This window comes from Glycine max, chromosome 3 (genome assembly GCF_000004515.6).
Source record: "Glycine max cultivar Williams 82 chromosome 3, Glycine_max_v4.0, whole genome shotgun sequence".
NCBI classification, from domain to species: domain Eukaryota; kingdom Viridiplantae; phylum Streptophyta; class Magnoliopsida; order Fabales; family Fabaceae; genus Glycine; species Glycine max.
The window spans coordinates 42,040,003-42,096,547 of NC_016090.4; the positions used below are offsets into that span (position 1 = coordinate 42,040,003).

Below are 56,545 nucleotides of genomic sequence, written 5' to 3' on the forward strand. Positions count from 1 at the left end.
TTAGTCCACGGAAAAACCCTCAGGAACTCAGAACATGAGAAATTCTCTAGCAGAAGAATCATGATTCCTTCCATCGCTGGCCTTAGCCACAAGCCCACAACAACGTTTAAAGGAAAGGACCCCATACAAAAATCATTCCGTAACAACTCTATCCAAAAAATAAACATTTTAATTTTGATTTCCTTCGTGAAGATCATATTCAGATAAAGGGGTGCTGAAAGACCTAAATGGTAGACACGCATGCATTTTCTTCGAACATAAAAACTAGTATGAGGCTTGCTTTTGTATTCATTTCAGCTTGTGAGGGTGTCGTGCTGTCATTCAGATGAGATCCCATTGAACATTGTCATTTCATTTAATTTGCTTTCCTTTTCTCGGGGGGCACTGTTGAAGTATTTAAATTTGGGGCAAGGCTGTTACACTTGGTTTTAGTTTCATTGCTACGATTTAATAAATAAAATGGGGCTTATAATTACTACTACGTGATATTAAATTTTGTTGGTGAGGGGTTGGATTTTTAAATAAGGGGGGTTTAGCTTTAACAGTTGTTGGATTTTCTCTTGCGATTTGTTGCTCCAAGACTTAAAACACCGACTATCCCTTAAGCAATGAATGAAGAAAGACCATCCTTCTGCACTTTGTAATTGCAGTATTTACTCCAAATTTCCCCTTCCTGCATACTCCTTGGGATTTTTCCATTCAATTAATACATTTCCTGGCCTCAATTTACAATCTCCTTCTACCCAATACTTCAATTCAATTCAATCCCATCACTCTTTTTTTTTTCTCTCTCCTTCCACCCAATGGCTTCAATTTATACAATCTCCTTCTACCCAATATTTAAAATTGAGGCATGGCTGTTGCACACAGTGACACACTTGGTTTTAATTCCATTGTTACAGTACGATTTAATTAAACAAAAAGAAGAAGAAAAAAATAAATGGGACTTACTACTAGGTGTTATTAAATTTTGTTGGTGAGGGGTTGGATATTTAAAAAAGGGGTTTAGCTTTAAATTTCTCTTGCGCTGTGTTGCTCCGAGAGTCTTAAAACACCGACTCTCCTCCCTTAAGGCAATGAATGAAGAAAGGTCCTCCTTCTGCATTTTGTAATTGCGATATTTACTCCAAATTTCCCCTTCCTGCATACTTCTTGGGATTTTTCCAAACAATTAATACATTTCCTGGCCTCAATTTACACTCTCCTTCTACCCAATACTTCAATTCAATTCAATTCAATCTCTTTCTCTCTCTCCTCTCTCCTCTCTCTCTCTCTCTCTACACCCTACCCCCCTCCACCTCTCTCTCACAATTAATTTAAGCCTTAAATCACTCCCTTCGTTTTCCTTATATAAAATGGCCCTGATCCTTCACCAATTCTCGCAACAACAAAGATCACCAACACTTTGCTGGTGCCATTCTTTCTGACCTCTCTTCCAAAAACACTTCCTCCACCCACCTTAAAGTGAGTGATCAAAATCACCACCACCTCCTTCTTCTTCCAATTTTCTTTCTTTTTGATCATATGATTAGACCTTTTTGTTTATTATTTATATTTGCGTGCCTTATATATATTTTTTTTGTTGTTTTGTTTTTCTTGTGTGGTTGCAGAAAACAGAGGACAGCCATGAGTCGCAGAAACGAAAGTGGTCCAAAGCTTGACTTGAAGCTGAACCTGTCCCCACCGAGGGCTGATCGGAGACTGGATTCGCCGACACGATCGGCGACGGCGTCTCCGACGTCACCGCCGAGCTCGTGCGTGTCTTCGGAGCTGAACCAAGAGGACAAGAGTTACTCTAACAGCCCTGAAGCCACTTCCATGGTTCTTGTGGGTTGCCCTCGCTGCCTCATGTATGTGATGCTCTCTGAGGATGATCCAAAGTGCCCCAAATGCAAAAGCACCGTTTTGCTTGATTTCCTCCATGACACCAAAAACCCCACCATAAGGAGGAGTTAGAGTAATAGAGTTAGGGTCCTCTGTTTGTAGCTCCGTTTTCATCTGTTCCTAATAGTAGGACATATTATATTAGCTTGCAATGCTTAGGAATTAATCTCCTTTTACTGTTTTTAACTATTCCCCCCTTTTATGAGTAGTGCTATGTGCGCTCCACTTTTACGCTCTTTCCCAACAATTTTGTCAAAGCAGGGGATGCAGAGATTGCAGAGACAGAAAGAGGCAGAGTGGAGCGTGAATAGCACTATTTTCAATCACCTATAGAAAGTTACTGGGAAATTCGGAAATGTTAGGTATCTATTATATAGGAGCTGGGTGCTCTTTAGCGGTTAAAAAAAAAAGTGTAATAGGGGGCTTATAATCTCAGGTGCCCTCCCTCTTAGCTTGCTTGTTGAAATTTAAGGTGAAATCATCAAACCTTAGTTTCCCTTGACTCTCTTTTGCTCTGCATCAATGATGTTATGTTAATGTTACTGTTTCATTCAACGTGGCGCACATGCTGTTATTTTGTTAACGTTAGCCACCATAAAAAGTAAATATAGGCCAATTAAAATTATAAAAAAAGTTAGATGCAACAAAAGCAAAATTGTATGACAGAATGTAGATCCTCTGTACTTTGTAACAGTTGGAATGGTTTGAAACTTAAGAAGGCCCACCAAACCGGTGTTAACTGCAGCATCTACTGCACTTTGTGAACTTGAACCACTCATGTGCACATCAGCATGCTTGAAAAAAAATTAATTAAAAAAGGTTCAATTAGGTTGGCATCTAATTGAATTAGTTTAATATGCTAGTTGACTTTATTTTAGATTGCCTTCTAAAAATTGGGGATATGGTAGTACTAGTATCTAATATCAAATGGCTAGTAATAACAATATTTACATCATTGAAAATCTAGTTTTCTAATTTCATTCAGATCCCCTGACACGATCCAAGGTAGTAGTAGTCAATGGAAAGTTTTGCATGCGATAATGACTTTATTTTATTTTATTTTTTTTAAAAAAAAAGAAGGGATAGTTCCAACTTGCATGCTACAAATTTCAAGTGTCCACGAGCATAATGAGAGCAATGGCGTGAAAGTCGTATGTCGTGTAGTATAAGAAAATTATGTTGTGCTGTGGGTTAGGACGAGAAAGGATGAGTGAATCAAGGGATGGTGGAGGGTGGGTTGGGTAGTTCCGAGCATTGAAAAAAAAAGGCCATTCTATTAAGGCCATTTAAATCACATAAATGCAAGAGTAATTGAGACGGTTGAGAATAATGTGGGAGATATTACGTCAGATGATAAATGCTGAATTTTTATTTTATTTTTTTCCACCTATTTTTATCAATACTTGCTTCTAATCTGCTCATGATCTTTATCTTTGTTGCATTTCGCCTTACCTATTTCTCAACGAAAATTCCTTGTTCACACCTATCTGCAATTTTGCATCCATTTGTGTTTATATCTATTTTCCTACATAGTATATGCAGAGACCATTATTGCACCAATTAAGGCTCTCCTATTGTCAGCTTTGTTAGTAAATTGACCGTGAAGGTATGGCAGAGTATTAATCAGTAGTAGTAATTTATAACTATTAGATTGAAAACTTCAAAACAAAAATCAGAATCATTATTATTCAAATATGTAAATTTATAGGTTAAATCAGGTGAAAACATCGTGAGAAATGACAATAAATCGTGTGTATGTGTCATCAATAAAATATGGGCAAGTTGAACAAGGTACACAGCTCATGGATAGAGAGGGATTGATCATCAAAATGAGAGGCCAAATCAAAACCGTGGAAAAAGAACAAAATAAAGCAAAAAATAAGAAACGTTGAGTAAATTCGATTATCTTAAAATCAGGCCTAAGGAATATCCTGAAAGAAGGTTAGGCATTAGTGCATATCATCTCTCTCTTCTTTTTTTTTTTTCCTATTACATTATAGATATCTAAGGAATATTTATCAATTTTGTTGATGATTAATTTCTTTTAAAAAAATTAACCAACAATCTTTAGTGAAATTTTCTCATCTCAATCATGTTTTTTCATCAACAAAACTTAAATTCAAGACCTTACTTAACATTAAGTCTAATACCATTTGAACTAACAACTCATTCATAATCTCTGGGTTATACTCCATACATAATATAACTAATATCTTTATATTTTAAACAAATTGTAATTAAAATATAAAATTTAAATTTTGCATTTGAGTGTACTTATCCTTTTTACATAGTAGTGATTCTCCATTACTTGAACACCTAGACTTTTAGTGTGTATGTGTATTTGAATTTATGTTGGACCATAAAAAATGTATTAAAATATTTGTTAACATAATTTTAGATAAATATTTATCTTTTTAGTTTTACATTGAGAATTGAGTTTAGGTCTAATGTTGATTATAAGTTGAAGTAATTTCAAGTATTGTATTTTTTAAAAAATTGAATAAAATATTTAGACTTTTAAGTTTTACCACTAACTTTTTTAAAGAGAAATATTTAAATATAAATTGTTTCATTTCAAAATTGTCTTTAATTAAAATAATTAAAATCAATTTTAACAACATTTATCCAAACAGATAAAATAATTGTGAGACAAAATCAAGAATATTATTCTTAGGCTTGCAACAATAAAATGTTTTATTGATGTATGATACAACATTTATTATGATTATCACTTATCTTTTTGTTGTCTATCAATGCGATCCATATCTTCGCGTCATGTATTGCATTACATTGATCAAAGTAATCAATTAGCCATTATATCTATTTCTATTTTTCATTGTAGTTGACTATGTCCTCATCATATGGGATATGTATGCATTACATGTGTGCACACACTAAGTGTGTTTCAATCCAACCCTTGCCCTTCTAAAATAACCTAGGAGAGAAAAAAAGAAAAGAACAAAAAAATGATAGTCTATTTGCTACAAGTCAACCAAATAACCTAACTTGATGATTGATGAGTGAATCCTCCTATACTTTTGTTGGTCATATTATGATTTGGGTCGAGTATAAAATAGGATAGACTTAAACTTACATAAACCATCTGATTTGATATGAACTGGTTTAACTATAAGTCATTATTGATTAGTGATTATCTTAAATACAACTTGTTATTTTTGTAGTAAAAAATGGATAAAAAATTTAAAGTCACTTAAACATTATTGATATAACAGTTGACCACATTTATATTAATAATGTTTTTTTTATCGGTCAATGTTGATGGAGTGATGCAAAAAGATTTTTTTTCATTAGTTCATGCATATTCCGCACAGTATGTGTTTATTAGTCCATTTTGAACGAATCACAATATCTCTTTATTCGTAATTAGATACTAATATTTTAAGGTACTAACATTTATCTAAAAAATTAATTTTTTCTAACAATACTCTTATATACAAAGAGATCTAAAGATCAAATCTCAGTCGCATGCTTTAAAAAATATGATTATTTGTCAACTATACAACATGTTAATTATAAATAAACGTGACAATAGTCAACATCACTATTAATTTGTTTTAAAGCTAAAAAGATGAAAACTTAGATAAAAGTTAATAGTATGTATTTTCTTCCACAGGGCCAACAATTATCCCACTTACAAATTATTTGAACAAAAGTCAAGCATGTAACACCCATTTATACAAAATATTCCAATGAAAAGTTATTTTTCATGTTCTCGTCAATTTGAAAGCGTCAAACTAAATTAGAAGCACACCAAGCAAAGGGGATAAGATAGAAAGGAAAATTCGAGGCTATGTAGTGCTCTTTTTCAATTTATTGAAAGAGGAATTTTGCCAAACACGTAAAACACGTGTAGAGCCAACAATCTAAATCTAATGGAAAGCGTGATGCAACGCAGAGTTGAGATGTCTGTGTGATTTTTTTTATTAAACACAAATAATTAATCAATATCATATGGTGGAAGAACAAAAAATATTGATTTTAGATTAAAAAAAGATGAAAACAAAAAAAAAATAAAGATTAAAACCAAGACTTACTTATTCTACAAATACTAAATACATATTTAACCTAGAGATTAAAGTGTCATTGCATTTATTTTTACAAATAATTAAAATGACGATAAAAAATATAAATCATTTTGTATTTTTATATACTGATCAAGTGATCGGTAAAAAAGAAAAAAAAACATCAAATGACTGATGTAATAATAATTTGTGAGAGTTTGAATTGGTGTAGGGGTTCGCTATTGGTCCAATTGTCTTTGCCTTTTCTTTAACTTGTTTTGATCCCTTGTCTAAAATAGGTAATTAATGAAATGAACCAAGTCATTATAAATGGAAATTAACTTTCCGGCAAAATGTTATAGTTCACAATAAAATGAATTGTCAAAAGAATCAACATCAAGCCTTGCATTAATTAAGGTATTTTGTCTGAGTACATTTCAGTTTTGAACTTAATGTAATAAAAAAAAATACAAATACAAATTCCTATTATTGAGAAATTGACTAAGAAACTAAAATAATAAAAAAAATTAAAATGTATAAAGTTGTATTGTTCATAATTTTTTTTATGTTCTCTAGTAATTTTTACAATAATATTATTTTAATTTTTTTAACCAATATCTTCACTCTTAAGGGCATGTATCAGAAAATCCTAAAAAAACCATCATATTAATTTTTTTAAAACATCACGGCCTTCATATTAGTCTTTAAAATTTAAAAAATAAACAAACAATCAAACAAAATTTCACTTTTAGTAACATTACAATTAAATTTAATCGTGTAAATCTCATGGGTACTTGTCTGACTTGACTTTAATGTTTGAATTTTTTCATCATAAAAGGAAAATTCATTAATATCATATTTAATTTTTATGGATAAAAAAATTTGAAAGTTAAGGTTGAGTTGAATTGAGTTTAATCATCCCCAAAATTTTTAAAAGTGAGATTAAACTTTAAAAAACAACTTTTAACTCATAGAATTATATAAGATCTTATTATATTTATACGTGGGAGAACAATCTATTTAATAAAAAAATTTATATTTAATTTTTTTTGTTTACAATTTTTTTTTGAACTAGTAATAGACATACGCCATAAACGAGATTAATCTCTAACTTAATAGGTTGAGAAACCTATGATATTTTTATCATAAACAAAACTTAAAAAGTAACTTATGTTAAATCAAACTCAAACTTTAAATAATTCAAGATAAAGTCTTATGGGAGTTTATGTTAACTTAGTGAATATAAATAAGAAATAGTAGAGATAGAGATTTACTAAATTGAATTGTCTTCATAGTATGAATAGAGTGAAAATTTTAGTGACATTCACAATAGATCACATGACAAAGGATTTATATGGGGTTCTATTTCTGCAAGAAAATAGTGATTTATCGCATGATGAGTAATAAAAATCTTAGCACAATGCTTTACATCTATATCAAGAATAATGTCACTACTCACTACCATTCGAAATTAAGGTCACTCATTCAACCATGCAAATTGTGGCAAACTTAAAAACACCAACCTACTTTTTTCGTTTATGAATGACAATACAAATAGAATTAGGTATATATATTAGTCTAGTTTCCATAAACTCAATTTGCATATAAGTCTACAAATAAACGAGCTTGCTACTTTTGGGCCCACATCTACACCATAGGCTTGTAAACTGGATTGTAGACCAGCATGTAATCCTTTTATTTTTTTAATTACTTTTTTCCCATTATTTATTTATTTTATTCAATTTTATCTCATTATTAATTTAAGGTTTAACATACAATTTTTAAAACCAAGTCATTTTACCCTTTGTTAGTTCAATTAGGTCCGTAATTTTTAAAATATGGTTACTTCGACGGAAAGAGTAACATTGACTTAATTTTAAAAATTATGACACCTATTTTTTTTTTAAGGAAATTATGATACCTAATTGAAGTAACAAAGGGTAATATTAAATCGGGTTTAAAAAAATTGGGCATAAATAAAGCCTAGTTATATATAGAGTGACATTAAAGTCCTAGTTTAATAATAAATTATAAAAAAAAGGTTAACTACATTTTATCTTCATAATTTCACATTTTCATAATATGTTTCATAGTATTTTTTGTCATCAAATTGTTTACCATTTGGATTAAAGTAAAAATATATTATAATTAATTTTTCAATTATAATTAAATTAAGAAAATGTAAAAATTATTATTTTTTATTTTATCCTAAACATCAGGAAATCTCACCTAGAACTATTAAAAGAAATTAAAACTATGACATTTTTTAAGGGAAAAATTTCAATTTTTATTTAATCCTTACACTCATACAATATTTAGATTTTAGTTTTTATATTTTTATTTTGATTCTTATAGATATTTTTTTAATCTGTTCTAGTTTCACTAAAATATATTAAAAAACATATATGGATCGAGAGACTCAGGTAAGTAATTTCTAAGTATAAAAAGTATAATATAAAAACTATACAATCAAACTCGTATCTCAACTGATATAAAATTATTTTATTTAATCAGTAATTTTATGTTAGAAATCTGAATATATAATTACAGAAAATATTTAGAGAGAATAATTTATTATCTATAATAATCTTATGTTGTTGAAATAGGATTTTCTCTGGTAGATAATACTACCATAGTACATGTGCTCTAATCCAAAGAAACATGGAAATTGTGATGAATAATTAAAATTTCACCAAAAAATAATAATAATTAAAGTTAAAAGCATTTTTTTTTCCACAGAAATGCGAAAGGACGTATCGATGCGTTTGGTCCTCATAGAAGAAGCGTCGACCGACGACCGAGACCGAGAGAACATGTGTGATTACGGTAATACCCTTCCCTATTACAGCAAATCGCTGTTGTGCCATTTTCTTTTTCTTGGTTATTCCAACATTAATTTTTGCAAACACACAGCGATTCCCCTCTTTCTGAGATATTTCGAATTTCGATACTTTGATCAGATCCACAACACTCCTTCATCCATGACGCTTGGCTCTTCAGGATCCAGTGTCGTGGGTTAGTCTCTCACCTATCACCGTCCTCTTCTAACATTTTTTTCAAAAACCGAAAATCATGCACATTTTTCTGTTACTTACTTGTTGCCTTGATCTATAGCACCGATGAGGTTAATAATCGTTTGTTTGCTTCGTTTTACCGTCGTATATTTTTTGTTGTGATTTTGATGATGGAAACGGCGTGGGGGTTTTCAACCCATAGCTGCGGTTTCGGATGATGAATTTTGCGTAAATGCTGTTTTTTTTTTGTTTTTGTTTTTTTAATACCCTAATTATAATTTAAATCACTTTGGCTTGCTTTCACCTGTGTTTAACTGTTTATCATTGTATTGTATGCTTCTTTGAAATTCGTATTTCATTTCTACTGCTGTTTGAATATGAAAGCCCAGGTGAGTTGTTTTAATCGTCTCTGTTTGGTACCTTTAGCTATGTCCTCTGCTATTTCTTGTTGTATTGGAGCTTAATCCAACATGTGGGTGGGTAAGCGTGTTCACTGTTCACGATAATTTCATAACACATTTTTGTTCCTAAGCATGGTTATCATATGACAAACCATGAAAGAACTAAGACTCTTTTTGACAATTCTAGGTTTAATATTCAAGTAAAAGTTTTGACATTCACAGTCTTGGTTTTGGCTTTTGAAATGTAAGCTAAGACCTTTCAGATTACATCTCTCCCTTCTTAGGGAATTCGGATAATAATTACCATTAGTAGTCTTTGGGACTTACAAATATGACACTAGAACTCTTTAACTAGTAGCATTAATCTGACATAACATACTGCTTATAAACAGAAGCTACAAAAATCAGATAAAATATCTTAAAATTATGAAGCTATAAGCCAACTAATTATTATTTTCTTTGGTACTGCTCATGCATGAAGATGCTCTGTGAACAAAGAAATGTGCCTTGCCATCTACTGGATAAAGTAATGTGGAACACTTTTGCTGGCTCTGGTCATAAAGTTGTGTTATGAAGCTAAAATAGAAAAGAAGTATTTTAGACAGAACTAAAGAGAGGAACATCTCCTTTAATGGTTTCCCCTTTCACACACAGCTAATACTAATGTTTACATTTGATACCTAACAGAATGATCCCCTTTCCCTTGCATCCTCTTATTTATATCAAATTAAGTGATTAACCCCTTTAATTAACTAACTATCAGTTCTAACTATTGCTAACTAATTTTTCCTTCCCTCCTAACTCCTAATATCATGACTAAAATTTGGTTGAAGGATTACATATGTAGCCATTCTTGATATTTATTGAAGATACAATGTTAGCATGAGTATGTAGTTAAAGGCATTTGTACTTTAATGCAGTTCCAAGGAACTTCAGATTGCTGGAGGAGCTTGAGAAGGGAGAAAAAGGAATCGGAGATGGAACAGTTAGCTATGGAATGGATGATGGTGACGACATTTACATGCGCTCTTGGACTGGAACCATTATTGGCCCCTATAATGTAAATATTTATCTATTACTGCCTTGATTTTTTTTTTCTATCAAATATGTGCATGCTAAATGAGCTGTATTTTATTTGAACCAGCGAATTTTCATGTATCGATGGAAGTTATGCATTCTAAAATGAAGTTTTTACTTTCTGGGTAATAGCAACTGAGCATGTTAATCTTTAAACAAACTTCTGTGTCTCTGTATGTACACCATCACCATCATAGTGTCCAAGTTCATGTCCAGACAGTTCAGTTTCAAGAATTAAGTTATATAACATAGCACAAACTTCCATATATTTATAAATGTACACTTATATTATTATACAACTTTACTGAGCATAGTATTGACAGCTATTAGAAATATAATTGGAAATGTTATTATGCTTCTGTGATTTATCTTGTGGTTATAATAATGGAAGCAATTTTGGCTTTTTTTTTATGTCCGTCCAATAGTCTGCTGAATCTTTACTTGACTTGATTTATGTAGCGTCTTTGCATCATTTTTGAAAAAATCTGAACTCTGAAGTATGAATTGCTCTACTTAAAACTGAAAGTTTAGACTTATTATCTCTTTTCCAGATAATGTGCTTGTTTTTTTATATGCTGCATGAATAACAGGCTATATGCAGGTTCAGTAATTTATGCTTTTTGTGTTTTTCTACCAGACTGTACATGAAGGAAGAATTTATCAATTGAAGTTGTTTTGTGATAAAGACTACCCAGAAAAGCCCCCAAGTGTTCGGTTTCATTCACGAATCAATATGACTTGTGTTAATCATGAAACTGGAGTGGTATGATTCTTAGTTTTTAACACGCTTTCAGCTATTTACATGTTTCAATTCATTGGGTGCTGTGGTAGGAGCCATGAGGGGGTATACACAATGCTAACTGCTGTGTTTTTCATTTTGCTTTCTCAATTGATGTGGGAAATAAATATGAGATGTATGCAAGAGTGTGTTGGGAACTCACGTTGACTTGTAATGTGGCCTAAATAGTGTATATAAGTAGGGAGTAACTGATTCGGGTTAGAATGAAGCTCCTTTCAAGTAGGAGTGAACTCCAGAAAAATAAGAGAGAAAAGGTAAATTAGAAGGCTAACTTTGCATGTAAATTCATTGCTCCCTTTCTATCATTCATTACAAGAGTATATATAACAGTATGCCACACCGTAGAACAAAAATGCAATAACAGAAAGCATATCAGAATGCTCAAATGCTTTCTAGAACCCTACTGACTTATATACTTGTGCCTAACAATAGACACAACTATTATAATACTCTATTGGGCCTAACAATAGAACTTGGGTCGTAACAGTAACTCTTACCCCGATGAACTAACTTTTGAAGATTAGTAACTCTCACCCCCATGAGTCTATCCTAGTGATTGTTGTTGGATGTAATGATCTATCAAGTCACTTGTAATCAGTTGTTATTGGACAACCTGCAGTGGCAGATGTTTAATCTTGCAAACTTCACGTTGCCCAGTTTTGACATGAGGAGTGTGTGTTGGAGATTCTACATTGATTAGTGATATGTCAAAATAATATATATAACCTTGTGAGCTAGTTTTTGGAATTGAGTTAGGCTCAAACCCTAATTCTAAGGGAGTAATTTGAACTCTAAGAAGGGAATAATATGTAGAGGGGTTTGAGGAACACTCTCTTGTTGGTTAAAATTATTGAAAACTTGGTTGATACACTCTTCCATGTTGGTTAAAATTTATTGAAAACTACAAAATCAAGAGAGGTTATTATCATTTCTCATGTATGTGTTGATTTCATCATGCCCTGATGAAAAAAAATACAGGTTGCTTCATCTACATACCATTGCCATCCTACTTTTCTTAATCATAACATAAAACTTGGTTGATACATCCTTATTCCAAGTCTACTAGAAATTTGGAACTTTGGAAGAGTAAGCATGGGTTGAACTTGAATGGGCCCAGAAATGTGGTTGGATCACTCTTATATTCAAGGAGTAATAAGGGAGAAATGTGGTTGGAAGGCTTGGGGAGATGGAGGGAGTAGGGATCTGCACCAGGACTTGGGACACAGATTATTGTTTGGGGAGATTGGGAGCAAAGGGTTGAGAAGTTAGGCAACAATTGAGTGCTCTGGCACTTGGAACCCCTTCTTATCTTTCTCCAGATCATTTCTTTTTTGTAGTTGTTAACATTGTTATGCATTTTCCCAGGTCTCCCTTGTATTCATGAACTAGTTTGCCAATACATATACTCCTATTATTAGTCCCTGATACAAACTTGATAATAAATTCCTAATTTAGATTTATGGATTTGTAATTGAAACAGGTTGAATCAAAGAAATTTGGTCTTCTTGCAAATTGGCAACGGAGGTTTACCATGGAAGATATACTGACCCAGCTGAAGAAGGAAATGGCGGCTTCACATAACCGCAAGCTTGTCCAACCTCCTGAAGGTACTCACTATTAGTGTCCAAGATCATACCGATATTGGATCATATTGCATTTGCAGTATGCAATATATAGTATGTATTACTCTTGATCCTTCTAAATTCAAGAACATAATGGGGAATGCTCAAAAGAGCTTCATCTTTACCTCCATTGAGTTGTTTTGTTGCAATACATTTTCAACTGTGTTGAAGGGATGCTCTTTGATTTGTCCTAATTATTGAAAGCAACTCTTAAAGTAGTGTTCTTTTCTTATTATAACAGTTTTTCCCGTTTTGACCTTGCTTCTTTCTTAATTCACTTGCTTTCTGACTTTTAATTTAGCGGAGGCTATATAAAAAAGTGACAAATGCTGTTTGGATGTGTGCATGTCTTTGGTTGGTGCATGATATGTTCCGTGTTTTTAAATGTCAACGTGATTCTCTCTTGAGGATTTGGGTTCTTACATTATCTAGTTTTGGTATTGATTGAGAGCTTAATATTATACCCTTGATTTCTTGGACCAGCACCTGTGCAAAAACCAGTAGAGTATGTTTGTAGAAAATTATTGCCAATTTTAATTGGGAATCCTCTTCAGTTCCGAGCACGGTTGGCATAATTTATGTTGGCTGGAGCAACCTTAAGCGTTGTGAACTGCTATCAATATCTATTTTTAAGATGTCGCTTGATGAATTTTGCTGGATTTGTATATGTTAGAGACAGAAATAAAAAGTAAATTATAAGAAAAATGTTTTAGAAAGTGTGTGTAGGAATAATATAACTATTTTTGAAACACCCGTATTTGTCAATCCTTTTAAATTGAAAAAAATATATATTTGCGATCATCAACGAAAAATTTCACAACCTCGATTACATGTGTATGATTTCATGTGCTAATAACAATAACAATTGAACTAACAAGTAAACAAGATTCAGGCATTAAATAAAGGAAGGGTAGGGTGTCAACGTCGAAGTAGCCGATACTGTCACCACATATAAAATATGACCTAGGCAAAGACCATAAAAAGTTAATGACATAAGTCAGTTTACTCGATATACATAAACATAAGTTGGCTAGTGGCTATCCGTAATTTCCAGTAGGTTTGACAGGGATAATGATTTATTTCAATGCGCCTTTTAGTTGTTACCAAAAGATAAGCTTGACTTGACGCCCAAGTTGTCAAGTTGGAAGTGACTTTTTTCTTCAAATTATTGTGATACATTAATAAAAAAATTACTTATATGGTTTAACTATTATTGTAATTCCTACTTGAGAAATGCACATCTGTACTGAAGATGAAATTTTGATTGATTAATGCATAAAGTAAATATCCATTTCATTTTTAACAATTGAATGGTTGTTTGAGAGTATGATTTATGAAAATGCTATGAAAACTACGTGAGTAGGGCCAAAACAAATGTTCTTGTTGTCCTTTTATAAATGCACTATGCTTACTGCATCTTTGACCATAAAACAAAACATTTATTTGTCAGGCTATGTTTGCTTAGATATTACAAGTAATCTATAACTTATTTAATTAATTTATAAGTTTATTCGACTAAAATAGAGATATTTGATAGTAGTATTAAAATTTGACTTTTGGATCCTTTTATGTCATTGAGTGATATGATATGATAATATTAGAGGAATAAACACATGATTTCAATCAAACAAAGATCCACCACAATTGGTTGAGGATCCTACTAATTAATTTTTGATAAAAAAAAAGTATGTCTTTATCATTCTAACATAAATTATGTTTTGTCACTCAACAGTATAAGAGGATCTAAATCTTTCAAGACTCATCATTGCCTTTCTTCCTAGCTCGATACAAAATTAATTTTAATGATAATGCATTGTCTTCACAAATCATTGTAGTATATTACAAGAATAAAATTCAAAGCCCAAACATAAAAGCCGAAAACTAAAGCCATCATACTCCCGCAACACCACCAATTCGGAAACAACCACGCATCAGAAGATCTCAAAACATGATATCTACACAGAATATGTCCCGAGTTGGCAGAGCATAATATCACCATATATCCAAACAAGCCTTAAGAGTAGTGATCCAACACGAAAATGAATATTGAAATTTTCCCAATAAGTGATCAACTGCCGCGAACGAATTTGCACCAGCTCCAACATTTTCTGCAACTCATTTTTTCTTTGAAAATATCATCTCATTTATACACTTTCAAATGGTCCAAACAGCAGCAAACCAAAAAGATTGCCACATCACACGCTTGATTTTCTTTGCTCCACATTGCACCAATCCTCTGAATTGTAAAAAATTAGGAACCACCTGATTGTGAAATGATAATTTTAAATCCCACCACTTCAAACACCTTCCCCCACAACTTAGAGAGAAAAATTCACATTGAATAAACAGATGTGTCATGGATTCCTTTTCTTTTTTTGCAAATGCTCCAAAATCACATTTATTTGCATTAAATTTTGCAGGGTAGGAATTCTGATATCATTGTCACTTAAGCATGCAATGATACTTGTTTTCACACACACACACAACAAAAAAAGTTACTAAATTAAATTCTCAAAGGTTTTTTTTTTCTTTTTATTATCACTTTTATTTTTCCATAAAGATTAATATGGTGATACTTCATATATTTAAGAAATCAATTTGATAATATTTAATTTCTGAAGGATTAATATAAAAAGGAATTTAATCTTCAATCACGATTTAGAATTCGGCAATTTAATTCGGTAAACAAAGTTTTAAAAAATATAATTCTGCCCGACTAGATAAAGTTATATCTTAAAATAAAAAAGGTAAATAAATTATATTAAAATCTAAAGCAAATATATTATAGATCTATAGTCAGTGAAAAATTAGAATACAATTTAGTAATTTGCAGAATCTGCAGGGATTTGAATAATTAATTAGAATATAACTATTTTTCTTTGCTGATTAGAAGATACCTAATTGGTTGCCTTAAAAAAAGACAAGTAATTTGCTAAAAATAATTAAATAAATATAGTATTCACCTAGTAGTATCATTGAGATAATCAATATTAATAAAAAAAATATCAATTTATCAAATTGGAACTCCCACTCCGTATAAAGCCAATTTAACCTAACTTGCTTTACAAGTCCATATCAATTGGCAATTGGCAATTGGTAATTGGCAACTGGCAATTATTCATTTATTCTTGTATTCGTGTTATTCTTTTTCATTGTTATCACGAAAAAAAGCAAAAAAAAAAAAAAAAGGACTAACGAGAAGAAAGAACCTTCCCCTCACTGTTTATAACAAGTTGTCCATAGCAGTGGCGTTCTCTCTTCCCCTGCGAATCTTTTTCTTCTTCTTCTCTTCAAACCCTAAATCGTGGCCTCGTAAATTAACCACCAAAGTGATCGAACTCAATACCCTAAAAGCCATGGCCCAATCCCATGGATCCATCCTCACTCGATCAGTGTGGTCCTCCAATCTCGAATCGGAGTTCGACTTAATCCGATCCGTCATCGATTCGTTCCCTCTCATCTCGATGGACACCGAGTTCCCCGGTGTCGTCGTGCGTCCCGACGCCGGCGACCCCTCCTTCCGCCACCGCCAACCCGTCGCGCACTACGCCGTACTCAAAGCCAACGTCGACCGCCTCCACCTGATTCAGATCGGCCTTACCCTTTCCGACAACGCCGGAAACCTTCCCACCCTCGGCACCTCCAACGCCTTCATCTGGGAATTCAACTTCAAAGATTTCGACGTCGCGCGTGACGCCCACGCTCACGACTCTGTGGAGTTGCTGCGCCGCCAGGGCATCGATTTCGAGAAGAATCGCGATTTCGGGATTGACTCGTTCCGGTTCGCGGAGCTCATGATGTCGTCCGGTCTGGTCTGCGACGACGCCGTTAGTTGGGTGACTTTTCACAGCGCCTATGATTTCGGATATTTGGTGAAATTGATGACACATCGCACATTGCCAGAAGAATTAAGAGAGTTTCTGCGTCTGGTGAGGGTGTTTTTCGGAGACAGAGTCTTTGATGTGAAGCATTTGATGAGGTTCTGCTCAAACCTGCACGGTGGATTGGACCGTGTTTGTCAGTCGCTGAAGGTGGAACGTGTTATTGGAAAAAGTCATCAGGCTGGTTCTGATAGTTTGCTCACTCTGCACGCGTTTCAGAATATCAGAGAGAATTACTTTGACAAGGCTGACGGACTTGTTCAGTACGCTGGTGTCTTGTATGGTTTGGAGGTTTTCTGAGCTTTCTTATATATGAAATAATAGTAATCAATTTGGCCTAGGTTTCTTTTCTCAGCTTTAAATTGTAAAGCTTACACATTTTCTCTGGCTTATCAATATCCATTAGGAATTATTAATTCTTTGGGTTCTATTTGCACCTGCGAAAGATAGTAATGTATGAGGAGGCAATGCATTTGTTGACTTAGAGCGTGTTAATATATAGAATTAGAGGATAATGTTTTTAAGTTATCAACAGAGTGAAAATTTTCTATCATCCACCTTACCTATACTATTATTTTAGTAAAGTGGTTTTAATATTTAACAGAAATGATTTTGTTCAAAGTTTGCTTGGTTCATGTTCATTGATTCAGTTGCAAAGTGTCGTGCATCTGGCTATTTCCAGTCAAAAGGTAAGGATAAGGGATACCCCTGCCGGTTTCCTCCATTTTGGTTTAGTGTCTATTTGAATGATTTCTGTCATTGGGTTGCAGATATTATATAGTTGAAGATCACAGATTGCATGGTAGGTCGTAAAATTAAGAACCAGTGCTATTTCTGCTATTTTTCATTTGTTGTTTCTTTTGTTACTTTATCTAGCATTCTTACTGTAGGAAAGTTTTCCTTCTCTCTCTGTCCCTCTCACAAGCACACATACACACGTTTAGTTAGTTGGAATGAAGCCAGAATAGGTTTTCAAAAGAGACAATGGCAGAATCTTGCCTTAAGTGATTTGAGTATGTGTGGAGAAGACATGTAGAAGTCTCCAGTCTTATCAATGGAAGATGGCAGAAGGTCCAAATTCCGCCATATAAACACACCATGGCAGCCTATGGTGGCGCCATAGCTGACCTCCTTTCACAATTGTCTATAGCAGTTGGTAAAAAAGCCACCATGCCATTCTGCCATAGCGGCCAATGGCGCCACCATTTAACAACAACGCTCAATAAGGAGAGTTGATTAAATAGTGTAATCCAATCCTTAAAGGCAAAGGAAGACTAAGAAAACTATAGGCGAAACAATTAAGGACTAAAATGATTAATATTTTTGTCTTTAGACATGATTTACAACATATGGCGTTTTTTGATTCATTTAAGTTGGCTTCCCTTAATGGTAAAAGGCTGGGTTGTTGTTGTAGACTTGCTGCTGTATGCATTTACAGTTTACATTAAGCAAAAGTACTGAATGATTGCTGTTAGGCCTAAGCTAAGAGTATTATGGTCCATGATATTATTGGAATATTTATTTGTTGAAAATTAAAGTCTTGGATATTGTATTTATCTAGCTAGAAACTTTCTGAGGATATAAGGGGAAGTGGAGTTTACAATACTAGTACTTCCTAGCTAGTTAGGGGTTTTGTGAGTTGGATACTTGTTTAACTTGGAGAATGTAAGGGGGAAGGAGGCATTCTATTTTGCTATCTGTGAATGAAGAAATCCTTGTGAAAGGAAAAACCCTTGGAAGAGAAGTATCCTTTCTCCTATTTGCTGTCAATGTCACTCAATAAAGTCAGTATTTTGATTTATAACATTTGCTCCAACTCGGATCCTAATTTTGGGTAGAAGGAAAACAATCCCATGGATGGAGATCATTGAGTCAAGAATCATAGACCATGAATCGTTGATGGAATTTCTCAAGAAGGGGCCAGAAAAATCAGTTATCAGGTCTCAGAAATGAAGGTTGAGGGAATTGAAGAGATCAAACAAATGCTTCAGGTTTGATGAAATTGTGCTTCTCATTCTTAAGAACATTTTTTTATGTTCTTGGATTGGTCATAAATCTGAGAACATAAAAAATGTTCTTAAGATAAGGGTAGTGAATAGACTGGGGATGATGAATATAGTAGAAAACCAAGAAATATATTCTTTGACAGAAGATTCTGTTATCCAATTCCAATAGCAGTTTAGATAAAACAAAGGGGAATTTATCTTCCAAGAATTTCATTGCTGGGCAAGGAAGATCAAATTGCCTAATTCAATGGTAACGATCCTTTGGTTGCAAGAATTCATGGTGAAGCCATCAGAGGGGAGGTACTAGAACACGATACAGAATCAGAACCAGATACTAAGATCAACAAGTATGACCGAACAGTAGAGATGGTCATGGTTGGGAATAAGGGTGAAGTAGAAAACTAGAATCTATTACAAAATCGGAACCATATACAAAGATCAACAAGTATGACCAAATGGTAAAGATGATCAAGGACAGGAATACAGGTAGAGGAGAAAAAATGTTGGGAGACAAAGGATGAGGTGCTGTCATGTTTCACAGTTTTGGAGCTTAGTTGTGACTCATGACAAAGAACAAAAGGTGAAGCATCAATGACCTCTGAAACATGGATCTCAAACTGGTCGTTCAAGCCTTTACTGCTGGACAGGATGTATGCATGATTATGAAGCAGAGGCAACCTTGGATCAGGGTTATATGGAGTTTGACTGTGCCGTCACCACCACTGCTGCTGGACACAAGCTCGTAAGTGGTGGCCACTACCTGCAGAGCCACTATGGATGTGCACAAGTGAGATACGATGTGGTTTTGCTGGCATTCTGCCTAAGGAGAATGGAAGAAGGGTAGACATGACATTCTGATATTTGTCTTAATGGGCCAAGCCTAAATGGGTATGAGCTATTGGATTCATCAAGAAGGTATGTATGAATAGTAAATCCTAAAAGATTTAATGGGTCGAGCTCAAGCCCGCATAATTCAGAGAGTACCCACAATCATTCCCTTGTGGTTCCAGCAATATCAAAACAACATTACTTGGTTGCTACCATCAAAGTTGGCCTTTGTAGGTTATCAGGATCTCATATTGGAAATTATAAGGGTCGAGCTATACACCTACTGTGCATGAGGAGTTTTTTTTTATGAAGACATTAAATTGAAAATTTTTGCCCATCCTCCTGTAGCTACAACAACAACAATAATAATAAAAAACCCTTGGAAGTGTTTCCCTTATATTTTGCTTTTCAGATTCCAGCCTAGAGGACAGGAATTTCAGGGGGGGTGGGGGGGAGGTGGTATTGTTAGAGGATACAAGGGAAAGGGGAATTAGCGAGATAAATAAGAGAATGTAAAGGGGAAGGAGGCATTTTATTCTGTTTGTGTAGATTGAAGAGCATTTGCTTTTTTTTTAGAAAAGAGAAATCATTTGAGAAGGAGGAAACCATGGAGAAGGATTTTTTTTGTCCCTCGTATATTTTTGTTCAATTTCACTCGAACAATAAATAGTATTTTGGTTAAAAAAAGGGAAATCCTTTGAGAAGGAGGAAACCCTTAAGAATGTTGTTTTCCCCCTTACTTTGTCTTCCTTAGTTAACTCACCTGACTAACTAATATTCTAAACTCCCCTTCCTCTTATATCCTAACAAAACTTGTACTACTCTCTGCTGCTACTCTTTCGAATGGTCAAATGGCATTATGATTTGACATCAAATTCATCGTGTAAGTTCGTGCTTAACACTGAACTTGAACTGGTTGATGGTAGATAATTAACTTAAAAAGTTTTCAGTACATCTTGAGACATCGAGTATGAGAATGGCTGATAAAGAAGGTTAGACATCGATGTCTGTGGGAACATTAGATGGGATATGGTTAATCAGAAAGTGTTTTTATGTTTAACGTCTGGTTGTATTGTTTGGGGATCCAGTAGGTTAACTAATACATTAACAGGTATCATCTTTCTTATGCTTATGTCCCAATGCAAGTATTGTATCTTTCTTCGTAAAGCTGAGAACCGCGACAGTTCTGGAAGGGCTATTGTTGTGTTAGGCAAGCTGCACTTGTATGGAACTTGACGAACCTTGTATGGATTGAAAATCCGGCTACAGCTTGATTGGACATGATGGGTTGATTTAGATTAAGACTAACTTGCTTTGCATGCATGAATGCTAAGATGAATTTTATATGAATTATGAACTCATACATTCATGTATGGCATAGAAAGGAAACTTGAAAATGATATTAGCATGTCACTTTCAGTGTGGGTCAGCATGTCATAATCAAGCATTCATCAATCCTCATGCTCCATGATGTGTGATAGTGTTCAATATCTATAGCTGCTGGTCCATTGTATTTGTTTTGATACACCCCGACCACGTGATGACATTAGCTTGAGAATGTTTCACGGTCTTTCGCTGTTAAGATAGTAAGATCCTTAACAATGCGTAGCCAAGTGAATGATGAAAACACATAATATACACAAACCGGACGGTTCCGCACCAATGGTTCCTCTGATGTGACATCTTATACAGGAGAAATTTTTTGACACATTTTATGAAATTTATCGTGCTAGACTTAGTTTAGAACCCAACTCAAATTCGGCGTAACCATATTTTCTGACAATCATTTCTGTTTGAATGAGGATGAGTTTGGGAAATGTTTCAAATTCTAGGATTGGGTAATTATAAGGTAAAAATATAAGTCCTCAAAATTGATCGTACAAGTTGCAAATAATAGTATCCATAAAAATTTCGTGAGGTGGTGTGACTGCATATATTTCCCCTTCTTTACTTTTGTTTCATTGCAATGTGGATAGGATTCCATAAATATAATATGATTCATGTTCTTCCATACAGGAGTTGGAAAAAAAGGAGGTCCCCCACTTTTATTTCTGTCGGAATAATATTATAATCTAATCAAAATAAAAGCATAGGCCGAATCAGGGTCCCAGTGCATTCATTACACACACGATTGTCAAGGAAAATGGTAGTAATATCAACCCATGTTCATTAGCAATAGTTTAACCACGTCGAATTGGCATGCCTTGGTCAACCGCATATAAACAAACATACTACACTTAAGCTCCTGAACTGGCTATGGAAAATAATCAATTTCAACTATTTTGATTGTGACGGACCTTTGGAGGTTTTGGAGACACCCAAAACACAATTAAATGAGACGATGAACAAAATAATGAAGAGAAGAAGATCAAAGGCCATTGGTGAAACCTTTGTATATATCTACTGGTCGAATATCAATCAGTTAGTTTATTTCTATGTCTGTGACTGTCTCAAGGGTCTCCATCTACTCTCTGGACCTTTTTTCGTAAGGCACGTGAAGAGAGTTCTATCTTAACCAGTTACACAATATTGTGCATCCCCACATACCACGTGTGTTACATATCATATTTACGAACCAGGTACCTTTTGATTGATTTACTTTGTCTTCCTCCCAGAATTAACCTCCCACTACTTATAAATATCTTTTCTTGTCAACGGCATCTTTGGGCTTTTTTATTTTTGTATTTTTTATTTTCTATAATTAAGAATTTTTTTTTAATGGATAAATTGATATTACATGTTCGAGCAATTGAAAGTATATTTTACTCATTAAATTTTTCCTTCAGTATTTGGGTGATCTAGAGTGGAAACAGCACTTCGAAAGGAGAAGAACTAATGCAGAGTTTTCTATGGCCAAAACTTTTCGTAAAAAAAAAAGGGGATGAACTTACATTGACTAATACAACTATACAAGAGTGTATCTGTTTATGCATTTACTCAATTTGATTTTTTTTAATATTAGTGTCGTGTTAGACTGTGATTTAAGCATAGTTAGTTTTAGCTTTGTTCCGTTATTTAAATTTAGTCTTGTATACAGTTAATTTTCAACTGAGTTTCTATATGCAAAAACTTATTAAATGGGTTCCTATACATACAAATATTTTCAGTTTGGTTCTTGCTGTTAGGACGCTATCTCTAACGATCTTACATTGACCATTAACTCTCTTGTGTGCTTTTACTTAGTGCATTCTTAATTTAATCCATATAAATGACGAATGTGTAAGGGATTTAACAATGTTTTTTTCTTTAAAAAAAAGAGAGGAGTTAACAGTGACATCTGACAATGACTAAACTAAAAACATTTATACGTATAGAAACTAAATTAATAAATTTGATGTATAAGGATCAAATTGAAAAATCACGATGCATGTAGTGACTAAATTATATGTTTAACCATTTTTTTCATGTGAAGAAATCTTGTCTTGCTTTCACTAATTAAATTTTTTGCACCATGAAAAATACGTAGCACTCCAAATGTTACTAGTACTTTATATTTGAAGTACATGAATGATGTGTGTTAAGTCGATTAATATTTAGTAAATTTCTAAAGTTTTGAATAATATAACAAGCATTTGCAATAAAAAAATATATAAGGATTGATGATTAAGATTATGTTGTGCAAGAAATTTTAAGTAGTTTGGTTCGAAAACTTGTTTGATTATTTGGTAAATAATTTTTTTTAATCATTTTTAGTAGTTTTTGATATTTTTTAAAATACTACTTGAAGTAGCATCTTTAAAATGCACTTTTAGTTTCTAATTTTATATATATATATATATATATATATATATATATATATATATATATATATATTTTATCTTCAATATATATATTTTTATATTTTTTAAATAAATGACAATTTTATTTTATTTTTGCTATTTTATACTTTTTAATTATTTTAATAATTAATTTTATCGAATAAATTAATTTTTTAACTTTTGACTTCCGGTTACTTTTTTTATTTAGCTTGCATTTAATTTTGTCCAAGATAACTTAAGTGATTATAATTATGATGGTCATGGTTATGCATATTAGTTTCTAACAAATAATTGAATAAGTAATTTTATATTATATTTTTACATGGCCAAAGTTTTATATTTATTTATTTCTTGATATAATTTTTCAGTTTTTTTTATAGAGTCTTATTTGTATAGTCTTTATCGAAGAAGAAATAAATATTTTTTTCTTACAAAGTCTTATCAAGTGAAAATCAGAAAATGTCATGTAACCTCTAGAATCCTAAAATTTAATTGTCAGAACTTGATGAAATGCGTGCACCACTCCTCCTTCCCGCGCAAAATATATGGGTTGTTGAACCGTTTGATTTCTGTGTGGGAGTTTACATTAAATGTGGTCATAAATGAGATGTGTAATAGATTCAAAGAATTGGTTGATAAGGGAGGAAAAATAGGGCTGAATTTTTATCCGAAATCTAAAGCGGCACACGGCTGAATTTTTTTTCCGTTTTGTTTTTTCCAATTATACGTGGTTGAAATAGTTTTTAGAAATATGTTATTTGTGAGAAGTTTAAATTTTTTTAATTTTCTTTAAAAATATGTTTTTAATTAAAAAATATATATATATTAGTATCTACACTTGGAGCATTGATTAAAAGACTAAAAGAAATTTTTTAAAATATATAAAATTATATTACTCATAATTTTTATTTACGTTATTATATGATCTTCACAATAATTACATTGATTCCTTAGTTATAAATTAATCACTTTCCTTTTAGTTTCTTTTATGCACATATGCGTATATAAAACTCATTATAAAGAATTAAATATTTTTTTTACTGAAAAATATTTTTTATATGGTCTCTTAAAGTGAATTTCGGTGTAAGTTATCCTCTTTGTTTCTTTTTATTTGTCTTTTAAAATTTTTATTTAGAAATCAAGAAATATTATATTTTTTTATTCTAATAAAATATTTGTTGGATTTCCTATTTTATCCTATTCTATAATAAATGCATATGTGAGTTAATTAAACATTAAGTGAAAAATATGATTTTAATTTATAATTGATTAATTAAGGTGATTTTAAATTTTGCGAATAACAAGCAAATAAAAATATTTATTTTAAAGAAACAGAGAACATCGAGAGTTCACATGTAACAAAGAGCGAGGAAGGATGAAAAAGAGGTGTTAAGTAAGACTTTAACAGGTCCGGTGAAGAAAGAATTAGCTTGTTAATAATTAAAAAATATTGAATTATCTTTACCCAAAAAAATGAATTATTATGTACACCACAAAAAATATAAAATCCAAAAATGCATAACTATTAATTAGAAACTAAACTATGTTTTTATTTTTTAATTTGAACCAACTTACTAGCTAAATGTATTGTTATCATTTAGCTATAGTTATTCAAATGATTAAGAGATGAAAATTAAAAATATTTGTAATAAAAACAAAAATAATTATTTAACAATTGTTTGTTGCATTAAAAATGTAAAAGTTATTTGAAAATACAAACCCTGTGCACTAAAGAAAATCTTAACAAACCGTAAATTATAAAGAGAAATAGAAATATTTCCTATTAAAATAATAACTATTTTTTATGTAAACTATTTTTTTTAAAACTCGGTTTGAATCAACCATGAATAAAGATAATCTTAATATCGTTACGTTTAAGATACTGGTTCTAAATGGCGACCCTTTCATGAGAGACATTCGATCCAAAAATTAAGGTTTGAAGCCTTCATTATACGAGGTATGATCATTAAAATCTTTGGGGCCCCTAAATCAATTGTTATACAACTAGTTTATGATATTATGGGTATGGTGGTACCTTATTAAAATACTGTAATTATTTATTAAAATACTGTAATAAGTGTAATATAATTATATTTGAAAATATAATTAACTTGTTACGGACAATAGGTAAAAGTTTGCAGCTGTTATCAGTAACGTGTGTTATTCACTACAAGATGTTACAGTCATAATTTTAAAATTACGATCAGCAACCATAATTAGGACCATAGTATGTTTTGGAGATTTTTACAATTTATTTATTGGGACTGTAGGTTTGTATTTATTTGCAATTTCAGAGTTTTTGAAGCTAGCCTTGACAATATCGGCATCATCCCCGATTGGGGAAGTGACTATGAGGCAAATATTGTAATCCTAAAGCAAATTAATAAAAGGAAATATTTTCTTAATATATTTTATATCAACTTCAGATTAAATAATATTATTTTATAATTTAAATCCGATAAGTTTGAAAATGATGATGCAATAAACAAATTAGTTTTAATTCCTTTAATAGTGAAACGCAGAGCTTAGTTGTGAGGATAACATGGTTTATTTGAAAAAAAGAGAAAAAGAAAAATGTGATGATAGAGTGAGGTGAGGGAAGCAGTCCTTTAAAATCTTCCCCCCACATTAATGCCTCCATTTTAGTTCCTTTTCCTCTTTAATTCATTCATTTCTCTGCAATCCCATGGGCAAGAAAATGAAGCTCCCTTCCCTACTACACAACAAACCCTCTTCTTCTTCTTGGCCCTGCCACCAACCGCGAACCCTCTCTTTCCGAACCCAAAACGACGCCGCATTCAAAACCATCAACGCCGCTTACTTGGACACGCTGGAGAGCTCCGAAACTTCCTTCTTCACAGTCTCCCCTGACTCCGGAAGCTTCTCAACTGCCTCAGAACAAGATTCTAGAAGACCCCACTCACTAGACTCCGTCATTCGCGGCTTGCGTTCCGACCGCTTATTCTTCGAGCCAGACGAGACAAGCTCCATATTAGAGGCCAAACCACCACCACCACCACCACCACCACCATCACCACCACCACCACCAACAACAACAACAACGTTGCCGTTCAAAGACAGCGTTGTCATGTCCGTGGACTCTCAGGACCCTTACGTCGATTTCCGCAGGTCCATGGAGGAGATGGTGGAGGCGCAGTGCGTCAAGGACTGGGAGGGTCTCCAAGAGCTTCTGTGTTGGTATTTGAAAGTCAATGGAAAAACCAACCATGGCTATATTGTTGGCGCTTTCGTCGATTTATTGGTCGCTTCTTCTTCTTCTTCTTCCTCTTCCTCTTTCTCGGTTTCTTCTTCTTCTAATAATAATAACAACTCCCAAATAGTATCTCCTTCTTCCCCTTTATCTTTTTATAGCTCTTCTCTCTCTTCCTCTTGCAGCACTCGCTGTGTTTCTTGTTTGGAAGCTGAGGTCGTCGAGGTTCATAATGATATAGCCACTAGTACTCCTACTTCTTCTTTCTTGTTACAACAAGTTAGGGAAGACCAGCCATCATCTTCTTCTTCTTCCTATTTGAATTAAATATTACTTTTTTTTTTATTTGAACCTAAGGGAAATCAGTTATTTTTAATTGTAATATTTGTTCTGTATTATATACTTAGTAGTTTATAATTAGTAGTTGCATTTTTGTTTCATATATGGCGCGCGAGCTTCCATGGCTCTGTTAATGGAGGAAATTAATACTGCAACCGTACGTGAGAGAGAGAGAGAGAGAGAGAGATTGTCAATTTTTGTTTCCTTTATCCCATGGGAAGCCAACAAGGAGTAAAAATTTCTATATTTGTCTTGAATTAGATTATGCTTACAAGATTTGTAAAGTCATTATCTCTTGTCAATCTATGTATATGTGGCTAAATGACATCAAATCCGATCTATATATTGCTTTCGTTGAGATAAGACATAGACACTCTCTTTCTCAATCTGAACATACTTTCTTCTGGCAAATATAACGTTGTTTATAGTAATTAATTAATGTATGTACAGTGGTAAAAAAAACGAGGTAAGTTGGTTAGGTTTGGTTTGCTTCAACGGCATTCTACAAATTTATGACACACTGTTCCATGCGGGTTTCAAACCAAGCCTCCTCAGCTGAATATGATTAGAAAATGTTACAAAATATTATCAATATACTCTCATCTTAATTTTTAATTTAAACTTTTTATTTATTATTTTTGAATCAATATAAAACTCTCCTCATCACTTAGCAGGAACAGTAATTAAATTTGGCAAAAGTAATGCAGAGTAGAAACAAATTTCAGACACCAAAAAATACATATTTACTAATCGAGTCATCGAATTTAAAATTTGTTTGCATTGAAAATGATTGATTCCTTTTAAATTTGTTTGCATTAAAAAATGAACTTACATTTATTAAATATTTTAATTATGATAAACGTTTTCAATAGAAAATCATCTTATTTCATCAGACAATATTTCAATAACATTGGTTAATATTTATTAAAAAAAAAAGTACGTATAAATCAATGTATCTAACATGACTGAATGAACTGTTATGCAATGCATCCCATATATACACGTGTAGTGAAATATCCACCATAGGATCCATTGCACTTGGGGTTCATCAGACCTGACATGGTGAAGGGAGATCAGACCCGTTAGTTTTTGAATTAGGCAGTCATTATCAAATGATGGGTACAAAGCCAGCGCAGAATTTTGGCGTGGTCCTGCTGAACTCATATCTGTGTGCCTGCACCAAGCTGCATTATCATGGTGTTTGGCCAGAGAAAACTGAGAACATCACTTGTATTGTATGTATACTTATCTACAAATCATATGCTTGTGTTGGAAAACATTGTCTTTATATGCCTCTTTGTATTATACGTGCAAATTTTTGAATATAATGTAATAATTCGTGTTTTCGAATCCAATATTAGCTGCCTGCAAGATTCGAAAAGGGTACAAATTAAAACCTTTCATTTAACTTTGCAAAGGCTAAAATAAATAAATTATTCAGTTCAAGCTGTGTATTTGAAAAATTCATGTTCTCACAATAAATGTATTATCTTTTTTTTTTTTTTGGATGTAACTTGGTAGGACATCTTAATCCCTAATAAACCACCTAACAGCACAAAAGAACTTAGATCGTTGTCACTCACTTTCAAGAATACTAGTGGTTGTTAGAAAAAACAAGAGAGGTGACATGGTGACATGTTGAGGATGAAGAGAATGTCAAGAATGCACCTCAGTCTATCATCCCTAACGAATTGAATTAATAGTAACAAATGAAAAATCTTATGTTAAATCCGGGTACTACGTACACAAGTCACTCTCCTCAACATTGGTCCCAACCTTCTCGAAATGGTAAAAAGAAAATAGAGAAAGACGAGCATTATTGTTGGACTTCACAAATAGGCAAGTTGTAATCAAGTCATCAACTGTCCTTTTTATAAGTTAAAAATAATATATACCAAAAACTTTAAAAAAAAAATTAAAAGAAAAGTAACCACGAATTCTTTTTTACTTTTAAAAAATAGCAAATATTCATTAGTAGCAAATGTTCAAAAATAATGATTAAGAAACTAAAAATAATCCATTATATAAAATATAAAAATAATTAATACTTCTATCTTAGATGATTAAAATATTTAATAAAAAAATTAAATATACATTAACAATTATTTAAAATATAATACTCGTTAATTGTATCTTTACGAATATGATTCTTTTGCTTGTGTGGGTGCGCTTTGTTTTCGAGGGAGGGAGGAGGAGAGGGTTTGTAGCTAGCTAGCAATGATCGTTATACAAATTAGAAAACAAAATCCATATTGATGTTTGATTATTTAATAATAAATATATTAAATTAATTCTTACAATTATAAGTATTATTTACTTTAAGGTTATTTTATATAAACTTCTTATCAAATATTTATAATAACATAAATATATATTTTTTATCAGTAAGAATTAACTTATGTATTTTAATTTTAAAAATTCTCAAATTTATCTTCTTTAAAAGTTAAAATACATAATTTAATGAAAAAAAATGTTTTATCTAGTTTATTTTGATATAAATATTTGTGAAAAATATTTAAATTGGACATTAATCTTTGAGATTATAAAAATATCAGTTTAGTTCCTGAAACCTTAAATATAAGTTATTTTAACTCTTATTATTATAATTTTAGAGATTAAAACACATTTTATTTGATAATATTAAGAATCAAACTAATTATTTTTTAATCATTTGAAAAACTAAATAACATTTTTTTTATAATTTCAAGAATTAAATTAATTGGAACTTATGGCATTAAAAAATAATATAATATAATATATCATTCTTACTTAATTAAGGTTTATTTTATAATTGGATCTGTAACAATGACATTACTTGCCGTGAACTAATAAAAGATTCCATATGCTGTTGCTAACTTGTTATTATTCAGTGAAATGTCACTTCAAAAACCTATAATGGCATTCAATATAAACACATGTATGGATATACTTCTCATGTTTATTATATGATTTTTTTTTTTACATACATGGTGCTGGTGTATTGGGTTGGGCATCTTTTCGTAATCAAAAACAGAAAAATGAGGAAAATACGTATTAAAAAAAACAAAAGTGGCCGCTCTTTATTTATAAAAAAAATCAAATGGTTGGGATGTTTAAGTGGGATTCTGATTATCTTCACTTATCGATCACCGATAAGAGACCAAGAAAATCGAAGCCTTTGCCTCAGACTTACTAGATATTGATGAGAAGGATTGGGACCAATTTATAGGAGACAAACTTTGCACTAGTAGTAATAGGTTTGTTAACTATAAATCTATAATTAACTAATAATACTAATAGGTTGCTAAATCCCCAAACTCTCATGTCTCTTTATAGCTGCCTGAACTTGCTTAATTTGTTTTGACGTAACACACATTTTACAAAGGCAAAAGGAGCTTGATGACAATGAAGCATAGATAATAGATTCCTCCTCGCCTATGATAATCTTGTCTATAGCACCCTGCACCGAAGCTTCTAAACCTGCACATTATCATATTTTAAATTTTCATTTCCCGGTTAACCAAGTAAATTAAATCTAGGCTTTTAGCATAGTAGTTTCTAGTATCCGTTGAGACAAGCACAATTTTAAATACTACTCTATGTACAGTTTAATTTATAGCTGATTATTGAATTGTTAGCTCGAATAATTAAATCGCGCGAAGTAGGGGAGCCTAAGACAATCACATGGAAGTTTAAAACATTTCTCAAACATTATCAACCTTAAAGCAATTGATTACTCATCCCAATACTTATATCCCGCTTTATAGATTAAATTTTAATTAGTCATAAAAAACTAGGAAATAAAAATTCATGCTATTGTTATAGCCTATGGGACTCATTAAATTAATATTTTAATTTAAAATAATTTACTTATTCTCATCAAATCAACAACAATCACATACAATAAGTAAAATTAATTTATGATTTAATGAGTTAGGAGTCACATGCGATCTCTAACTTAAGAAAAAAATGTGTTCCTCTTTTTCAACATTAATTCTTAAAAAAATATTTTAAGTAGTTAGAAATAATAAAAAAAATATTAGAAAAATAGTTATTGCAAATAAGTACTTGTTAAACAAAAAAAATTTAATTAAGGATAAAATTTAAATACAATTATATAAGTATTTTTGGTAGAATTCTTCTATTAGATTTGAATTTTAAATGGACCTTTAATATGTACTAATAATGCAAAACTTCAATTTTATTTAACACCACCGAAAATATATAAATAATTAAACAATTGGAGTACATCTAAAATTTGTCTTATAGTACCGCCTTATCTGCCCTAGACCCTAGTAAATCCGTTTTTATTTTTCCTTTATTAACCCCTATCAGACCAATAAACAGACACAGTGCAGGTTTTAACCTGTCTTAAGAGCCTGGGGGAAGCCAATCCGGAATGCAAACTTTAAGACGATAATCAATGTGTGTTGAGTAATTTAGTGAGATAATGACCATACAGTGATACCCTCATTTTCCGAGAAATTTAATTTCCATGAGAAGTGTGACCAAATCAAATACAAAATTTACGGAACTTGGTGTTTCTGGGCTGTAGGCTGTAGCTCATTGCTTTGTGTGGTCTTTGCATTAAATGCTTTCTCAGAGAGAGCTGAGGCCAATTCATTATCCCAGGTTGGTCATTTTGTGTTCTTGGAAAACGCGTAGCAGACCTTCAGTCATTGCATTACTTGCACTGGGTGTTCAAATATGTGTAAAATGGAAAAAAACTGAAATGTTAATTTTGATTGTTTACGTTTTAGTGTTTTATTTTTATTTTGGTATATTAATTTTTAAAAATTTTATTTTATTATTTTATATTTTTGAAGGATTTTATTTTTATTTTTTTGTCAAAACATTAAATATATTAATAAAGAATATAACATGTTCGTTAACGTAGATTGAAACGATTATGTAATATGTTAATTGAAACAAACTTAATAAATCAGTCATTTGTTTTCATCAAATTCAATCTCCAATTTCAAATCTTTCCAAGTAGGATATGTGAGACTTTGGCTCTACTTGGCAATATATGCTTAGAAAAGTGTCTCCTAGAGTTATTGTATAGGTGTTTAATTGATAGAATGTACTCAATTATATTCATTGCATCTTAACATTATATATAATTATTATATATAACTATTAGGATCAAAATATATTATTTTACAAGTTTAATGAATTAAAATAAAATATTTTGAAAAACTTAAAATACGAAAATAAAATTATTTAAAAACAAAATTAAAATAAAATTATTTAAAATAATGTTATTTTAAATAACATGTCACATCATCATTTTTTACATCATTTTAAGTAACATTAACAGTATAATCATTTATATAAATAACGTTGTTTTGTTAACGTTATTTAAAATAATCATTTTTTATACGTCCTACTTTTCTTTCAAAACATATTTAATGTTTTATTAAAAAATAAAAATAAAACTCTTTAAAAACCTAAATGACTAAAATAAAATAAGATTTCTAAAACTTGAACGTATAAAAAAAAACTAAAACATAAAAGTGTAAAAGTAACATTTAGTTAAAAAAAACACATAAAAGCCTACGGTATTAAAATCATTATTCAAATATATTTAGAATGCTAATTAAAATTAATAATAGAAATATTTTTTAAAAAAGATTGTATTAAAAATTAGATTTATATATCTTTTTAGTTCTTGTAATTTATTATATTTTTTTTGTTTTTATAATTTTTTTAATCCTTATAAATTATGTTTATTTTATTTTTTATTGTTAAAATATTTTAAATAACATTTAAAACAGTGAAAAATGCTTTCTAGAGAGCCTTTGGAATCACCATCTGAGTTGCATTTCAATCAATTAAAAAGTGATGGGTACCACAAAACTTCTTTGATACATGAAGCTCGCATTTGATGACCATTACCACAAAATTGCTTTAAAATTTCAAACTCAACAATAGACGAAGAAGATGATTTACCAGCTGGTAACACATCGGATAAAGAACTCCAGCAGTTATGAGAGAAATAACCTATTTTAGGAGATTAGTTTGTTTCGAAATTTAAAGGTGAGACTTGATTCAAGTGTTTATTTTTATTTTTAAGTTTTAAAGATTTAGAAAATATATATCAAGAAATAGTATGGTCAAGTTTTTGCTTATTCAGAAAAATTAAAAATATTGATTCGTTGTTTTTAATTTTGATTTTTTTAAATATTTGCAGAGAAAATATTTTTAAATTTTAAACAAATGTATTTTTATTTTTTAAATAAAAACAAAAAAATAATTCAAACCAATCAAAATAAATATTTTTTGTTCTATTAAATATTTAATTTCAAACCATACACTTAATTTAAAAATAAATACAAAAAACAAATACTCAAACTAAACGTGACTAAGGCTTCGATATCTTTCATTCTCACACCCACACAACTAGATGCCTCTTCAATGACATCCATAACTGACTTGCCAATCATCGTTGCCATACTTTTCGTCTCTGTACGTACGTCACACCACCCTTACATATTTATCATTCCTTTATTTATAATATATATGAAATTTAAAAATTATAATCCTATTATAAGTTATTAAAGATAAATTTAAAATATTAGAAATTACATATATAAGTTTTGTCAAATACACCCTTGCTAGCCCTACTCTTTAGTGATTCATTATTCATAATGCAAATGAAATATTTTTCTACTGAAGTTGAGAATTTTAATTGATTAATGCAGTGAAATCAACGTATTTCATGCATGTTTGGATTTGATAAATATTGCAGGAAAATATATATACCTTTTTGAATCCTTCATCAGTAAAACTTAATCATTAACTGTTTTAAAAATATAATAAAATAATTGAAACAAATAATTTTTCTATTCATTTTAAAGTTTAATTTCTCATTTCATCTTATTATTATAATAATTAGTATTGTAATTGTATGTATACAACATTTTGATATATCAAAAGAAGAATCAAACAAGGCTCATTTGCTTCAAGATTAATACAAGATTGTTTCAACAAACAAAGTATTGATTTAAGATTTCTTCAAGATCAAACATTGCTTTAAAATGAAAGGTTTCAAGTTATCCAAGACACATGTAATCGATTATCAATACATGTAGTCGATTATCAATGGTTTGAAAGTGTGTAATCGATTACACATCATATGTAATCGATTACCAAAGACTCTGAACGTTGAGAATTCAAATTTTAAATGAAGAGTCACAACTGTTCAAGAAAAATAACTGTGTAATCGATTACACTAATGTTGTAATTGATTACCACAGAGGATTTTCAAGGAATATCGTCAACAGTCACATCCTATCATTTAAATTTTGAATGGTCATCAAAGGTCTATATATATATGTGTGATTTGGGATGAAATTGGGAGAGAGTTTTGCTAGTCCAGTATGTCGTATCCTCTCAAAAGAAAATGAGAGATTCTAAGAGAACTTCATTGTCAAATGCTCTCTCAAAATAAATTCTTGGACAAACACCTGCAAATCCATTAAGAGTTCATCCATGGACATCAATTGTAATATCCTTCTTTTCAAGAGAGAATTCTTCTTTCTTTTTTCTCATTCAAAGAGTTTGTTTAAGGGACCGAGGGTCTCTTAAGTTGTAAGAAATGCTGAACACAAGGGAAAGGTTGTCCCTGTGTGGTTCAGACTTTATAAACGGATTTTTACAAAGGGAGTGGAAAATCTCAAGTGGGTTGCTTGAGTATTGGACGTAGACACGAAATTTGTTACAATCAATTATGTCTTGCATGTTTAAAGAACATTATTAAATTGATTGGTGTTTGTTGTGCATTCTAAGTCTCTCTTTTAATTGAGGTTAAAAGTTTGTTAGTGAAAAATTAATTCACCCCTTTTGAGACCACATGTCCAACAGCTATTAATGCATAACTTTAAAACACTAAATAAAATATTAACTACCATCTATAATTTATTTTAACTAATGGATTCTATCAAATGAAATATTAATTATCAAATGAAGGAAATATTGATTATTAAAATATTGAAAATATTAACTACTTATTTTTTTTAGTTTCTTGGCATGCCCTTGACAACACACGTGCAACACAACACAAAAATAATACTCTTACTTACTACACTTTCCTAATTTGAACTTTTGTGGACGTCCCTACTCATTAGCCATGTTCATCACTACCCAAGATTCAAGGACCACAAGTATATATGTAGATATCTCGTACGTTGAGATGGATGCCATCCAAATAGTGATATATTCATAAAGTTTTTTTTTTTCATTAGAAATTTACATTTACTGCATTCATTTTGTGTTTGTCATTTCTCTTATAAAATTACTTCTTTAGACAATTAGTTACATCTCATATAAAAAATATATCTCGTTTGCCTTTTTCATGACTAACTAAGATTCAAGGACCACAAGTATTTTGTAGATAACTCGTACATCGGGATGGATGCTCTCCAAATATATAAATTTATAAACCTTTTATTTTTTTCATTAAAAACCTACATTTAATGTACTCATTTGTGTTTGTCATTCTCATATTTATAATAAAATTACTTCTTTGGACAATCAGTTATATTGATACATCTTACACAAAAGATCTTACAGATTTAGTTTAATTTACGATTACAAAATTTGAAATTAAGTTTTTTTTTTCTTAATTATAATATACTACAATAAAATTTAAATATAAGACCTTGTATAAATTATTCAATTTGTTAGTATAAATAAAACTCATGATGCTGTATGTTAATGGAACTCTTTCAACAATGTCAATCCCAACATCTTATCATTCACTCACCTCCTTTTTTTTTTTTTTTGCCAAAAATGAATAAGTTCTAGTAACTCTTTGACTCGGATGTTGAATTTCTGTACTGCACACATTTGGATTATTATGATGGTATAAAACAATTGTGATTAAATTTTTTAAAATTAAATGATGTCACTTTCATTAATACTGACTTATATATATATATATATATATATATATATATATATATATATATATATATATATATATATATGCACAAAACAAAATTTATTATATAATTTGATAAATATCTGCACTATTATGGCTTAATAGTCTACCAAATGACTATCTATTTGGGTAGCTGTTAGATATAAAATTTGTTGATTATCTTATTTCTAACAATAGTTTATTCAAAAAATTATATTCCACTTTTGCATTGAACACATTGAATGAGACTTGTGCAGGGAGAGCTTTCAGTCAAAGTATGAACTGATGATACCAGGAGCAACCTATGCCCAGATTAGTATCTATTAAGAATCTGCTTCTCATAAAAGACAGTGATATATCTATCAATAAATTTTCAGAAAAGGAAAATTACAAAAGTTAATCCTTTGCTAGTTTGCTATATAAAGATAGACAGTGATCTTTCAAGCCATGCCGACGGTGACCTATGCATGAGAATTGAGACTCTCACTTCTCAAACCAAATGTAATCCTCCTCAATTACTGGTCATGAGAAATGTGATTCACCAAACAATAAGATCTACGGAATAAACTGCCTTTTGCTTTTTAATAAACTGCCAGAAACATGCTTAAATTACATGATCTTTGTCTTTGTTTTAAAAAATTATATTTTTCGTTATATAATACTTTAACGTCTTTCACGTTCTTATAAGAAAGATCAAATTAAACTTTTAATTTGGTTCTTATTAAAAGAAACATTTAAAATTTCATTTCATCTTTTAAATTATTTTTTTGATGAAATATTCCATCGCATATAGGATATTTTTGTGTATTAAAATGAATTAAAGGGTGAAATTTTAGCTTTAAGAAAATATAATTTTTCAAAATGATAGAAGAGTCTAATTTGAGGTTTTGTCAAGGAATAATCCTTCTGATAAATACTAACAACACACTTTATTCTTTTTATATTTTAGGGAGTCATTTTTTTAGTTTTTTTTCCCTTTTTCACACACACACACATTGGGCTTTTACGACAGTCCAAACTCCAAAAAGATTAAAAAGGGCCGTTTCAAAAAAGGATTTTCCTTCCACAATAGTCAATAGAAGCTTCCTCTTTTTTTTTAAAAAAAAAATTAAAATATTCCTGGGCCTCTTATTTATCACGTCTTATCGTATTTAAAATTTTAAAAAATATATGCATGTATATTTAATTTAAACATCAAACTATTTTTGAAAAATCTGAGTGCAAATATCTATACAATTATAAATGACTTTTTCTTTTTTATGAAGATCAGCCTAATAATAGAGTTTGAACTTTGACCAGTATAAAGAAGATAAATTCAAACTTGTTGCTGTGATTGTACACCAAAAAAGTAAATGAGATTCTTTATAGTTTTTTGTTTTAAATTTATCATTGCTAACTCCTTACTTAATAAATTGAAAAATATTTTTTTTAATAATATCTCTAAAAATTTAAAAATATAAAGAGACGTAAAAAAATGGTAAAATTATGATTTTTTTATCATTTCGTATCTCTCAGACTTTGATTACCTAAGTAATTATAATTTATTTCATATAAATTTTAAGAAAAAATAATAATTTTATCTCCTAATTTTATTATGATTTTTAATTTTTATTTTTACTTAACAATTTTGGTTCACCATTAGTTTGTCATTATTTTTTTAAAGATAAATACTGATGTGACTTCGATATGTTGACATAATGAATAATGTGATAGTTTAACACATATATATGTAATACTTAATATAGGTGATAGTAAGGATGAATATCATATTATCATATGTTAGATTGTCACATTATTTACCATATTATTATACGTTTTAATCTTAAGTTGTTTTTATTCATTGTACTTTTCAAGTATGTGAATGTGTTAAGCACCAAAAAATTATGCTATGTTACTCCTAAAATCTATCATTAAAAGAATAATATTTTTCTTTTTGACAAAAAAGGAGATGGATACATAAAAAGTATAAATTGTCATTTCAACTATGTTAACACTTCAATCTCTACAACTCCAAACAAACCCAACTCAAAATATATAAATGAGGAACATTACAAAGCATATGGAAGGACCAAACCATACCCATGAATTAAGAAAATCTGTAAAAAGTGAGCCCCTATCTATACCTAAGGAGTTCTTGAGAAACAAAAGATGGTGAAGAATATCCAAAAAATTGTGCACCAAAAGAGACAAGCCTATATGTACAAACATTGTTCTAGGGTGGGTGAAAGCCTGAACAAGGGGCTGAACAAAAAACAACAAAGAGATATAAAACTGATATTCTTCGTTGATAATCCATTACTCAATATATATCCAATATTAAATAGTGATTTACAAAAAAATATCAACCATATAAGTGACATTATTTAGTAATTTTAAGAAAATTAATAAAACTAAATAATATCAAAAGATAGCATATAAGTTTAAGCCACCTATTAGACCTATATAGGCCCATCCTATCAGTATGTGTTAAACAAATACTACTTGGTCATTATTTTTCTATTATGTGTTTGTATGTGAGTAAAAATTTCTTTACTCGAAAAACAAAACCTATCTTAAATGATGATGTTGACCTTGGGAAGAAATTGAGCTGTTAACAATAGCTGATAGTAAATGTTATTTTTTTTGTCTGCAAACGGATGCTAATAGCTTCACATTGATTACTCTAGCACCGTGCCTAGTAAGTGGCAACCTTTGCTCCTAACCATGGGGACCAAAATAACTAAAATTATGAAGAAAATATTACAGAATAAAGTTCATATTCTATCTTGCAAAATGATGTTCACTAGTCTATATAATATATTATATACACGAACTATGTAAGATTTAATATTTTTCTTGGTTATGTAAGATTGAGGAACACAACAGGAATGAATCTTTAGGAAGTATATATATGTGGCAATCATCTTTCAGTTTTTTCTTGGGTGTGTGAAAATCCAAATGCCAACTCATTGAATAGATATACATTAGCAGGAAGTATATGTTCTTTATATGTGGACAAGAACAACGTCTTTTTGAAACTTTTTCAGCTCTCACTGTTGATGATAAGTTATAAGTTATAACACAAATTAAGTTTCAGTTAAGAGGCAACAAATGATATCAACTCAGGCCTATATAAGGACAAAGGTGTCCCCCATTATCAGAAGGAAGATAATCTGATAAACTTTGTGATTGTGTCTGCTAAATGATGCTATGACTCCACAGTGTCAAAGTGATATGATACTCGTTCAAACGATGGAAGGAATATCACTCACGTTTTTTCCGTCCCTCCTTGATCAATTTGTTGCTTATCCACCGTAATAAACAAAGTATTATTCTTTTCTTTCAATTTTTTAAAAACTAAATGGGTACCAATTTATTTAAATGCACTAAGTAAATTCAATTAGATATAAACAACTCATGAGCTATTAAATTTAAGTTTAGTTTTGGAGATAATTAGTTTATCACATGATATCAGAAGCTTTGTGACCCTGGTACACTAAAATTTTTCACAAATACTAGTATATTCTTGAAGAGATTCCAACCTTGATTGGCTGTAATGTGGAAACCTGTTATTAAGAATTAGATTCTTATTGTCTTTATTATTTTAAATATAAAAGTTTCAATACAAAGCAAGATAGATATGCATATTATTTATGCTTTACGTCCTAAAGATTATTGTGTACCAGTATTAAATATAAAATCATTCAAGCTCAAAAAGAAAAAAAAGGTCTTAATACAAAGCAAGATAGATATGCATACTATTTTGTATGTGAGGTGATAAAGTCTTCAAATATGTTTACGCTAATTGATAAACATAACATAATTTGTTTGAACATGAATGAAACATTTGCCTTAAAAGCAACAAACATGTAGCTTATCTCTTCATAGCAATTATTTGACAAGACTGAGTTGGACAGCTTGCTAACTTGGTTACAAACCTTTATCTAAGATTGAGTTGTGGTCTGATACTTGCTCTCAATGATGGCCCGCTGTGTTTCCATTGCCACGAATAATGAATATGGCACGGTAAAGAGTTCATCATCATCTAAAAGTATTACACCACATGTTGAACTAATCGCGAATTAAAATTTTTGAAGGCATAACAACAGACAAAGATTCAAAAGAAAAAAAAAATGTTATTTTTAGATTGAACTCTCAGAAAACTGCTTCTAAAAAATCTGCATCTATGTTTTCCCACTTTCTGTTTAACAAACTCAGAACAAGCAATGAAAAGCAAATTTCATTTTTGTTTAAAATATTTGTCATCTTTTTTAATGATAAAGCAAGATTCCACCTTAGGAACCTTTACTCGCAAGAAATTTCATCAGCTGCCTATCTAATTGGCTCCTTAATGTCATGATAATCACATTCTTCAAAACTATGAACAATGTTGGAAATTTAGATATTTAAAAGTAGACTTTAGTTCAATTCCCTTCAGCCATCCGAAATGCTTGAAAAGGGACTTGGCTCTTTATACGAAATTTGATATTTTTTTTTATTATATTTATTTTCTCTTTTCATGTGTATACATCCGTTGAGGTGTCCACAAAACTAAAAATTGTTCATTAATGAAGGTGATCTTCTGAAAACTTCTAATAAGCAATTCCAGCAAGTGATCTTCTGTCAAATGTCAAGTTTGAAAGAAACTTTTTACTCCATTGATGAAGAAAATATAAGTGTTTTTCTGCCAAATTTAAATGCATGCTGACTTTTACCCTCCATCAGAGCCTACCTCCATCGAGAGGTTTAAATACAAATTAAAACTGCCTGCGGCCATGTTATCAATGCCTAAGTAAATACAAAGTGGAACTGAATGCATGCACTACAGTAATGAGTGCTGTACTAAAGAAATAAATAAGAGAAATACTACTACAGTACAGTAATGAGTGCTGTAGTATTTCAACATCATGATTTTACAACACGTTTCACAATAAAGAGAGTAGTAAAGAGAATTCAATAAGATAGTAACAATACTCCTACAGGTAATGTGAGAAATACTACTACAGTAATGAGTGCGGGAGTATAAAAAAGAAATAAAATGAATTATAAAACAGTAAAAATAACATTATTCAATCAACAATATAAAACAGTTACTCACAAATAACAACTAAAGTTTTTATTTATTTATTTAAAGCAACTAGAGTATTTACTTATTTAACCAGTTTTTTAATTTTATTTTAAGAAAATCTAGCAGGTAATGTGCCAACTATGTTGGCAAGTTGTATCCTAATACTACTGAAAACAGAGTAGCGAACTTCAATACCAACATTGGAAAATGCACTCGAGTCAGTCATGAAAGTTTCTATTCTCATCTATTGAAAAGAACTAAACTCACTGTCTCTCTTCATGAGACCACTCTTATTATTATAATTCAAATCCCAATGTCTCTTTTTTTCCACCACCATCGCCATAGTGCCATACTACTCAAAATTTGGGAACTATTTTGACCAAATTACTCAAACCAAAGCCAACTTTAGGGACCATACTCAGTGCATTCAGGTCCTCCATTGTGATTTCTATTTTCTACCAGTACTACAACATAACGCAGCAATTATTTCTTATGATCAGTCATTTTCTAGTGAAATTCAGTTCATCCTTGTCTTGTGGTGAAAAAGAAGGAAAACCAATCCAACTCGGGTGTAATTTGATTAATAATAATATTGCCCGAGAAATAGTAATACTACTACTCTTACTAGATAACAATAGTTCCCTTTTTATATTTGGTTGATCAAAATGTTGTACTACTGTTTACTAATACAGTAATACAATACAACGTTAGCAACCTAATTAGCATAGCTCAACAAAGTTTGTGCCTAAGTTGGACTAGATATTAAGCCTAGGAACATAGCTCTTAGTGCAGCTACCACTACATATACAACTTGTTAATTAACCTTAACACCCCCACGATCACGTGCAGTACTTAGAACTCACGTGGCTTAAGGTGGATGTGAGAACTGGACCTCACAGAGAAAACACCGTTCCAGATCTCAGTGAAAGCTCTGACTATAACACCATGATGATGCGGTGAATTCAGCTGAAGAAAGCAGTTCAGAAGCTCTCTGAGATCCTGCTTGGAGTATATCTCGTTCTCCAATATCATTTGAAGCATGGAATGTCTGAAATCAAGATAAGGGTCATCAGAGTCTTTCTCCACAGCCACACCTTCTTTCCCAGCTCTGCCTAAACCCCCCACAGCCTTCACGTAGGAATCTGAGTCAGAAAAGTGTGAGGAATCAACGTAGGGTGAGAATGTGGTGTTGGTGTTGGTGGGGGTGGCGCTGGTGCTGTCACCCCCCCATTGGCTTGCAAAAAAGGAAGAAGAAGCAGAAGAAGAAGAAGAATGTTTGTGCTTTCGGTAATTGGTGTTGTTGTTAAGATTCTTTGGTTTTGGCTTTGGGTGGAATATGCGACGCAGGCTTGGTCTTCTGCAGGTGCCGCAGCCTAGTTTCACGGACACGGTGTTCAGAAGAAGCTTCTTTCGGGAGCCAGACATTGCTGTGGTTTCTGTGTTACTTTTCCGTGAGTACTTGCTAACATGAAAAGGGAACAAAACAATGAGCTTATTTGCCTTAGTCAAAGGAAGGTGTTTGTAAATGTGTAATGTGTATGGCTTTGTAAAGTGGTTTATTTATTTATTTATGGGGATGGCTTGGAAATGGGATGTGATGAGGAGGGTCTTATTAATTGGGTTTGCATGTGACTTAGAGTTAAGAGGTCCCTACATGTACTTAATGGGTCTAGTTTGTGATGATGAACTAATTTGACTACAGAGTGATCTGGACCGCAGATTTGGTTTATGTGAGTCGAGATATCTACAAGATTGTCCATATGATCACATGCATTCAGAATCAGAGCAATTTGAGGTTTGGTAATTGGATATTCAACTTTCTCGTTTGTCTAGTTGTCAAGTATTGGAGATGGGGATGCAGATAGACGAGAGGGGGAAAAAAGTATATTATTCAGATAGTATTTTTTAAAAATATTCTATATTATGTTTAGCGTAAACTACTATTTTACTCTTTGAAAGTATATAATGTTGTCACTTTAATTTCTAAACCTAAAGAAATTTTAAATTTGTTTATGAAAGTTCTATCTCTCAACCACATCAGTATACATTTTTTTTAAATGTTCAGAGAGACCAAAATAATGTAAATGATTGAATTTAAAAACTTAAAATGAAATAACAAAAAATTTCAAGTACTTATTTGAATTTTCCTGTGTAAAGAACTAATGTGATAGTGTATTGCTTATTCACTTTAGATAATAAATTTTAATTTAGTTCAAGAAAGAAAAATGTAAATATGAATTCAATCTAACCCAACATTTGACATATTGAATTGTTGGGTTGAATTTTTTTAATCCAACTTAATTCAGTGGACATATTAGATAAATCGACTCGTTCATCTCTAAACATGTTAATTTCTAAACATGATTAGATTAACCTAATTTCTTAATATATTATATAACTTTTAACATTATATATATATATATATATATATATATATATATATATATATAATTAAATTAGAAAATTAAAATTAAGATATAATTTACAATATATACTTCAAAATAATAATATGAATATAAATATATTATCATGTTACATTGAATATTATAAATTATATAAAGAAATCTTATTATTAATGCATAATTATCAAAAGAAATTATAATTTTTTAAATACCATTGCCTAAGCCTTCGCCATTTTTTTGTGTTGGCTGAGTATGTATTATCGCTTGGCAGACAATTTAGAAACCGTCCTTTTACATTTTATTTTTCTTTTGGTTTGATTTACAATTTTCAAGATGTAATTCAATTAGTAATTACGACTACATCAGGTCCTATATATATGCCAAACAATGATTAGTTTTTTTAAACTCATGCAGAATTAAATATTTGTTATATCCTTAATTTATTGTGAATTCTATTTACTAGACATTCAGTGAACTATGGGTGTTAATATTAAATGAGGTCATCACTTGTAACATTTAAACTTAAAGGTATTTTTTAAAATAAAATTTAAATTTATGATAATATTAAATATAACCATCACTTTTTTTTAGTCTTAATTATTTGTATTATGTTTCTTACTTATATATAAGGCCGGAAGTAGTATTATGTATTAGTCCCGAATGGAGCATTTGCTCTTGAATTTGATCTCAAGATCCACGTATATAAAACAGGACCGTTGAGATTTGAGAAGAGTCTCCATTTTAGCGTGACTATATTCTAAGAAAGAAAAAACATTGTAGTTGGGTTGTTTGTGAATCTTAACTCGCAAAATCATTTCTATTACTTTCCATTTATAAAAATAATAACTTGAACAAATTGTAATTCATCAATGAAGGTAATTTTTATCACTTATTTCATGCGCATCAATAAAAAAAATTGTACCCTTTCTCCCTTTGTATAATTTTCTAAATTCTATATAGAAAAAAAAATAAAGGAATGAAAATAAATATTATGTTATGATCACGTTGGTGTTTTTTCATTGGTAGTAACTGGTAAGTAACAAACAAGGTTTTCAGTATATTGATTTCAATGTTAGAGTTGGCTTCTCTTGTACTACAAAAAGTCGAAAGAAAAGCCAATGGTGTACCCAACGTGCTGGGATTGGATGTTTGTTTCAAACTAAAAAAGCGGATGAGAAAGTTAGCACTTGCTATTTCTCAAAGGTTAAAGTTTTGGAATTTTTATTGATCAATTAAAGATGGCAACGCAAACTACACTTATCGTAAACAACTGACAACAAATTAAATACTAGTTACTTGGAATGTAAACGCGAATATAGCCAATTGCTTTCAAGAAGATATTGGAATCAGAAGGGAATCCTCCGGTAATATTAAGAAAAAAAATTTAAAAACTAGATCGGTAATCACGGGGGCAGTTACAAGCTTACTTAGATTAACGTTTCTGATAGACACTCGTGATTTCGGTGATCCTCATCACCGATTTTACCTTTGTCATTGATGACAATGACACTGTTTTCATCATTATTATAATTCATACTTTTACCAGGTTGGTTTATCGGTGTCAAAATAATAAACTAAGAATATATTCGAAAGGAAAAGTGATACCAAATAACAAGGATCAATAACTATCTCTAAACGTGTAAATAAGTCATAATGTGGTCTATGAAAGAATAAAAAATTTGATCTAGTCCTTGAATAATAAAAAGTGCAACAATTTTATCATCTCTCGTTTTCTGAGACTATTTTGTCACTATACTATAATATTCACATACAATTTTGTCATGAAATTGTATTTTTCAAGTACCAAATAAAGTGAGTCTATTCCACACCCTCAAATTACGAGAAAAGAAAGTATAGAATGAAACTGATTCCATCTCTACCTTATTTTAAACAAACCATACAACTACAACAAATGCTTTTACATTCTATTTCACTTCACTTTTTCCCCTATCCATCTATCCATCAACGATGAGTTCCTGACAAACGTGTACTAAGTTTCTCGAAAAAGAGTGGGGAGGTTCAACGAAATGAAGTTGGCAATTGCTTTTACTTTTTATAACTGGGAGATGGGTGGTATAAAGTCATACAATGCAGTTGGCGATTATTTACTTTGTACTGCTGGAAGATGGGTGCTAACTAATTAAGTCATAGAATACAGTTGGTGATGTTAAAACTGTTAAGTGAACTAGATGCATTGGTAAATAAATGAAACTAAGATTTTTCTCAGCTATCATTGTTTCAAATTTATTAGTGGTTCAATCCTTTCTGCAATTTACATTAACTAAGAAAACTCACATAACACAAGCCAATAGCAAAAGGGTCAACCTTATTGGTTTGAACAAGCCATCTGATTCTTGATCAAGTTTACCACATGTTGAGCCACCCATAATGAGCCAGCCTCAGTACAACAGAAACCATGGGTGTGGTTTTCTCTTTCAATATATGTGGCCATACCGGGAACATGCTTTGAAATCTGTAAACAAAAGAAACCATAACTTCAGAAATTACTAGGGAAACTTTAAGAAACAAAAACATCTTCATTGTGGTTAACTAGTATTTCAATCAATCTTTATTATAAAAACATTTACCTAGCTCTTTTCCCGTAATTTAATGTTAAATATGGTATAAAGAATTTGTGGTATTTCAAGTCCACTTAGGATAGCACACATACATAAGCTGCATGCTAAAACCAGTGTTAGGAATTTATCACCACAAAAATTACTTGATAGCATCACAAACAAGAAAAATTTATAGAAAGTCTATATTGCAGACATTGGATGCCCAGTTCACTCCAAGAACATGCAAGTTAATATAGAGCAAACTGGAAGATCCCCCTAATAGCCAACGTAGTCCACTTTCTGTGGGCAGCTGGCTGTTAGATTTTAGTTTCTTTCAGCAGTCCGTTGTTTTCATTTTTCTTTTTTAAGCTACAGATAGTCCATTGTTTTGAAATGTCAAAGAGAACGAGAGAATAAGAGTGAGCTTCAGGTATATCTTAAAAGCCAAGGTATTGATAGGTCACATCATAATCTATTTTATTTTGCTCATTTTATCACAATACCTGCTGTCTAAAACATAAATCATGAAAATAAAGTAAAATTAATATCAGAAAGAGAAATAAAAGATCACTGAAGGTTAAATTAAGTATCATATCTTTATAATCAAGGTATTGTAAATTTTCCCCTCGGTTTGATTTTGATACACTTTTGTTTTCTTCTTATTAAACTAAAACAAGAGCAACTTTATAAACCTTCTGCTTTATTTAGAGTAGAAGGTCCCCAACATAAACTGGGGGATAGAGAAAGGGGAAGAAGGTAATTGCATATTGTAGTTCATGCTGAGATTCAAACACAAATCCAAACCTTCAGCTTAATGGCTCGGCCAAACTTACAACATTATTTAATTTCTTTAAAGTAAATAATTTGCAGCAATAAAAATTATCAAAAATAAACAAATATAAGGTTCTTCTTGGTTGTTTTATTTTTAATTTATAGAGGAAAAATTACTGCAAATTTTGATACAAGATCTTTCATTAATGATAAAAGGAGGGAATTCAACTTTGTTAATAAACTTAGAACATCTATTGCACCATTTTAGGATCATAAATGATCATATAGACTAGGATAGAATCTCAAGCATATCATTATCCTACACATGCTCTCCAGTGGAGGCACTCACAGACTTAAATGCTTGTGGTACAAATCTTATTTCATACCTTCAGATGATGCAAAAGCTTTCCAGATAATAATAACAGTAATTAAAATAAATAAAAAGATACCTCTTCAAGCAAATGAAGTGGTCCCCAGTGATCGTCAACACCAAATAAAAATGCCAATTGAGCCTTCCTTTCTCTCATAAATATCCAATCTGGTGCCTCTGAAAGCTAGCAGGGGAAGCACGTGATTAACGTTGCAGTTTAACATGCTTTCATTTCCTATATATTTTCTGTTTTCAATTTTTCCAAGTGTTTTCATCATTTCCCGTACAAATCTTTAAAAACAAAGTAAAAATAAAGTAACATGTTTGTAATTATTACTAAAAGCAAAAAAGATTTCCACAAACCAAACACATCCTATGTTGGTATGAAAAAATGACTATTACAAGAATCATATACAACAATAACTAAAGCCTTTTTCCACTAGTGGTGTCAACAAAATACCTACATTGATTAAAGGGTGCCAGCATTTAATTTTGAATGAAAAAAATAGTTACAGATAAATAATGCCATATGTAAATGAAAAAGTTGCTAGATAGTAAAATGAAGTGAAACAACTTTATTATAATTTATAAAATCTGAAAGGTATATTCATAGATACGAATTGTTACCTTTCTGAATTCAGTCATGGCCATATAGAGGACATTCCGCATGGTATGATACTGTGAGTTATTAAGGTTCGAGTTAATACAAAAAAAAGGTGCATATCAACCCACACTAAAAAGCTGTAAGTCAGCATCAACTAAGTAGATTTTTTTGCATTGGTATGCTAATATAAGTAAAGGGATCAATAAGAAGAGCGACCAAAAGAAAAAGAACTAAATTACAAATTTAATGTGATTTATCATTGATGTCCTCTTAGAACAGTAAAGCTAACCTGTGACAAGTGAGAGCATGCTGCCTCAACTGCATTGGCTGACCATGACTTCCCAAGGGATTTTCTGACAAGAAACCTCAAAGCCTGGACAGGTAACAATCCTAATGATGCTGTCAGGTAACTAAGAGCAGCAGCTAGAACTTGGGATCTGAAACCCCATGTACCATCATTAGTCATTTCAGATAAACTAGTCTAAGATTTTCATAAAAAATTTAGCAGTACAAAGCTTTCGTGCTAAATATTTAGCAATAACAAATAGATAATTACCATTATGTAATTTATCTGAAATTTAGGTTCAGACCAAACTAAAAAAATTGTTTTTATGCTTAAGTTGAATCCCATGAGGTATGAAATAGAGTGAACCACATCAAAACTATGATATCTAAGCTCATAACGGCACTACTAGTTCATGTCATCTCTAACAAAGTAGGCAATGTCAAAGGTATTTGACTTGGGGATGGGGGGTGAGACTAACTTGGCAATTTTTCCAATAACTAACTGTGTTGTTGAGTGTGGGTTTAACGTCAAAAATGGATAAAGTCCAATGCAATATTTCACCTACAGAGCCAAGGAGAAAATGAAAGTTAACAATTTATGGAGATCAGAAGTGATTGACAGAAGAGATGATGTGTTCGCAATTAATTAAATATGCATTGTTCCCATCACCTTCTCTGGCGACTTCTTGAACATTTCAATAGATATGTATGAACCAATAGAGTGTCCAACCTGGAGAGAAAACTCTAAATTAGCTACCAAAATTTTATTTCAGTATGAAATTTAACTTTTTTGTATGCAACAGGACTTTCAGATAACACAATTTTTTTATTCAATAATTTCATGAAACCCTCTTCCAGTATGTAATGAAAACACAGATAGTTGCTTTCATGTAAACTAAGCTTTCCCAAATTGATTCATTAATGATCCTTCAAAATTGTTCGCTTTTAGTGGACAAAAGGATGTTTGGCCTTACATGTAAACTAATTTTGAACTTAGTATCTCTAATATCATTCTTACTGTCAAAGGGGAAGGGAAGCTGATTAAAGTCATGTGTCATGGCAAGAAATTTATCCAGATATGAAACTATTAGTCAGACTATAATATCATGGATTTCTTTCTTTAACAGCAATATAACAAATTATTTCTCTATGCACATCCGAAACTCCACACACTGGCATTTTTTCTACTTTAAGTCGCACATTAAATGTCACTTGTTACATAATGTGGTCAACAAAAAATCTGTGTAAGATGTCAACATACTTTCTCTGACATCTTTTGCATTGCAGCACTAGTGGCAGCAGGTGAATACAAAATAAATGAAGTATTCACACCAAAATTTTAAACATCAAAACACCATCATTGAACAAGGAGAAAATATTTTAAAAGAACCCACCAGTAATATAGGAATCTCAACATTTTCCAATTCCTCTCTGATGAAGTCAATCTACAAACACACAAGAAAAGTGAAGACTTAGATTACTATCACACATTAATGCACTGTTAAATAAAATGATCCAAATCAAGAATGATGAATGTCAATCATAAAAGCATGGAAGTTTATGAAATGAATGAAAAATGTAAACATGAAAAAGAGAGAGAAACAGAGGAATATGCCAACACAAAAGCCTGCACATGGCATACTAGAAACAATCCCATCATGACAATTCTTCTATCTATTCAACAGTTGTGCACAATATAATATGAAATGAAAATTTAAATACTCAACTCAGCCACACTTTTCACACCTTTCAGCAATGCATTAGATAAATCTATAATTTTTCACGGGAGATCCAAAAAGAATGAATTCTGATTCCTTAATTTACTTAATTTTTTATAGTAGGAATCAAAGGGGCAGGGGAGGGCATCCCATTGTATAGCACACCAAGTATAACCAACCTATAAATGGACATCAAAATAAACCACTCATCAGACTGTTTTATCCTAAAACCAGCAAATGATCTGTTAAGATCAAAATATAAGCATTACATTACCTTGTGATCGATTTGTTCTTGTAAAGAAAACATGCGTCCATGTTCCAAGTTCTGGAAACAAAACTGTGTGAGAAAAATTCTAATGCCACCCAGGCTAATCAAACAAAACAAAATGCACATACCTTTCTTGAGTGAGAAACATGGCCAATAGCTGTTAGGCCACAGAGAAACATGACTAGTGAGCATAACTGCTAATCAAATAAGTAACCAGAAGACAGAAAGAAAGAGCTGCCATTACTTACCTGTGACAGAAGCAGTTCCCTCCAGCAACTCATATAGAAATTCCACAAAGTCCTTGTAGAATAAAATAACACCTGCAACAACCAAAAGTACCAAGAGCCGCAGCTAAACAAATTTAACATGGAAAAATAAGCACGCGAACACACAATCGAGGCCACACCTGGGTTTCCAGGAACAAACAGAACATGCAGTGTAGGAGCATCAGATTGAATCTCCAATACTTCAGAAGTGTAACTAAACAAAAAGTACACATAAATGATGAAACGAATAAATACATAAATAAATAAATAAACAAAATCGTCGTCAAATTCAAGGTTCGAGATTACATTACATACCATGACACATTGCATAACCGAAAATTAGCACGCCTTCTAGGTTTGGCAAGCAAATTATTGTCCACGCCCATGTTCTTATTCAAACACTTGGCAATAAACCTGGTCCAGGAAGACAAAAAATATTAGGAATGTAATTGCTTCTAATAAGTCTTAAATCTTATGGATGAAAATTAAGGGAAAATGGAGATCCTAATGAAAATGAAACAGAAATGCACATCTGCGAGAGTGAGGGAAGGTACCTGGTGCTGGAGGTGGGAGGAGGCAACAGCAAGGAGTGAGAGAGGGATCGACCAGTCCACCAAGCCAGACGAGGAAGCATCGGAGGAATTACAGAATATCAACAATTTTCAAATTAGTTACACGTGTAATTGCCTTCCTCTTTTAATAATTGGGCATCCTCGTTTTTCTCTTTTTAAATATTTTGAATAAAAATAGTGGAAATATAATAATAAAAAGATGATAACATTTTTATAACTATTTATAAAAAATTAAATATTTTCATAAACCAAACAAACTCTTTTTAGTTAACAAAACATTACAATATTTTTTTTTTATCATAGTTACATGGAAATAAGATAATCTCTTTGTGAGATGCCACTATTTCCTACATATGATATCTTATTTTATTAATATCATTAAATTAGTCCTAAAATTTTAATTTATTATCAAATTTACTCTTTTAATATTATTCAATTAATTATTTTATATTATAATTTATTTTTTATAATGACAAATATAATTATTTTTTTATGAACCAATTTGAAGATAAAATAATTGAAAAGTAATAATAGTGACATTTTATATATGTTAAAAGACTAAATTAGTAATTAATCGTTTCAAATAATTAATGTTGCCATATATGTAATTGGAAAATAAATCATTTTGAGGGTTTACTCTTTTCATAGTGACTATACTATAATAGATGGCGCAGCAGTTGGAGAGAATTGAATTTAAGTTTATAGTTGTTTTATAATAGTTGTATGAATATTTTTGTAGATATGAGTGAGGGATATTGTTCTAAAAGAGTAACAGGTACAATATAAAAATTAATTTAAAAATACGTAATAACAACACTCAACCACCAGATCATTAGTATAGATTTTTAAGTTTTAAATATATGTCTTTTTTTTATATATAACTTCAGTCTTTTTAAGAAGTTTATAATATTTAGTAGTCACCAGTCTTTGATTTAATAACTCTTATGTAAGATGTAAAGATTGATTTTAGATTTTGTTTTAGCCTTCCTTCTTGTCATTTTCGTTTCCCTTGAACTATCAAAGGAGATGATGTTGAGACAAATTTAGTATTTGTTGGCGTGTTGTCAGAGATGAGGGGGGGATAGGGTGTATATATATGCTCTTCAAGCACCTCACCCCTACTCTAGATTCTATTATTTAGGATTATCTTTCACTAAACACCATTCTAAATTAAATTTGATTGCTTTTCTTTCATCTTGATTAAAAATGGAAAATGCATCATTCATATACTTATTTATTATTTAACAATTGGTATTTAAGTAAAATAAAAATAAAATTAACATGAATAATAAAACATCAAATAATAAGATGCTTTGTGGGGTTTATTGAGAAACATTAATGAATTTTATGGTTGAAAAAAATTTGAATGAGTTTCTTAAAGTAAGAAAGATGATAGGTATAATGAAAAGTGTGAAATATCAGTAAATATAGTATAATAACTCATGTAAGTTTTTCTTAGATGCCCTTAGCAAATACTTAAATGTAAAAAATTGATACATGTTTCACAAATTTCAATTAAAACAATTTATAGTTTAATAATTGTGAATGCTTAATTTTGTCTAAGTTATATATAGTAGATAGAAATATGATTAAAAATAAATAAAAAATATCTTCAAATGCTATATTTGGTATATAACTTAAACCTTGTGTAAAGATGAAATATTTTTAATGAAAAAATATCAGAAATTCTTTTCAATTTTAATATTTTTTTTCACAAAAAATATCCTTTCAAATCTTAAATGATCTCTCTTTCTTAAAAATAAAAAGCATCTTTTCAAATTTAAAAGATAATCTTTTTCATAATCTTTTCAACACTCTACTTTCCTTTCTGGCTGTTATCATATTCCATCAAGCTCACTGCACTCAGTTGAAAGCTAAAAGGCACACTGATGCTTTTAAGGAGCTACCTGTTTTGGGTTTCGATCAATCCTTCTTTCAATACATAATAAGCTACCTGTTTTAAGCCAAACAAATTTAGTTCAGCTGATGGTATAGGATGCCTGAATAATTATAAAATCTGATATTATCTTCAATTTCAACAAATAAAAAAATATATTAAATCAATAAAATAAACCATTAATTATCTGATTGACATTTAATTTTGGACATTGTGAAGGCTCACTACCTTCGTTGCAAAAAGAAAACATATAGTCTTTTTCTCTTACTTTCGCTAACGGCATCGCCAATATTTCCGACCGATTCCACACTGTATAAAAAAATCTTCCATTAGACTTGCTTTCCACTTTGAAATCACTTGATTATTATTTCGTGTAAGCGTCGCATTCCGGAAACACAATGATCGATCGAGTCAAATGGATGAGTGCAATCCAAAGCCAATATTAACTAAACTTTTACGTTATCCATATAATTTGATCACTTTGGTCAGTTTGGTAATTCATAATTTATTATTTGCAAGCTGGGTGGGTACGAGACTTATACTTACGTCATTACTAAAAACAACTTTGGGTTAAAATATAATTGTGGTTTTTTTTTAATATGTTATTTTAGTTTTTTATTTTTTAATTGAAATATTTTATTTCTTATTTTAAAAAAATCTTGTAATTTTAGTCTTTTTATTTTTTAAGTGAGACATTTTTAAAAAATATGTTATTTTAATCCCTTTGATCAAATTTTTGTTTTTTAATTAGGATATTTTGTCTTTTAAAAGTTATTTTGAAGAAACCAAGAAATACAATAAATTTTATTGATTTTAATAAAATAATTGTGAAGTTTCAAATTTCATCCCTTTGTCTTTCCACTTTATAGTAAATACATGCCTAAATTAATTAAAGATAAGAAAATAAATAAGGATATAATTGATAAAAGAGTAGTTAATGTTATATATTAAATTTTGCCAACAATGGATAAATAGGAACAAAAGTTCTTCCAAACTTTGAGAATTAAAAAGGAATAGAAGGAATAATAAATTAAGCTTGTTAGTAATTAAATAATTTAAAAAAATATTTTCATATGAATAATAAATAAATATATGTCAATCAACCTTTAAGGAGTATATAAATTAATACTTGAAATTAGTCACAAAAACAAAAATTACATATTTTTTAAAAAAGTGGGAGACAAAATATCTTAATTAAAAAATAGGAATTAAAATCACAAATTTTTTAAAAATGAGGCATGAAATGTCTCAATTAAAAAATGAAGGAAATAAAATTACGAATTTTAAAAAATAGGTGGAGGAAAAATACAATCTAGCCGAGATGCTATTAATAAAAGAAAGAAAACAAAGCTTAATTAGTAAATTATATTTGGTTTTAAATGCGACTTCAATAAAGAAGACTCCACAAAAAAAAAAAAAAAAAACAAAGCTTAATTAGTAAATTATATTTGGTTTTAAATGCTGCGACTTCAATAAATTTCACTCCTTTGTTTTTAAATTTATTAATTTCTGTGCTTTCACCCAATTAAATTCACAAAAGCTTAATTTAGTAAACATATACTGTTGAGACTGAATTTTAAATGAGTGAGAAATATAAACATTAAGTTGGGTCTTGTTAAAGGACATTGACTAGGTTATTCTTCTTTTGTAACTATCAGTTTTTTTAATATTTATTCAATCCTTTATAATATTAGTCTCCTTTTGTGACGATCAGTTTTTTTCTTTGACATTGCATCGTTTTTTTTTTTTTTAAGTTTGAGAATAAGAATCCGTTTTTATTAACAAGTTTTTTTGTGTGTGACATTGACAAGTTTTCTAATATTTTTTAAAGAATAACATTGATATATGATCAACATGTTAATGCAAAATAGTTTTACATTGATATATGTTTGATAAGCAGAAATGAAGGAAGGGGAGGAGCGAAAAAGGAGAAATAAAGGGAAGATAAGAAATTTTACTCATTTGGTACCATCCTGAAAATAGAGGAAGAAAGAAGTCCCATGTTATTTAATTTGTTTTTTCACTTAATTAAAATGCCAGATTTTCAATAATAAACATATTTTCCTAATTGATTATTTTTTTTTCCACAGTAACTATTATTAGTCATTTCCCATAGCAAAGACAAATAATTTTGAAGTTTCATAATTAATATTATTAGCAAAAATCAATTTTTTTAACTTACCTCTTATTTTTTTTCAAATCAAACATTCCTAAAATTCACTTTTATTTCTCATCTATTTTCATCTAACATATTTATCTTTTCTATATTTGCATCCACTCTATTTCTAAAATACTTTAAGAAATTGAAATAAATGCATCGAAATTAAAAGCATTTTAAATAACGTTGTTAGTTGTCTAAATTGACCAAACAAGCTAGGCATCGTATTTGATTACGTCGCATATCTATATGCATACATGAGATTTATTTTGTATATAACTCAAATTTACAGACAGGGACAATAAATTGTTGATTAATCTTGGTTGTTTTATTTAAAATCAGAAAATTTGTTATTGATCACTTGTATAACTATCCATTCTATGATACAAGCAATCACTCTTCACCTGCATCAAGTTCGACGGATAAGGTGAATGGACCCCTCCCCATTTTTCTTTCTTTCTTTTTCTTTTAATAGACGGGGACTTAAGAGAAATAACAATTATATTCACACATGAGTGAATCATTAATTTAGTCCCTGTATTTGTATTTATTATTTTAGTCTCTGAAATAAATAAAAAATACTCAAATAACTTGTTAAAATTAACGTATTTTTTTTCTCAATTTGATCGCTAGTCCAAAAATTTAGATACACATTAAAAATTTCAGGGACAAAAATAAAATTTTAAAAATTCAAAGGTTTATTTAAGTTTTTCTTACTTTTAAAATCTAAAATTACATTGAAATATAAATTTAGGGACTGAGTTAGTCATTTATTCTTCCTATTTGTTTCTTTTTATCTATATCTTTCACTATTTTTTTTTTCTTTTCTGCACTGCTGTGCATATCCAGGCTAAAATTACGTTGTACATTCAACGTTTTTCTAAGAGGAATTTCGTCGTCAGATCCAGTAATTTTTATTCGGGAGATTTATGGTAAGACACACTGAACACCTTTTCTCTAACTAAAACTAAATATTTGAGTTCTGTTAACAAATGTCAAGAGAGTAGATATTCAGTGAAGCGAGGAGAGACCAAAGAGGAGGGTCTGCTGCTGCTTGTCTCTCTGACCACTACACAGCTCAACCATTATTTGGTCAACTTTCAATTTCGGCTACCTATGGAGACAAATTCTTGTTTTTGACAAACGAGTTTTTTTTTTGCATAAAAAGTTATATAATTAATTTTATCAACCTAGTTGTTTCGTTAATAGAGTATTAGCTCAGGTATTTTATTTTAGATATAATAATCAAAATCTTAACAGAAGTCACCCAAGATCTTTCTGAACTCAATGAACATAATGTAATGAAAGTAATAAATTAATCATAAATGAAAAACCTTTACCTCGCTTGTGCTGAGAAATGTATGCATGCGCCTATCATATATATTCGTGCACTTATATATATATATATATATATATATATATATAGTTTCATGAGAAATTCGGAGGAACTTGACTCTTTCAAAGAGTAAAATCATTAAGAGTGCGTTTGGATAAAGAATTTAAATTTTTGTTATTTAAAAATCATTGTTTGAAGTTTTTTTATGAAAAATTTGAATTTTTAGAATTTTAAAACAGAATTTTAAACAACTAAAATGTGTAATTTCAATTTCTTTTTAAAAGGTGAGAAATTGAAATTCTCTTCTTGATAGAAGAATCTTTTAAAACGTTCGCTTATTTCCTTTATAACCTTCATCTTCTCAATCTCCGAAATCCTGTTCTTGAACTTGTGACTTTTTTCTCACGTTGATGATCCTCTTCTTGTGGAGCATCAATCGAGTATGGGCGTAGGGGGACACATAAAATCGTACTCGCCAGTTAGGGGAGCAAACATCGCTATTGATCACACGGCGTGGAAGGCTTGGGTCATGTCTTATGCCGTCGGCTG

The 56,545-nt window shown here is 30.7% G+C and overlaps 6 protein-coding genes across 7 annotated transcripts; 4 read left to right on the plus strand and 2 right to left on the minus strand.

Moving 5' to 3' along the window:
• Positions 1–978: 978 nt before the first annotated feature.
• LOC100788969 (protein GL2-INTERACTING REPRESSOR 1) lies at positions 979–2,386 on the plus strand. 2 transcript variants are annotated; one of them, XM_006577028.4, is made up of 2 exons: positions 979–1,090; positions 1,611–2,386. In XM_006577028.4, the coding sequence occupies exons 1-2, from the start codon at positions 1,077–1,079 to the stop codon at positions 1,954–1,956; spliced, it is 360 nt and encodes a 119-aa protein (XP_006577091.1). In that variant the 5' UTR covers positions 979–1,076; the 3' UTR covers positions 1,957–2,386. The 2 variants fall into 2 exon arrangements, with proteins under 2 accessions (XP_006577091.1, XP_003521482.1); XM_003521434.4 differs by lacking the exon at positions 979–1,090 and adding an exon at positions 1,134–1,464.
• Positions 2,387–8,807: 6,421 nt separating this feature from the next.
• Positions 8,808–13,156, plus strand: LOC100789495 (ubiquitin-conjugating enzyme E2 variant 1C-like). Its single transcript, NM_001254667.3, has 4 exons — positions 8,808–8,921; positions 10,242–10,381; positions 11,036–11,161; positions 12,678–13,156. The coding sequence occupies exons 1-4, from the start codon at positions 8,888–8,890 to the stop codon at positions 12,816–12,818; spliced, it is 441 nt and encodes a 146-aa protein (NP_001241596.1). The 5' UTR covers positions 8,808–8,887; the 3' UTR covers positions 12,819–13,156.
• A 2,740-nt stretch (positions 13,157–15,896) lies between these two features.
• On the plus strand, positions 15,897–17,180 carry LOC100790027 (probable CCR4-associated factor 1 homolog 11). Its single transcript, XM_026127907.2, has one exon. The coding sequence runs from the start codon at positions 16,176–16,178 to the stop codon at positions 16,998–17,000; it is 825 nt and encodes a 274-aa protein (XP_025983692.1). The 5' UTR covers positions 15,897–16,175; the 3' UTR covers positions 17,001–17,180.
• Positions 17,181–25,833: 8,653 nt separating this feature from the next.
• On the plus strand, positions 25,834–27,205 carry LOC100803791 (transcription repressor OFP13). The gene has a single exon (XM_006577029.4). The coding sequence runs from the start codon at positions 25,979–25,981 to the stop codon at positions 26,828–26,830; it is 852 nt and encodes a 283-aa protein (XP_006577092.1). The 5' UTR covers positions 25,834–25,978; the 3' UTR covers positions 26,831–27,205.
• A 14,137-nt stretch (positions 27,206–41,342) lies between these two features.
• Positions 41,343–42,652, minus strand: LOC100804319 (transcription repressor OFP6). The gene has a single exon (XM_006577030.4). The coding sequence runs from the start codon at positions 42,214–42,216 to the stop codon at positions 41,644–41,646; it is 573 nt and encodes a 190-aa protein (XP_006577093.1). The 5' UTR covers positions 42,217–42,652; the 3' UTR covers positions 41,343–41,643.
• A 2,703-nt stretch (positions 42,653–45,355) lies between these two features.
• On the minus strand, positions 45,356–50,702 carry LOC100790552 (UPF0554 protein-like). The gene is given in 13 exon segments (NM_001252831.2): positions 45,356–45,666; positions 46,972–47,076; positions 47,520–47,570; positions 47,786–47,933; positions 48,261–48,343; positions 48,452–48,511; positions 49,176–49,226; positions 49,774–49,824; positions 49,896–49,924; positions 50,016–50,087; positions 50,174–50,247; positions 50,349–50,447; positions 50,588–50,702. Coding segments are annotated over 13 exon segments (1,050 nt in total). The 5' UTR covers positions 50,668–50,702; the 3' UTR covers positions 45,356–45,519.
• Positions 50,703–56,545: the final 5,843 nt, after the last annotated feature.

What these genes read in the sequence shown, in the direction of transcription:
- LOC100790027 (XM_026127907.2), top strand. Translation starts at nt 16,176, where the DNA reads ATGGCCCAATCCCATGGATCCATCCTCACTCGATCAGTGTGGTCCTCC.
- LOC100789495 (NM_001254667.3), top strand. Translation starts at nt 8,888, where the DNA reads ATGACGCTTGGCTCTTCAGGATCCAGTGTCGTGG. An exon ending in TTCAGGATCCAGTGTCGTGG is followed by an intron (nt 8,922 to 10,241) that starts GTTAGTCTCTCA and finishes ACTTTAATGCAG; the next exon opens with TTCCAAGGAACTTCAGATTG. An exon ending in CCATTATTGGCCCCTATAAT is followed by an intron (nt 10,382 to 11,035) that starts GTAAATATTTAT and finishes TTTTTCTACCAG; the next exon opens with ACTGTACATGAAGGAAGAAT.
- LOC100804319 (XM_006577030.4), bottom strand. Translation starts at nt 42,216, where the DNA reads ATGTCTGGCTCCCGAAAGAAGCTTCTTCTGAACACCGTGTCCGTGAAA.
- LOC100803791 (XM_006577029.4), top strand. Translation starts at nt 25,979, where the DNA reads ATGGGCAAGAAAATGAAGCTCCCTTCCCTACTACACAACAAACCCTCT.